Consider the following 61,165-nt stretch of genomic DNA (forward strand, 5'->3'; position numbering starts at 1 on the left):
TCTAAATAAGTGACTTGTCTTGAATGAATCAAAATAAAGCACTTGTCGTCATCCTCTGGTGTAAGGATGTATCCTGTAGAAAGTGTCACTGTGACGGCCCGAGTGGTGGCCGCACAAGAGCGGTAAAGTGGATGTATCCAGCGCACACACACATGCATACATATATTTATACAAAGGACATTCATTTCAGAATGAGCTTTATTTAAACTTATTCATTTTCATTTGTTTCAGTATGATTGCATAAGTAACCACAGGAAACACAATTCATTCATTCATTCTCTATTTATTGTTATGTTTGCATAAGTTTACATTTACATTTACAATACATTGTGACTGATTTGAAGTGCACACAAATTAGTTATGTTGTATCTGTTATTTATATTTGTTTCTATTTTGAGTTTAAGTTTACCGGTGATCAACTTCAGCCATGGTCCGTTGCAGCCGCATCCTGGTGTGACGAAAAACAAGAGTCTTCTTCTTCTTCTTCTTTCGGGTTTAATGGCGGTTGGCAACTAATCTCAAAGGTGCATTACCGCCACCTACTAGACTGGAGTGTGGGTATTAGAATGACATAAAAAGAGGTGAAGAAAAATTTAATTAGTAAATAAAAGAAGTAAAAACTTATATAGGATCTTTACAAAAGAAAATTCCTTCCTATTAAATTCTTTCACTTAACCCAGTGTTTTTCAAAAACAAAATTAGTAAATTGTGTATACTCCCAGATGCTTTCCCTAATAAATGCTCAAGTGTCATGCTTTGTTCATCCATCTGTGCCTTTAATTCTGCCCGATCTTCTTCATATTTTTTGCAGTCTAACAATATATGCTTCACTGTCTCTTGCACATTACACTCAGTGCATAATCCAGTGTGATGTTTTCCTATTCTATGCAATGTTGTATTTAAACCAGTGTGACCAATTCTAAGACGTGCGACTAACATCTCCTCCCTAGGGCTTCTGCCCTTCCTCATTCTTGTGACTACTTGATTTTGTATGCTGTATAGATGACGTCCTGTATCCGCTGTATCCCAATATTCTTGCCATATATTAAGAGAATGTTGCTTTATGATGGTTTTGACCTCTGCTCTGCTTATTGGTACTTGTACATCTACTATTTCATGCTTTATAGAATTTTTTGCTAGCATATCCACAACTTCATTTCCTTCCACCCCCACATGAGCAGGAACCCAAAGGAAGGAGACAACCGCTCCCTTATTATGAAGTGTGAGAAGCAAGTGAAGTATTCGATAAATGAGGTCTTGTCTACATGACGCTCTCCCAGATTGAATGCTTAATAATGCTGATAAACTGTCTGAGGCTATAATAACACCTTGACTCTGATGATTTTTCCCCACCCACTCTAATGCCAGTAAAATTGCTATCAACTCCACAGTGTAAACTGACAGGTAGTCTGTAGTCCTCTTTTTGACTACTACTTCATACCGAGGAATATAAAATGCTGCACCAGTACGGCCTGTTTCCGGCTGCTTTGATCCATCCGTGAAAATGAATACTTCCTCCTGATACTGCTCTACATAGTTTTGAACTATTATCCACTGTGGCATTATTTTTGAGTTTTCTTTTAGTATTTGTTGTAAGCTTACATTTACAGATGGTTTTATAAATTTCCAGGGTGGTATATTTGATATTGCCACAGTGGGTCCTATTTGCAACTGACTGAGACCTGCATTTTGAGCCTTAGCATCCCCCACCCATCCGAAACTGTAAAAATTACTTTTATTATGCTCTGCGCATTCTTGCAAGACAGTTTTTGTGGGGTGCACCATGCTATGTCCTTGTAAATTAGTCCAATATGCCAACATCATCTTGACCCTCCTAATACGCAGCGGCATCTCTCCTGCTTCCACCTGTAAAGCGGTAACTGGTGATGTTTTAAATGCCCTAGTACAAATCCGAAGTGCCTGTGCCTGCTCCACATCGAGCTTTTTAAGGTTAGATTCCGATGCCGACATATACGCTAAGGAACCATAGTCAGAGGCAGTTCTCATGAGAGCCTGATATATGTTTATTAGCGAAGCTCTACTTGCTCCCCAGTCTCGCCCTGATAGACATCTCAACACGTTGTTGATCTTCTTGCACTTATTTCTGACCTTATCAATATGCTGACACCAAGTCAACCTCTCATCAAAGAGAACTCCTAGAAACCTCAACACCTTAACCTGTTCCAAATCCTGTCCATACAATTTCAGTGGCACTACTTTGTGGCGCTTAGAGAAGCATATAACTTTAGTTTTTGGGATTGAGAGTTTAAATCCCCATTTATAAGTCCATTGTTCAACTTTCTCTATTGCATTTTGCATTTTCTTTCTAAGATATTCTACATTTCGACCTCTAACCCAGAGTGCTCCATCGTCTGCATAAAGTGACTTACCTATATTTCCATTTACCTGATCAAAAATGTCATTTATCATAATATTAAACAGTATGGGGCTGCACACACTACCTTGTGGGGTACCATTTTCCACTATATGCCTACTTGAATACTCTGTACCAACCTTAACTTCTATTGTTCTTCTGTCCAGGAAATCTAATACCCAACCAAATAACTTACCTTTTATTCCTAATTTGACAAGTTTTATAAGAAGTCCATCCTTCCACAGCATATCATATGCTTTTTCGACGTCAAAAAACACAGCAATTACACTTTCCTTATTAGTTTGTGCTTTCCTTACTTCTGCTTCTAAGCACAAAACAGAATCCATTGTTCCCCTACCCTTACGAAATCCAGACTGATATGTTGAAACGAGACCCTTACTTTCCATATAGTAACTTAACCTATCTGTTACCATCCTTTCCATGACTTTCCCTAATTGTGATGTTAACGCTATAGGTCTGTAACTTGACGGGTCTAAGGCATTCTTACCAGGTTTGAGTATTGGGACTATCACTGCCTGTTTCCATTCAAGTGGGATTCTACCTTCATTCCATATCATATTGATCAGTCTTAATACTACCTCCAGTGATCCTTCTCTCATATGCTCTAGCATGCTATAACATATAGCATCTTTCCCTGGTGTTGTTTGTCGTGCACTTAGGATAGCCCTTTTTAATTCAAACATATTAAAAGGCAGGTCCATATCTCCTCCTGGTGCAAATCTACTGTCTTTCATTCCAGGATTTTCCAACAATGTCTGCTTCCTATACTGGTTATCTATTGCGGACAAATTTCCAGAACTGTGGATTTTCACAAAAGTTTCTACCAAAAGCTCTGCTTTTTCTGCATTACTAACTGCATTCTTATTATTGCTACATAACACTGGCATTTCGACCTTTCTACCTAATCCACTCATTCTTCTGATTGTTCTCCATATGTCTGACAACTGAGTTTCACTTCCAATTTTATTGCAATACTGTCTCCAATACACACGTTTGACTGACCTTATTGTTTTCCTAACTACTGCTTGTGCCTTTTTGTAGCTAATTAAAGTTTCCAGTGTGTGATGAGCTTTAAGCTGCCTAAATGCTTTATTTCTTTTTTTAACTGCTATTCTACAGCTCTCATCCCACCACGGCACACTTTTTCCCTGTTTATTTCCTGTACTTTTTGGAATTGTTTCTTCTGCTGCTTGTATAATGGTTGCTACTACTACATTATTCATTTCCTCCACATCTGTTATATCTCTACTCAGTATTTCCACACACTTACTCTCACTAACTTCTTTAAATGTCTGCCAGTCAGCTTTATCCAATTTCCACCTAGGTATTTTCACTTCCTCTTCCTGGTGTACCTCTATGCCAATCCTAGTTATTATTGGGTAGTGATCACTACCCACTGTTGACCTACCTTTTACTTCCCATGCACTAATTCCTGCAATTTCAATTGATACTAGTGTTAGATCAATAGCACTTTCTGTATTACTTGCACTATTATACCGTGTGCCCTTTCCATCATTAATACACACCAACTCCTTATCATCTATAAATTTCTCTACTTCTAATCCATTTATATCTGTATTTTTACTTCCCCACAATGTACTGTGTGCATTAAAATCCCCACATACCATTATTTTCCCCTGCATTGATCCACAAACTAATTCCAACATATCAGTACTTAATTTATTGCAAGGGTTGTAAAAATTGACAATTTTTATACTGTCTTGCCCTGACCATACTTCAATTACAACAGATTCATGCTCTTTTCCTTCACTAATAACATTATATCTTACCCCACTTTTAACAAAAGTTGCTACACCTCCACCTTTTCCTGTTTCTCTATCTCTCCTAATTGACGTATATCCATACAAAACAAAGTCCAATTGTGGTTTTAACCATGTTTCTTGCACACATATTACATGAGGTCGATCTGTTAAATCTGATACATAACTCTTGAATTCCTGTCCATTTGCTATTAGGCTTCTGGAATTCCATTGCAAAATAGTTAATATCATAAAGAGCCACCAACCCATGTCTGCGAGCTTGTACTTCCTGCCACTATCATTTCTTCCACTACCTCACAGCTAAGCCCTTTTATTCCTAGATATTTTTCTGCTGACTTAACTATTATTTTGATCTTTTCTGTCTTCCTGTCTGTCTGTGCCGAGCAGTTTATCACCTCAACCATAAACAACACAAATTCATTTTTGCCCATAACTAACAAATCCTCCTTTGCCTCAATTGTCTCACATTTCCCACAAGATACACTTTTATTTTCTTTGAGATCTGGTTTGTAGGCTTCTTTTTCCTTAGATACTTTCTTTACAGCTTCTGCGTAAGTTATTCCTTGCAGCGATCTCACTCGCTGCACCTCCATTGCCCTCTTGCTGGCTTCACATCCACGGTACGCTGAACTGTGCTCCCCTCCACAGTTACAGCATTTCAGCTTTACTCCTTCTCCACATTCCCCATACTCATGCTCGCCTGAACACCTACCGCATCTTTGTTTACCTTTACACACTGCTGCTACATGGCCGTATCTTTGGCACTTATAACATCTCAGTGGGGGAGGGATGTATGGCCTGACCTCATAGCTCATGTAGCCTATATATATCTTACTTGGAAGTTTTTCTTCATCAAACTTAATCATTACAGACAGGCTATTGCACTTTTCCCCATTTCTGGTTGTTCTAAGGCGTTTTATCTCCAGCACTTTTGCCCCTGTTACATTGTCTCTGATTTGATCTTCTGCGACATTTATCGGTATTCCTGTGATAACCCCTCGAATCAACGCCTTGTTTCCAGTCAAGATACACTTTATTCTCTTGCCATCCATTCTGTTCAGTTCTATGGCTTTCTCTTGTTGTGTTTTATTCCTACAAAAAATCAGCAGCGCTCCACTTCTCAATACTTTTGCATTTTTAACCTCGCCTAACAATTTGTTTATCGACTTTGTTAACTGAATCGGATTCCACTCACCAAACGATGACCCCTCCTGAGATAGTTTCATGATCACTTTATATTCTTCCTCTTGTTGTTTATTTGCTATTGTCACACTTTGCTCACTATCTGTTTCATCTATATTAGGTACTGCTTTCTCCTTTTTTTTCCGTTTTCTTGACCTCATAACATTCCAAACATTCCTATCTCTCCCGCCTTCTTCTTCAAATCCCATCTCACTTCCTGTCCCCTCACTTCCTTCCGCCATCTCCTGCCCAGTCACAGTCTAGCTGTTGCCAACCGCCAATCCACTGTCAGATCGGATGTCGCAAGCCCGCCTTCTGCCTCCAACGTCTCAAAAACAAGAGTCTGGCAGGAACACCATATTTAAGCTTATTGGTTCCGTCTGGACGTACCATTCACTGGGAGTTTCCGGGGGGAGGAAGGAACGTTGATGTGTTTATTAATTGATTTATTTAGTTGTACATTTATGATATTTGATTACATTTTGCTTTCCTTATCTTTATTTACAATGTATCTCTGTTTGATTTGATTTTGATTTATGTAAGGTTATATGTTGTATGTAAAGTTAAATTGTTTCCCCTCTTAATTTGTAATGGGCCCATCCCTTCCTTTATAAACTGTTGCTTTGTTCATTTGAGCAGGTCAGTTTTAGTTTGTTTGTTTGGTTTTTGTCCAATTGTTTTGATCTCGGTTTCTGTTTGTTTATTTTTGTTGTAAGTGTGTAAAGTTATTTTGTTTTGGGGTTCAAATAAAGACCCATTTGTTGCGCAACGCTTGTGTTCCTTGTTCTTGGCTTCTCGGTCCCTCACAGTCACTTTAAAAACTTTTCCCCACTACTAACACAGACTGAAATCTGTCTGGAACAAACACAGACAGGGAGAGAGCAAACTAATGTTTAAATTAATACAAATATTTCAAACTCACTTTTCTGGCTTCTGCTGAGTGTCTGATGTCTTGAATCTTCTGAATTCTGTCCTGGATCATCTGCTGCACATCTTTCTGTGCGTTCATCAGTTGAGTCTATAGATAGAAAACAAAACACAGACATGCTTTTGAAAATAGATTTACTGAAAACGTACAATATCTTTGACAATTACACTTTTTATTTTATACGATCAATCAAATTAGTCTTTTAAAAGCCGTTTTGTAAATAATTTCTACCTTCTTCTCTTTACTCTCTTCTTCTAGAGGAACAGTGTTGTGGTTCTTGTGGTCTTTCGCAGTGCACATCAGACACACACTCGTCTGATCATCTCTACAGAACAGCTCCAGAGGTCTCTCATGTTTCTGACATATATAGTCCTCCAGATTTCTCACAGGATCCATCAGTTTGTGTTTCTTTAAACCTGCCACTCTTAAATGAGGCTGCAGGTGAGTTTCACAGTAAGAGCTCTGACACACCAGACATGACTTCAGGGCTTTCAGCTTTCTTTCCTCACAGAAATCACACAGAACTTCAGGTTTTTCCTCAGGACGTTTCTGTTTATAGTGATCTACGATCTCTCTGAGTGTGGTATTAATCTTGAGATCAGGTCTTTGCTTGAATGTTTCTTTACAGTATGGACAGCTGCAGGTCTGACTGTTGTCCCAGCACTTATTCAGACAGGTCTTGCAGAAGTTGTGTCCACATGGAGTGCTGACTGGATCAGTGAACACATCCAGACATATAGAGCACTGAAGCTCCTCAGTCAGTGGACCACTGGAGGATGACATGACTAGAAAAATAAATGATGAAGATAAATCACATATGCTTCTAGTCTAAAGTTCAGTACACTTAAAAGACAAATTCTGAAAATTATTATTAAGAGGATAATGACTGTTGTAAATGGATGATTTACAGCAGATAGAGAAGGAAAAGAATCAGCTATGGTTTATAAAGGATGCACATTATGAAGCTGCTTGAATATAAAGTGTTTTCTGTGTTACTGACTTACATGGAGGATCATTTATACTCCTGGGTGTTCTTGCTTTTGTTGATTTTAAGATCAGAAACAGCATGCACAAAGTACAGATAATAGCCTATAATTAACTAAAATTAAATGTAACTCTAAAAACTAAACATATACATTTTAAGACCAAGTGTAGATATAATCTTGTTTCATGTAAATGTGATTTTCAGCTGCAGTGTTGCAGATTTCTGATCAGTCTGTCTTAAGGTCATTTACTTACTGTTTCTTTAATATTATGCCTTGCCAAAAAACAGACACTTGCAGTCTTTGCACTTGACCACTTGACTACGTATTTGATCCCTCTCATCCGAATCCCCTGAATCTTTAAAAATGTACAGGTATCCTAAATAAGGTATCTGCCAGGACATTATCTTTACCTGCCACATGCTGTATAACTAAGCTGTATGGCAGCAAAAAGAGACTCCAACGAAACACAGGCTAATTTGATGTCTGAAACTTGGCAAGAAAAATCAAGGGGTTGTGATCGGTATACACCCTCAAATCTCCCAGGGCACTAGATACATAAACTTCAAAATGGGGAACAGCCAGAACCAGAGCCAAAGCTTCTTTTTCAGTGGTGGAATACGCTCTCTTATATGTATATACCTTCCTGGAAAAATAGGATACAGGTCTATCAATGCCAGACTGACCGGACTGAAGCAAAAAAAAGCTCCCACTCCCACTTCAAAAGCACCAACAGCCATCTTAAATGGTTTTTCAAAATACGGAATAATGAGTACAGGTGGACATGCCAGCTCTGCCTCAATCTGGTCGTATGCCATTGGACCATTCATAGCGTACCCCCTTCTTCAACAAATTTTTTTAATGCTTCTGCTATGCTGGTGAAATTTGGCACAAACCGCCTATAGGTCCCACACATCACAAGCACCAGCATTAACTCTCGACAGGTCGATGGCCTGGGGATCTCCAGAATGGCTCTTAATTTGGCCTGCCTAGGCATCACCTTTCCTCACCCTACTTAATTTTGTTTCTTTTGTGTGCATGCTCTTCTTTTTCTACCTTTTCCTTCTTTTTTGTATCTTTATCCCGGACGAGCCCCCACAAATGTTACGACACAAGCTACCTACAGTATGATATAACAAACCAAAATAATGTCTCTCTACTACAGCGGTCCAGGAGTACATTCACAGGTGAGTTATATCATCTGGGCTATTAATTTGTGTTAGTCAGTACTATCCCTGCTTAAATACCTAACAGGATGAAGACCACAAGTGTGTCGAACTTTTCATTTCCTGATGGGTCACACTTACAGTATAATGTTGTAAAAGTGTTTACATTACATTACATTTACATTTATTCATTTAGCAGACGCTTTTATCCAAAGCGACTTACAGATGAAGACAGTGGAAGCAATCAAAAACAACAAAAAGAGCAATGATATATAAGTGCTATAACAAGTCTCAGTTAGGTTAACACAGTACACGTAGCATGGGATTTTAACTAATATAATAAATAAAAAGAAAACAGATAGAATAAAAAAAATAAAAGAATAGAGCAAGCTAGTTAGAGGTCTTTACACATACACGCACACATACATATACAATTGCATAATAAATTAAAAGAAAATAGAATACAAAAAGATTAGAAAGGTAGTTAGATTTTTTTAAAGAATAGAATTAGAATAGTGAGTGTTAAAGTTAGAGGGTCAAATAAATATACATAATATGTTTACATAGCTTTGTTTTTTTTAAATACTTTGCATTTTAAAATCAACTTCTAAATGTCTGTTCAGTAGTCCCTATAACATGATAATTTAATGTGTGGTGCTATTAATTAAGTAATAAAAAGTTGTGAATGTACAAATAAAGTAGTAAATATCACCACTACTCATCTTTGCACCAATGAAACATGCAACGCTTTGTTTTTCTACCAAATTACATGTAATATCTAATTATAATATTCATGTTTAAATTACATTGGAAAGTTTTCCGTGACTCTCATGAGAGCTCAGCAATAGGTCTCATGATTTTATTTCCTGAACAAGATGCATGATGGGATACACTTATGCCTTTCCCAAATACCAACACTTTAGCTCATTGCATTTGATCACTTGACAACTTATATGACATATTTCCTGTATTTGGCCCAAGTGTTCAAGTGAGGATGAATACCACAAGGGTGTGTACAACTTTTCAATACTAGATGGGACACACTTATATTGTTGTAAAAAAGCAACTGTGCATTTTAAAATAAACTTTTAAATGTTTGTTCAGTAGTCCCTACAACAGATGACAATTTCATATCTGGTGCTTCCAATTAAGTGATAAAAAGCAGTTGCAAATGATGTACAAAATAAATATACTCACCTTTGCACCAAAAGAACGTGTAGAACTTTATTTTACTGCCAAATTGTTATATGTTATACGTAATTGCGATCTTGGCAAAAAGTTGTGCAAATTATTTCCAGAACATGATGCAATATGGGATACACTAAACCTTGAACAGCACTTCAGAGCGGTATTAGACATGACATAGTGTGGATTAAGTGTTTAAGTTTTCTTAAGTTTTTAAGTTTTCAAAGGGGTCGTATGATGTTGCTAAAAAGACATTTTTTTTTTGGTGTATTTGGTGTAATGAAATGTGTTTATGTGGGTTAAGGTTCAAAAACACATTATTTTCCACATATTGTACATTATTGTTTTTCCTCTATGCCCTGCATTTCTGAAACACGTCGGTCTGAAAAGCAAGGTGTGCTCTGATTGCCAGGCTATCCAGTGGATTGTGATTGACCGAATGTCTCAAGTGTGTGATGGAAAAATGTTACGCCCCTTAACATACTGTGATGCTTGTCCCAGTCAGAACACCAGCGTAACAAGACAAAAACAATAAAACCCATTACAAAATAGCCATTTGCTGCATCCAGTGGGGACATAATTATGGATTGTAATGACTTATACTGTGCTGCGTTCCATTGCCCCTCGTAAACATTACACCATGTCTGCATCTGTGACTGAAGAAATGAAAAACAACAAGTTCTACTCTACACTGCTCAAAACTCGTGTTTGAATCATCGGTGGCAAATTCTTTACATATGCAAACGTACTTACAGACTGTGAATCAGAACAGCTGTCATTGTAGTCTTCTCTCCCAAGATCAGGAAACAGTCCTCCATAAAATGCGTTGAACACATCTGAATATTTGGGTTAAACTGTTCTGCAACAGTGTTGTAAATACAACTTAACCACTTATTTTCTAGTTGTGCCCTCTTTTGGAGGCCAAACAAAGTATTTTCAATTTCGAAATTTTTAGTCTTTGCAACTTTAGAGAACTTATTTATTCATGAACAGTGACACTTGTAACAACCAAAAGAGAAAGGAAAACTTGAAATCACATCATATGACCCCTTTAAGACCTGGGACAGTATTGCACAATTACTTCCTGTCACGCTCTCAAGTAACCAAGACCGCAAGTGTGGATATTTGGACAAAGCATAAGCCTTAAATATTGCTCTGAAATGGTATTCAAGATAGTGTGGATTAAGGGTTAGAATTTAGTAATGGATTAAGTGTGCCTTAAGGGCACTGCGCTTTGGAGTTTTAAAGACCTGGAATCAGGGCTGGATTGGTAATCGGGCATTTCATTAGTAATAAAATAAACAAAATGGGGGTTTACGGTGTGTGTTCACGGTGTGTTCTTACTGCTGTGTGTGCGCTTTGGATGGGTTAAATGCTGTGTCACGTCACTTTTAATATACAAGTTTCACTTTTTAAATGGAATTAGTGAAATAATAAATCAACTTTTTGATGATATTTAAAATATATATATGGTGGACCGCCTTGAACAAAAAATACCAGGGCCTGCCTGGAACATTCTTGGCACACTTACTTCCTGTTGCACACACACGCTCTCAAGTGGCCAAGACCACAATGTGGATATTTGGACATGCCATCTGACAATGTTGTGTGACAAAATGACTGAAGCACTAAAAATTACTACTAATCAAATGTTACAATTTTGATACAGTTTCAATGCAGCAAACAACTAAAGTAGTGGAGTATTTGTCATGATTAAACATGACTGTTTAACTTATTTAAATTTGACATAAACCCAACTAAACCAGACCACTTCTATTAGAAACCTGTTAAGGACAATCTCACTTGTATTTGTATCACTTACCTGTATCAAATGTATTTACAAGGGTCTTTTTACGGCTTGATAAATATTCAGCTGTTTAAAGAGGTTGATTGTTTCTGTCGTCTGTAGGCTCTTGTTGTTGATCAAGTTAGTTTCAGTTTCTCTGAAACTTTCCCAGAACTCCAGTGATGTCAGAGCTCCCCCTATATGTGGCTCATTCCAGGGATTTGGTGCCTTTTGTGACCACAATTAAGATCATGATACTATTACATTTTCAGAAACATAATTTTTAGTCTCTTTTTTTTATATAAATAACACCTTTAATATATATATATATATATATATATATACTTGGCAAAGGAAGCGACACAATTTCCTCATTATCTTGAGATGGGATGTTTCTGTGACAATGCAGCACGTGTCTGTATGCTGATTCGCTGATGAACACCAGCTTAAAAAATATACACTTTATATTTTAAAAGTTTAATATATATTAGTTTTCATATATTATAAAGCATTTTTTTTCAGGAGTGGACTGAAGTGGGACTCAGTGCATCAAGAGTCACCACACTCAGATGTATTCAGGAAAAGGGCTACCAAGCCACTTCTGAAACTGAAATGTCAGAAGCATCTTACCTGGGGTAAGGAGAAAAAGAACTGGAATTGTTGCTCAGGGATCCAAAGTCATCTTTTCAGATAAAAGTACATTTTGTTTTTCATTTTTCACAGAATCTAAGCTGCTTGAAGTCCAGTGTGAAGTTTCTGAAGTCAGGATGATTTGAGATGCCATGATGTCTGCTGGTATTGGCCCATTGTGTTCTATCAAGTTAATACAGCCGTCTACCAGATTTTGGAGCACTTTTTTTCACTTTGGAGCTTCCATCTGCTGACAAGCTTTATGCTGATTTCCTTTTGCAGCTGGAATTTAGAACCTGCCCACAGTGCCAAAACCACTTCCAAGTGGTTTGCTGACCATGATATTACTGTGCTTGATTGGCCAGTCAACATGCCTGACCTGAACTCCATATGGAATTTATGGCATATTTTCAAGAGTAAGATGAGAAACAGTCAGTCCAACAATACAGACGAGCTGAAGCCTCAATAGTGCTTCAGCAGTGCCACAGGCTGATCGCTTCATGCCATACCTCACTGATGCTGGAGTTTGTGTTTAAGGAGCCCCAATCAAGTATTGAGTGTATAAATGAACATACTTTAAAGAACTTGACCGGTTGCATGAAACTCATTAAGCTAAGAAATCCCTTAGATATAAGGTTATGGGTACCCTTAGTGAAACTTGGGTTGCAAGAAAAATCCCAAAGGGTTTCCTTAAGGAACTTAAGGCTGTTATTAAGTTTGTCCCCTTAATTATTTAAGTGTTCCCACGAAGTCCTTAATGACCATTTCACCTTAATACATTTAAGGGACCAAAACAGCTCCCTTACCAAGGCGAGTTTTTAATGATCGTAATAATCCCTTGGAGACGATGAATGGTTGATGAAAGGCTGAAAAGTATTATTATAATCACTTATGAAAACAATAATTGCCTTTTCGTCCTCGGTCCAGTTTGGTTTACGTTTTTTTTGTTATGTTTGTACTCTCCATAGCAAAAATATATTAATACAAGTGTGAATTTAGCAAGGGTTTGGCTTTGTGGTTCGTTATGTTCGGTTTACTGTTAGAGTGTTACGTACTTGAAAGGGTCTAGGGCATGTACCGCAACATTTATATATTAACGTAGCCTACTGCTGAAGGTGGGGGTATGGTGGAAGAACACATGACAGACTCCTTTTAAAGGGAAAAATAAACTGGGCTTTATTCACAACCAGCCAAAAGGCCACTGGACCCAGTCAAAACAATAATGTGCGCTTTGTACAATGTGATAAACAGAGACAGACAACAAATGGGAAGAGAACAAAAAGTGGCGCCAAAGGAAAGAACAAAATATAACAAAACAATCCTTAATCTAAACCTAATCGAACCAAAACAAAAATGTAGAACACAAAACGAAATATTCAGTGCATCCGGCGCCCTAAATTACCTATAAAACAGAAATACAAAGGATGGCGCTCACTTCTTACCTGGTGTGTCTAACAAATCATCTGCTACAGGTGCAGTGTATATCGCGATATACTAACCTGCGTTCTCTTCCCAGAATGGCAGTTTTTAACAGATCTCCGAGCAAATAAAAAGCTAGACACAAACTAATCTCGCCCATGTTAAGGCGTAACAAATACTTAGAAACACAAGGCACACAACTTAATTCGCGGACAGAAACAGTCAAAACCTCAGTTTACAGCAGATAAACTCATTCCACTGCAAAGCGCTCGATTTACTACAGAGAAGTTCTCAATGTACTCCGGAGAGAAAGCATGAATGAACACGTAACCCCTTTTAACCAGCTGGGCAGCCTCCGATTGGCTCTGAAGCGGCGCCTTAATGATGATTGACGTCCAACTCGGCCAATCACAGCAACCTGTGAGCAGAGAGAGTAAACTAGAGACAGAGAAGATAATGAGCACAACAACCGACACGTGCTCAATACACCAGCGTGCACAGATAAATGAAAACAGAATACGCGTGGAGCGTAACATAGAGGTAGTAACTATAGCAACCGTTGTGATCTTTGCCGTATGTTGTCAGAAACTACTGTGAAACACTTAGTATAAACACTTAGGTAAGGGTGACCGTTAAGAGGTTTCTTGCAACGCTCTTAATGTAATCCCTTACCTCAGGAATTTTTTCTCCCTCAGGGAAACCCTCACTAAAGGAGTTTCATGCAACCGGGCAATGATCTTTCCTTTATTGCAAATACTTTTTTTTATTTAATCTTATAACTTTTTTACAATATTCAAAAAAAAATTTAGATGCACGTGTGTGTGTGTGTGTGTGTGTGTGCATATATATATATATATATATATATATATATATATATATATATATAATGTGACGAGCACTCCCAGAGGAATCAGCGTCGCCCTGGAAACCAACAGAGAACACCTGCAAGTCCTCGTCACAGGCTGATCGGTCACAGATGCTCCCCATCAGCCTACACGCTCTTAAGCAGCACACGCTGCCCTCAAATGACGGTCTCGAACAGAATGCAACGCTGGTCTAATTTCTCTCTCATTTCTTCGCAGAAAGCAGCGAGTGACCGTCAGCCAGGGGTGGTTCTAGGGTGATTGGAGATCCGGGGCTTAGCCCAGAAAAATTCATGTATGTGACTTTTTATTTTAATAAATCAGAACGATTTACCTTGTTTAAAATATACAAAAACCAACTTAAAACGTTTTATTTAAAGTATTGAGGAAAATACACTTGCCTTATGCAAACAAAAATTAAGAACTGCAAAACAAATGAAACAGCGCGAAAGCAATGATTTTGCAATACATATTTTCCATGGTCATATCTATTAATTTATTTGCAACGCGAATCATTTGAGTCAGTTTGGGAATCGCAAATCATTTGAATCAGCTCGGGAGTTCGTAGCGGGTTCGTGAATCATTTGAGTCAGTTCGGGAGTTCGGAGCGGTGTGTGTTTCCTAAAGACTGTTGCGCAACCGTTAGATGTTCAAAATGTAACGTTAAATCAGACACTATTTAAAACCGAAAAAGAAATAATACTAAGATTAAAAGTTACAGATACCTGAAGCTGTTGTATCTTGGCGTTCAAGTGTTTTGGCTGGGGGGTTTTCCTTTTTTTTTTGTTTTTTTTTTGTTTTTTTTTTAAGATGAATTTTGCAATATCCATTTTCAAATAACTTGATCTAGTAAAATACTACATGCCAACAAACCGCCTGCTCATTTCATTGGCTGGATCGTACAGATGCTCATCGATGGTTGGCCAGTTTACATGTCAGTCAGAAGCACTAGACTCAGTGGGCGGTTTTCATTGGGTGTGAATGACAACGCGTAACTTACTTGGGTAAATTTACAGACACTGTGGACGTGAGAGTCCAGAGATATTTATTTAAATTCTAATATAAATCACTTTATTGGGCATGAAAACTCATTGATGGCATGGTAGTAATAAAAACATTCGGGGCTTTACTGAAAACATTCGGGGCTCCAGCCCCCTTAGCCCACCCCTAACGCCGCCCCTGCCGACAGCCCACCCACTTTGGAACACGTCAGGACACCCACTTTCACCTTGATTGGCACTGAAGGGCACGGAGAGCACACTTCACCAGGCACCCTACACTTATCAATAAATCCACCCTCCGGGGCATTTAATTCACGCACCTCTTGTCGAGTGATTCTTCACCCCGTGACAGTGGTGGAGAATGCGGGCAGAACAGTGAAGAATCACCGCCCCAACGCTATATATATATTTATTTTATTTTTTTCCCCCTGTTTCTTTCACCAGCACCACGAAGGCGGCACGCGTGTCCCCGCAATGGAGGACGTCTTACAACGCCTTGCCGAAGTAGGCATCCGCCAGCAGTAAATAGCAAAACACCTCGCCACTCGCCTGGGCAGGACAGAGGATGAGCTCGCCGCCGTCCGGGGGGCTGCAGCCCAGCGCGTTCCGCTATCTGAGCCTCGAGCACAAGCCACCCGTCTGTTACCTAAGATGACGGCCGATGACGATGTGGAAGCCTTCCTTCAGGTCTTTGAAAACACTGCCCACCGAGAGCTGCATCCTTCACCAACGAGTGCCGGCGGGAGCCCCCGAAGCAGAGGTGAAGGTGGATGGAAGACTGTTCTCAGGCAGTGCGGTCACCCTCATCCAGTCGGGCCATGCGCCCCTCGAAGCGGCCAGAAAAACTTCCTACCAATTACTTGTGTGCATGGAGACACTCGCCAAGTACCGGCCCGTGAGATGGTCAGCACACTTCACCAGGCACCCTATACTTATCAATAAATCCACCTTCTGGGGCATTTAATTCACACACCTCTTGTCGAGTGACTCTTCACCCCGTGACTATAGCTATATTTGTGTGTGCGCATTATATGCGTTATATGTAAGTTTTCTGGTATATCCGCAATATTTACGTGTATTTATAAAAAATAATTCTAATAAAGGTTTTTGTCCCTCAAAATATTGTCTAACCCAATATATCCAAACAGTAGCCCTTTAAATGAAATTGGAAAAAGTAAATTACATATTTACCATTCAAAATTTCTACAAAAAATAACTGGAGAAGGTGAGTGAGAGCCACCGCTTTGTTAATTGTCTGTTTCTACTTATTTTATCTTTCTTATCCTAGATAAACGGTTCATTTAAATCCGTTAGTTGTCAACTCCAAAATACCTGCAATCAGATCATTCGAGTAACCCTAGAGTGCAGTCTGGACGATGGGGTGTCGCCCCGCCCATATTTGTTTTCCCCGCCTTTGACATTTTGCTCCGAGCCAGCAGGTGGCAGTTTGCCTTGAAACAAACAAAACTGTGGCAACTGCAGCAGAGTAATAACGCTATTCCACGTTGACTGCATGAGGTGAGTAAAAGTGGTTGTGTAAATATCTTTATAATATTAAATGCCATTTTCGATCATTTATTTATCCATGGTACGTTCAATTTGAATAATTATTGTTAATAATTGTTAGAAATTGCTCATTTTATTGTTCTTTGTGGATTGTAACGGTACACTCTGTACATGGCTTTAGTTCTTCGGTTTGATTTTACAGAGGTATGCCATTACATTGTCAAGTTATTTGAATAGACATGCATGATTATTGTGTTTATTATTTTTCAAGATGACATGATCAGGAGGTGGTGGTGTTCTGTTCTCCTGGACAGCTTTACTCCGCAAATGTATGTAGCTGTTTGAATGTTGCTACATGAAACATTACTCTCTACTATATCTAGCAATATACCTACCTCTTGATATTTGTTCTTTTAGAGCTCAACCACTGAGGGGAGGAACTTCACCATTCAAAAGACAATGTCTTCAGGCAGAGTCCAGCAAAGCAGGTTATTTGTGCACATACAGGACATTCATTAAGAACTAATAATTACATGTGTGTACATGCAGAGGTATTTTAGTTATTACAGCTACATAGTTGTTCAGATATGAAATTGGGATTATGTACAATTACTATATTGGTCAGCACCGTGGATTATTTCATATATAGCTATCAGTTAACATCAGCATCAAAGACATTTAAAAACATTTCAGCTTAATTCATTTTCAGACAGCAGCGAGTGTTTGAAATAACTTCTGTTTGCGATCTAATGTGGATTTTGTTCACCATATAAGACAGAAATATTTATATTAAATGTAAAATCTTAATGTGGATCATGCATACAAATATATACAAATATCTCACTGGATTATTACAATTAATGGCAAAATGAATGTGTGGAAATGTAAACTAATATATCCTACTGACACACTACAGCAAAAGATATAAATAATTGCCTTAAAACTATTTTTTTCAATGTGAAAATACTAACATGCCTAATACTTCTGCACAGTACTGTATATATTAACATTTTATTAGTGGTATCATAAAATGAGTATGCAGTTGTGACAACAATCTATAGAGTTTGTTTAAAGCAGGGTTGTCTGTAGTCAGTGTTTATATAATGTTTAATAACTTTTATATACATGTATAAATAAACCTATGTATGTTTTTTGATTCAATATCTTCCCCTGGAAATCCTCAGGGAAGTTATTTTGTCGGCGGGTGACTGCATATTTGACACTTTCTCAGGTTTGCAGATGGTTTAGGGATGTGCTCACTCAAGAAGTTTTTCGGAAAGCGGCACACTTTGCCTGGCTAGACAGTAAGATTTCCCCCTGTTTAATGCTCATTCTTCAATTGAATTTCGTAGCACGAGGCTGTTAAACTTTTTTTTTAAATTATCTTTCCTGTATTTTGTCTTTACACTAAGTTGTGGCCAACTGGAAGAATTGTCCTCCTGTCTAACGAGTTCAGAGGGATGTACAGCATCAGGGAATGCTTGCAGTGCAGAGCCCTTTTCAAGTTGAACCCACCAGGGTACAGGGAAGAGGCCGGCATGGTGATCTTCTGGGCTTTTGTGTACACAGGATTTTGTTTCAAGGACAGGTTTTTTTTTTTTTTTTTTGTGGCATGAAACACATTTGTGTGTTAAGTTAATTGAAGGGAAATAGAGAATGAACTGAAATCAACTGGTTTTGATGTATTAATTGATTTCATTTAAAGTTAAACTTTGCAGTGTATAATGTTTTAATAAAAAAGCTATGGCAAGCACGTGCATGACAACAGGTTTCAGTCATTTACATCAGTCTACCATTCTTTAAGGTTTCTCATACTTGATGGTGACATCATTTGCTACGCATTGCTCATAATGAATTTTTAATTTAGTTGTGACAATTCGGTGCAATATTTATTTCAATTACCAATGATTTTATAAAGTGTTTAAAGGGGTGATTAAATGTATTATGTTTTTATATAGAAAAGGGTAACTAAATTCAGGATTAATGAGGTTTTCAGTAGTGCAGTTCAGAAAACAATTAACAGTGACGAGTGTTTTTGGGCAAGTGCTTTAGAATCTCTATAGTTCCTTCCTTGCCAAAAGTAACCATGGATTAATTGTAGTAAAAATATTTGTTGGAATATTAATTACCATGTGCTGTAATTATAAAAACACCATATTTTAGAGACGGGTGAAAATTTGTTACACATGTGTATATATAATTTGAATATATAAATCAAGGTACTCCATGACTATCTACATAACCATGCTTCGCAATATAATCAGGGTTCTAAATTAACACCCGCCAACCCGCAAAATGCGGGTTAAAATTCATTTTGGCAGGTGTTAAAACTTACTAGCCAGTTTGGCTGGTGATGCATGACATGAGGTTCTGTTCTTGGTCATTTATCCCCCTGGCAGCACTTCCTACATTTCCCACGAACACTGTGCTGTAATGCTACGTGATGACGTTTCATATGCTCATTGGCTGCACGCAGTTTGCTGTGAAACCAGCGCGAAAAAACATGGAAACGAATAGCGTCCATCAGAAAACACAAGGAAGAAGAATGAATGGAGCCAGAGCAGGGAGCATAGACTGAAAGAGGAGGGAGTTAGCTATTAAAGAAAAAAAATAAGATTAAACTAAATGTGGCGGTGGTTGGGACAGATTTCTGGGGCTGAAAAGAGGAACGAGGCAGGGGATGAGGATATTGGAGAGCCCCGCACGTCACCTGTAGGAGAAAAAAAATCAATCCGTGACGACGGTTTTGCAATCCGTCCACTCAGTTTATAAACCGTACTCACAAATTCATAAACTGTTCCCTCGGTTTAACAAATTGTACCCACGGATTAACAAACCGTGCCCACGAATTCCCAATCCGTGCGCTCAGATTTTGTAAACCGTACCCTCGGTTTTTTAAATCTGTACCCAAGAATTCATAATCCACATGCGCGTAATTTGCAGGGGGGTTAGGGGGGTCATGACCCCCCCAAAAATCAGATCCAACTAATATAACCCCCCCAATATCATCAAACCATTCAGATTAAAATAATATGAAATATTCAGAATAAATACTTTTGTTCGTTTTCTTTATTAATTTCATTTGCCAGCAATAAAGATAGTATCATATTTTAAAGAATCTGTAATGTATCCCCCGCCCCCGGAACCGACTACTTGGTATTATCCAACCGGCTTTCTCTACCAAGTTTGTTCACTATTTTGCGCAGTCCCTGGGATGAATGGGTGGAAAAAGCTGACGGTAAAATGAAAAGGACACTGAAAGGCAGCCAGACAACAATTTTTCATTGTTTGTCGACACCAGCCAAAAAAAAAAAAAAAAGGAAAAGAAAATCCTGACCAAACGGAGGTACCCCGCTAAATTGGCTGTTAAGTTAGCAGAGCGTTTCTCAAAGGGTGGGGAGTAGATACATGACAAACATGTTTTGAGCCCACTTTTTTCTAATTACTTTATTTATTGACCATACACTCAAAACAAAACAAAGACACATTTAAATGTAGGCCTTACTTAACCTTTTCACACGTAAGTTTAAAAGTTTTTCAAGGCAACCGTTATTGATCGTAGTATCGCTTTATGGTTCCCATGGAGACGAATCATTCATTGCTTGTTAGCGCTGATGACTGATGATCTGCTTTTATTTCCTTTTTTATTCTAATTTCACAAATTTGTTAGCTATAGCAGGATATATCTGATATTCCGATTGTCAAATATGTGCAAGTGGATGTGTTTTGTTGTTCAAACACCTTTATAATGATCGCGTTAATTGAGTTGTATGCGCAACGTATTTTAGGTATCTATCTTATTAAAATTAAATTGTTATTAGGAATTTACCACCTCCGGTTCAATTTGAGATGATTATAATATATTATAATTATAATATATATATATAATTTTGTCGTTTTTTTTTTTTTGTTTTTTTTTTTTGCATGGAGTTTGCAAAGTGACAAAATGAATCAAAGCACAACTAAGGTTACCGTCAGTCCACACTTGTATTTTCTCAGTTTCTGAATTTGATGTTATCAGAGGCTAAATGCAAACACAATTATTATTATTTTTTTTAATCTACTTTTGAGTCTTATTTCATGCAAAGTGATAATATAATTGCACTTTCATTTTCTCTATTTGAAAGTTTTTAATGCTGTTGTTTTTGTTTTTGTTATTATGCTGTTTTGTTGACTGGAGTTGGCTGGCTAGATGTTGGTTTGCCAGTGTCCTGTGAGGTAAAGCCAGAGGGTGCCAGGGACTGTGTAGAACCAATGTCACTGTATTGTAACTTAAGTTGATGTTTTCTCCAATAGAGTCACCCGTTTTTTTTTTTTTTTTTTGGGGGGGGGGGGGGTGCATAATTAAATTATGCAAATTAGAATGTTACATTTACACAAGAAAATTATTCAATAAATTAATTAATAAATACGCCGCAAGTTTAACCCCCCCAATGGTAGACCCAAAGTTACGCCCTTGCGTGCGCACACTTTCACAATCCGTTCCCTCGGATTTGTATTTGTAAACTGACACGCATTTGTAGCTCCGCCCCCACCGGCAGATTCATTTCTGTTTATTAAACATTATTTTTCATAGTATCCAATGAGTCCACGATCAGCATTCACAAATAGTCTTCTTTTTAGCGTTTATTTTAATAGTGATTATTATATTAATCACCAATAGGATAAGACACAGCCGCCTGTGTTTTATGACCAAAAAAAAAAAAAAAACGCTAAAAAGAAAATAAGGGTAAAAAGCAATACAAAACAAATAATATGCCGGTTATGTTTTCATTCCTTTTCTCTCTAACTGAATGCAATGTTATTTTCGGCCTCATTATTTATTAATAACATTAACAGTGAAACATGCATCTAACTCAGGCAGGTGGGGTGGATGGAGCTTAGTATAATAAAATCAGAAAAATAAGTCTTCATGCATGTTAAGAAAGAATTGTAGACAAGCATTTACAAAACTGTCAATGTTTATTTAAAAATAAAGCAATTCATGAATTCAAATGATACAAATTAAAATGATAAAAATAACTTTATTTTTATTTTTATCATTATTATATATTATTATACAGGTTATGCATAAGAATCTTTTATCCAAAACAATTTACAACAGGAACAGGAAAAAACAGGAAAAAATTTACTCCAGAGTTAGTCACAATGCCAGGTTTATTTTACAATAATAATCAGTTGCTATTATAAGATTATTCCTTTATTATTATTAAACCTATTCCACATAATAATAGTCAATAAAACTGTATGTTAACAGGAGCTTGCTGCATGAATCCGTGAGTACGGTTTACAGATCCGTGGGAACGTATTGCGAAAGTGTGCGCACGGATTATGAATTTGTGGGTACGGATTCAAAAACCGAGGGTACGGTTTACAAAAACTGAGCGCACGGATTGGAAATTCGTGGGCACAATTTGTTAAACCAAGGTAACAGTTTATGAATTCGTGAGTACGGTTTATAAACTGATGTTTTTCATGCCAACAATGTTAATAAAATGATCAAATGCATTTAGTGGCACTCATAATTTGTTATTTTTACCGGGAAAAAAAATGGCTAGTGGAAATTCTGATTGGCTGGTAACTTTAGAAAGTTACTAGCCACATTGGCTGGTGATAAAAAAAAGTTAATTTAGAACCCTGATTATAATGCCGTGTCATTTTCAAACCAGCGAGTAATGCCGAGGTAGCGTCTACAGCCGTTGAGGGAGTGGACCATTTATTTCTATTCTGTTCGTCGTAATCCAAAACTCTTTGTATTTATACGGGGTGTTGTGTAAACGCAACAATAAATGCAAAAACACAACATTTATATTCGCTTTTTAATTTATATAAAAAGTTTATTAATCTGAGTGTCTACTTCCGCTTTCCAATCCTGCTCACAGCGTCATAATTCTCTATACCAATAAGCTGTAAAATCGTCACTCATCTGTACACCAATAAGCTCATCTTAATCATAAACCAATAACCGCTGAGGTGGGCGGGGCGACACGTGTCGCTCCGCCCCAACGTGTCGCCCTGCCCCATCGTCCAGACTGCACTCTGGGCTGATCATTCTAATTCGTAAACGAGTCGTTTGGTGCGATTTGCAAACTGATTTAAAAGGTTAATTGAAAAGGCCCAGTTCGTTCATGAATCAGAAACCGCTTCTGCTTGTCAGAGCACATGATATATTACAGTACTATAAGGAGAAACGATATGAAATGTAGTGAAGTAAAAAGTATAATCTTATAGTTTGGAATGTAGTGAAGTAAATTACTCAAATTAAAACTACTCCAGTAAAATACAGATACTTGCGTTCATGTGTATCAGTTTGTATTGAGCCTGATGTTTCTATCAGATTAATCTCAGTGTTTATATATAACCTATAGTGAACCAAAAAAGAAACGCATAACACACGTCAGGATTATTTCCCATGACTCTCAAAGTCAGTGGGCACATCAGTGGATTTGACACTTCAAACAAAAACTGTGATTTGGTATTTTTTTGGTACCTTGAAGTACTGTGGTATATACCACAAATATGGAAATCAAAGTTTTATATTAAGGTATTTTTATCTAATCTCAGACGAAAGGCCCTACCACTATCACAGAACATTTTGTGCAATAAAATAATTTATTGAATATTCGAAAGTAAGCAATATTTGTACGTAAAAATATAAAAGATTATAGCGCTACTATTCGAAGGATTAACTGTTCATATATGTTGTTTTTAAAGCACACAGTACATACCAGACCCAATAACATGCATAATTAATACATTTTGATTTTTAATTATAAAAAAAATATTTATCCAGTATTTTATACAAGTGGTGGAAATTTATTTATTGTAACTGACTGATGTGATGATCAGTGGGGCTGAGTTCTGACCTCCATTATTGAAGCCTGGGTTAAAATATGGATAGAGTTTGTCAGTGAATGCCTGACGAGTGAAAGAGTGGATGAGAGAGCTGGACTCCACATCATGAAAGGAGACCAGACCTTCCTCATAATTCACAAACACACCGATCCGCTGCGTTGTGTCACTCAGACACCGGGAGATGGAGGGGTCCACAGTCCAGTATCCATCCCCAGGATTCAGTGTGATCTTTCCCTTCCTGTAAACAGATTCTCTGGCCACTCCTAAAGTCCAGTCAGTCTTTCCTTTCACCTGCACCTCAAAATAAAACTTCCCTGAGGAGAATCCCTCCTTTCCCAGGACACAAGGACATGTATCAAATCTCTCTGGGTTGTCTGCTAGTTTCTGCTCAGTGTTTCCATGTCTCACTTGTTTTCCATCATCAGACAGGATGAGGTTTGGATGAGCTGTGTCAGGATCCAGAGTCACATCCACTGAGAAAACAGAGAATATGAATCACCACCTTAAAATAGATATTTTGTAATGACTGATCTATTGATTGATTGATTAATTGTTTATAATTTAATGTCAACTACCACAGCTATATTCATGGTGAGGAAAAGAGCAAAGAGAAATATAAAACAACAAAATAAAATAGGTAATTTAATAATGATTAAAGCCAAATCTGGTTTCACTTCATTAAAAAAAAAAAAAATTCATAAGAATAAACAAATGTAGACAATACAGTCACAGTGATTATCAAAACTGAAAAAACATTTGATGTTTTGTGATGTTGTTTTAATAGTTGATTCAGTTTTTTAATGAAATTGTTGTGCAGTGATAAAGCTCTGAGTATATGAATGTAAATGAGTGCAGAGAGCACACTGTACCTGCATAGTGCTGCTTTAGCTTCACTTCTAGAAACAAGACAATAACACATTATTAGATCTTTGAGATGTTTTGTGTGTGGAATTAGACAAGCTTTGTATTTCTCTTGCATTGTTAAATCCTATTGGATATGGTTCATCCATCAAGTTTGTATGCTGACATTACCCTAGCATGGCTGTCGATCACAAAGAATTGCTGTCCTTTAGTTGGGCAGGACGTGCACCAACAATTGGTCATCTTTTGAAATGTCTCACTTTGTTGAATGGATTTCAGTATTTTTTGTATAGTTGTGTTACTGTTCTGCTAATTCAGTCTTCACACTCTGCTCTTACTGATGATGTCAGATGAGTGTTGATTGGCCGGCAGGCTGTGCATATAAAATCATGAATCCTCCTACACTATAATGGCCAGTCCTTCAGTTTCACTGTCAAACCGCTATAGTTTAGAAGTGTTACTGAAATGTCTGACGTGATCTGAAAACCTCTCTGCACTTGACTTAATTAACTCCTCTCTCGTTAAAAAAAAAATATATATATATTTCTTGTGTCATAACCCATTTAAGTTTAAATAATTGTGTACAACATTGTGTATTTATCTTATCATGTATTGACGCACCAGTTTGCGTGAGTTCCTCACGAAGAGTATCGTGCAGTTGAGTCAGAGTTCTGCTCAGAGGCTCCAGACTCTCATCTGCCTTCATTCTGATCTCTGGCAAGTTCCTGTCACTCCTAGTTTTTGTAAAGCTGTCCAGGGATGAGGAAATCTACAGCAGGAGAGAGGAAAAATCCTTCAGCATGGGGAGTGTTATGTTATTAATGATAACGCTTAATAATAACTTTCATTAATAAAACATTAACAAATAATTTTTTGTGGATCATTATTTAATATATAAATATATAAACGTGAGATAATGTGTTTGTTAATAAACGTATTAAACATCATGTAAGTGAAATGCTTATGAATGTCATTAAACTTTCAATTCCATATGAGTGTACAGGAGTCAATTTAAGTATTATAAGGGAACAGTTCAGTCTGTTTTGATTACATTGTTCTGATAAATGAACAAGTATTTTGTTTAAAAAAAAATGTTTCTCCCTGTTTATGTATGATTCAAAAAATATCATGTTTAATGATTTAAAGCACAGTAGTATACTAATGTGATTTTTTTTGAGGCAACAAAAACATTTTTTTGCACCAAAATTACAATCTGTTATGTATTTAGCAAGCATCTTAACCAGCCACCCTTTACATAAATTTTATTACATTAGTTAAAAATCACCAATGATTAGGAATAATTTATAAACATTTATAAATTATGAATAGTTTCTACTTTATATTGGCTACTGCAAAAACATGAAACAAATGATAAATAAATGAATAGTAAAGATGTGTAAATAGGGTCAGTTCAGGTCTTTTGAAACTCTTTTTGAAATTGAGATGACTGCTCATGAAGGTATTAATGATTAGAAAACACTTATAAACAGGTTGATTATTAAGAACCAACAAGCAAATTGTATTTTATATATATATATAATTATATACAGCACATGTAATGTACCAAGTTTACAATAATTTACTTCCAAATTGTATTCAGAGGCAGTTCAAAATAAGAGAAAGTCAGAATAAACTAAGAGGAATTTATATGTTTAAAAAAGTAAGTGCAAGAACTAATGCTAAAATATGTGTATATCTGTCAAAGGGTTAAGTATATGGAATAACTGTGATAAGGAATTATGCAATTCACTTTGTAAATTTAAGAAAATGTATAAAAACATGGTGTTAATTATTTATATGACTCTTTATCAATAAATTGTGTAAGTAATTGTAACTTGTAAGTTATTTAGCATATTGAAGTAATGGTTGGAATTTGTATTTCTGTAATTATGTATGTTTGTAATTAAGTATGTATATTTTTGGAATTGTATTATGTAACTTTTTTTATCTTGTATTATCAAATTTAGTGACAAAGTGACGTGCATCAATTAAATATGTACAAAGGGTAGGCTTAATTTAAAAAAAGCTTCTGCCTATACCTTTTTTTGGAAATTATGTTATTTATTTTTTTATTTATTTTTTGTGAAGAGTTGTCTATAAGGACCAAAATAAACAGAACTGAATTGAATTGAAATGTACTGAATTGAATCAGAGAGATGTGGACAGACCTGTAGAAGGTGGAGGTGATCTTCAGTGTGTGAGAGCTTCTCCAGCTCAGTGTTTCTCATCTTTAGCTCAGTGATCTCCTGCTCCAGATCTTTAATGAGCTCTTGCTCCTGTTTCTCTGCTGCTTTCTGCTGCTCCTCCATCATCTCCAGTAGTTCAGTCTGACATCTCTCAATGGAGCGGATGAGATCAGTAAAGAGCTCAACACTGGTAGCTTTCTTCTTCTCTGTTTTTCTCTATTCAATCAAATCAATCAAAAAATTATTAGCCGTGTTTGCTAAGGCAAGAATTTGTGTTATTATTGTCCATACCAAAGTTTATTTAGGGTGTTTTCAAAAACCAAACTTAAACTTGATCCTGCATTGTTAACACTCAACGATTCCTCAAATCATGTGTCTTAGTGAAAACAGATGTGCTATTTCTTTAGTGAGCAGTTAATCACAGCCATGTCAATATTCAGACCAACAGCAGGACTCCTATTGTGAAGTTACTATAAATTAACTTGAATTTTAGACTTTTTGTGTCTTTTCAGTGGCCTTGTCTGTATGTGCTCCAACTGCAAAAAGTGTGTCTTCAGTGTGTCCCTGACCCCTTCCTCTAGTGTGTCCCTGACCCCTTCCTCTAGCCTACTACAGTAGGTGGCCAGCCTATCTGGGCCTTACCGCCGCATAATTCAGTCTCATGTTGAAATCATTCGCGAAACTACCGCCAGGTGGCGCAAAGGGATGGATTGCAAAATGAATGTAATTATAAAATGAGATAGCAGTAAGTAAAACAACATTAACATTATGATATAACATTGTAACATTTTTTAAAAAAGAACATAACATTTTTTACAATTTGTTAATTTTTAAAATGTAGGATAGTCTTAGGCTTATTTTTATTAAACAGTAAATAAATATAAGGCCTATGTATATATATATATATATATATATATATATATATATATATATATATATATATATATATATATATATATACATAGGCCTTATATTTAAAGCTAAATGTATAGCTAAATTTAAAGCTAAATGTTTTAATTTCATTTTCATTTCGGTTCATTCTTGGTTTAAAAAAATCTTCAGGCTCCATATGCAGAGCGAATTGGGACCGGTCCAGCATTTAGCAATAATTAGTATTAACTCTGTTATTATTCTTGATTTTTCAAACTACCAACACTTTGCATTTTTGAATTATGCCTTATGTGTGACCAAAAATTAAGCATTATTTGTTTCAGCTGTTTGACCGCTGGTGCCTCGCGCACATATTCACTGGAAAAAGCAGTCGTTCACCAGACATTTGGCGTGAGCACTTTGACATATTTTTTTTTTCCTTTGATACTGAAATGCACACAGCCTATTTACCTCATGAATAATAATTAAGCTTCAAATGGGCAACATCACGAATATGGAAACGTTTGGATTTCTCCTGATTGAGAGCCCAAGCTTACCTTATGCTTAGCTTTAAATTATTATTATTTATTTTTTTATTACTAAGCCTATATTATTATATACTGCAATTGTATTTATCCATTAGAATTATATATTTTTAATTATTGTTTTGTTCTGATAAATTTGTTAAATTTAAAGGATTTGTTGTAAAATATTTTCTTATAGCCATAAATATATATTTATTTTTAAGCGTGTTTAAAAAAAAAAACATGTAGCAAACGAAAATAGGTGATTAATCCGTTAAAATGAATACATGACTCAAATATTTTTTTCCTCTGACAAACTTAATTTATTTTTAGCGTGTTTAAAAAATAAAAAATAAAGCAAACATTCAGCAAATGAAAATAGGCGATTAATCAGTTAAAATTTGTTACTCTTGGTTAACAGTAATTATAATTATTTTACTTCAGAACAGAGAGCTTGGGACTAATCTAGGCTAACCAAGGTTTTTTTTTTTTTTTTTTTTCATTGCATCTGAAAATGACTTTGTTCATTACATTCACTTCACGTGCTCTGGCGCAGATCAGCCTCCCACGATGCTCAGCTGTGGACTATTTAAAAATGTTTGATATACAGCAGTGGTTCTCAACCCGCGGCCCGTCACAAATTCAAATGCGGCCCACACCACATGCTGAATTAAAAAAGTAAAATAAAATAAAAACTTTATCAGTTTGTAAAATGTTATTTTTTACATCAATTAAAAAAAAATACGCTACTAATGAAATATACGCTATCTCCTAATGTTTTTATGTGATTTTTTTTTCTTCCTATATTATTTTCAGACATGAGCAGACGTACTCGCATTAGCATTTAACATACACATACAAGCACGCACTTTGGCAGAATTCAATTCAAATAGTCATCAACAGCCTTTAGGTAAATTGCCTTTAAGGTAAAATTGCGCATCAGAATGGACACATTTGTTTTTTAAGGGAGAAAAAAAAGAAATTCAAAAAATGCCAGCGAATGAACATGTACAAACTGTGAATAGTCGCAGTATCAGTATGGAGAAGTGCTGGATTTTCGTTTTTTTTGTCGCGCAACTCACTTGAAGAAGTTCAGGCAAATAGAAACACAAAATAGATTTGTGCTTCAATATAATGAGCTCCTAGTTTAAGAATAGCCCTAGACTCGTTTCTTTCTCTCTCTCTCTCTCTCTCTCTAACAGCATTAGCTCAGTGAAATACGTCTTCCTTCCATTAGAATGAATGTTTTCCTGCCTTGCTAAATGTTGGGCTCATGAACAATAAGTTGTATTCGCCTCAATCTGATTCAGTAAAGTCAAACCACAGACAGTGAAGCCTCGGAGACTCGTGCACTGTGAGGCGGTAACAGAGGATTCCGCTTGGTCTTAAAGCATTCCGCAAACAACCACGATCACAAATAACAATGACTTTCATAAAATAATGATGATGATTTGTTATTATCATTATGGTCTTGTGAAAATAATAATATGGGCTGCGAGAAAATTATGAATACAAAGAGTAGTGCTGCTGAGTGCAGGCATGTTTCAGCCCAGTAACACACCGTTCCTCAGAGCCAAAACACAGACCGAATTCTGTTCAGCTGGAGGTTGTTGGGTTTTGGATAGTTATGTATGGCTTGTGGGGGTTGAGATAAAGGTGTGAATTGCTCTTTCATATGGACAGTGGCTTTCACTTGCTGAACCGGTTTATATAGGACTGTTGTTTTGGTTATATTCACAGTGCTGGCTCTCTCCGACATTCAAACATTACACTATTCCTTTTCATTTAAAACATTTCAAGCTTTCTGTAGATATATTTTTAATGTATGTGAGACACCACGATATTATGTTAATTAAAAAATTAAACATTCATTATCATGTAAAAATTAAAGTGATGAGATGGCGCCTCCCTGTCATTAATGCACATTAATAATTTTTGCACAAACACTTGAATATGAGTGTCGTGGTTTTCACCCGCTCCAAGAGTGCTCCATCATGAGTACAATTCATGCCAACAGCCATATAACTGCATATTCAGCAAGAATTCATGTTAAACATATTTAGCTTGATCAGAAGGTTACAATGACTGCAAGAGTCGAGCGGGATGTTAAGAGTTTGTCTGTTTCTTTTACTGATTATTTTCGGGTTAAAGCATTATTTAAACAGATTCACACTCAATCACTTTCGCAATAATGCGTTCAAACAAATGTAATCTTACAGTGCTACTACATTATCAGCATGCTATCTGATTTTGAAATCTTGAAGAAGTTAATCGATCTGCTAACATAACATTTCAAACATACTGAAATACTTTGTTCACGGAGTGAAGGCGGAGCGTGTTTCTGGTATCAGTGCACGTGGAGGGGAAGTTGTTGCTTCTCACAGACTCTGCTGCTAGTGAGAGAGACGTTTCACCTGACGAAATGAAGACGACCGCGGGAACACAAGCACAGCACATCCGCCAAAAATCAACCTGCAGCAATGCTCGTTCATCGACTCGCCAAGCTTTACTTTTGTAGGTCGTATGGCAGTAAATAATTCGATAATATGACCATGCAGTCAATACAGATATTTAATAAAAGCATTAAAACAAGCAGGACTGTAAAATAAAACAATAAAAAAAAACGCACGCCAGATCTACACCGGACACAAGTTGAACGATCCAACAAAAGACAGCAGAAACCAGTGATGGATACACTGGACACGATCCCCATCAGTGAAATGATGCTCGTTCTATTTATGATGAAATGTTCTGACACTGTGTTCAGTCATTTTTACACTATAGTGTGATGTCATCGAGTTTAGACACACTTTTCGCTGTGGGGCACAGATGACAACTTTGGCGTCCAGTGTAGACACACAGAAAGTTTCTGCTCCATTTACAAACAAGTCCAAAAAAAAAAAGAAAAAAAAAAATCTAAACCAGTGGCATAACGAGATGGAAATATAAACTAAAACATATATTAACAGGTCCTCCGTCCATGACACTGACTCACTGCTGAGCTGCCAGTTTTAATCTGAACAGCTCTTAAAGCTGAGTGGATGGTTAAATGCATGATGGGCTAGTATAAAAAATAAAAATAAAAATAAAAAATAAAGGTCTTTCCAGCATTTAGGTATAACAGTACTGTTTTTTAAAATCATCTTGTTGCAGTTATAAATTTGACTGCTAAATGAATGATAAAGAACTATATTAAAACTTGTTTTGTAAAATTTCTTTGTCATTTGAATGTTGATTTAAAAATCGGTTTAAATCATAAATCAGATTTTTCTTTCTAAAAAAAAAAAAAAAAAAAAGATTTTTTTTTAGGCCCTATGATATTACCCTACTTTAAAAGCAAGTAAAGAAGGTTCCCTTTAAAATCACTTAAGTTGTCAATTACTAAAGGAGGACGTTTTATTAATTCTTTAGAGTTTCAAAGATTTGATCGTGCCGGTTTAATTTTATTCGTTTATTGTTTTAGGCAAATTAGGCCTAAATAATGGGAATGAAATTATACAGTGCTTCACATTTAAACATGCAACAATTTCTTAATCAGTTTACAGACAAATGTCTTTTTCCCAATAAGTTATGTCAAAATAAAGGACAGGTAACGAATAACAAAAATGCATTTTGTTTTATTAAAGGAAAAAAAAATATTTTTTTTAAATATGAATTCAAATATAGGCATGACATATTAAAATATTGACATTTTGCATATTAATCCATGTAGCCTACCCCCCTAAAATAGGCTACTACTTTTAATGCTCCGATGCAAAGTAAACCACAATTTCTTTTGAATAATATAACACATAATTAATATAATATAAATAATACTGCACACCTTTTAAATGTGTCAAATCTAAAATATGGTTTAATACCATGTCGCTTAGAAAATATAAGCACAGACTCAGGCACAGGCTTGACATTTATCCTGTTTGAATTCGTTCAAAGAAATGCACATAACTTCATAAATACCAAACTTTCATCTGTGAATTTTAAATATTAAATATATTAAATATTTAAACTATAGTGTTTTTCTTTCATTTTCCGTGACTGAAGCAGTTAAATGTAACACATCAGTGAGGCAAAACTGACGTCTATTTGCGAAAATGTGCTTTGATGCGCTTGTTTGATAACTTGTGGTTAAAGCGCCACTCAGCGGTCAAAGGCTGCAAATTCACTTTATACCGCCGCCGCCGCGGTACATGCGGCGGTAAAAGAGCCGTTTTCGATGTCTACTTAGTGTGAATCTGACCACTTTCTCCAGGTCCACATCATCTCAGCTGGCTGCAGTGGGTTTTCCTTAACTGCTCCCACTTACTGTTATTCACAAGAATATGAAAAAAAAAAAAATTATGTACAAAAACGTAGTCAGTATTCACCTCTAGTCAGTATTAACGTCTAATTCAAAGACGTAGTGAAAGTGAAATTTAAAGTGACGTGCCATACAGCCAAGTATGGTGACCCATACTCAGAATTTGTGCTCTGCATTTAACCCATCCGAAGTGCACACACAGAGCAGTGAACACACACACACACACACACACACACAGTGAACTCCATAAAAGCCCAGAGCACTCCATAAAAGCATAAAATACGGCGCCCGGGGAGCAGTTGGGGGTTTGGTGCCTTGCTCAAGGGCACCTCAGTCGTGTTATTGAAGGTGGAGAGAGAACTGTACATGGACTCCCCCCACCCACAATTCCTGCCGGCCCGGGACTCGAACTCACAACCTTTCGATTGGGAGTCCGACTCTCTAACCATTAGGCCACGACTTCCCTTAGTCAGTAAACCTCAAGTACTGTACACCGCTGTATCAGATGAATAGATTATATTTTATGGTATTAGCAAGACCATGTTAACCCATCTCTGCTCCCCTGCTTCCTGGTTGTGTTCTGTTTAATAGCATGGATATTCTAAAACTACACATGGGTATAATGTTAGCTACTTTAGAAAATAGAAAACAAGCACATCTGTAAATCCTTTACTTACCTTTATGAAAATGTTAATTAGACCTTAATGGTAGGTGTGTGATCTTCTTAGGCACCCTATATAATAATCAAGTCACCTTGGCAAGTGTTTATGCACCTAACTGGGATAATCCGGAATTTTTCTATTAAACTTTTCTCTAAACTCTCTGATTTGAATCTTTACCAGCTGATTATGGGAGGTGACTTTAACTATGTTTAAAACCCAGGCCTTTTTGTTGATTGGACACTGATAGTCCATTCATTTTTTTTTTTTACAGTTGGGAAGCCTGAAAAATCTTGCTTTGTGTTCAAGTTGTCAGCCTTTCCCATCATGTGACTTATTATTGCAGCTTTTTACATAACTCGAGCATACCATTTTACAGATAAAAGGCAGCAACTACAACACCACAACCACAGAACATCACAAAAAACGCTACTATCCACAATGTAATCTGGTAATCAGTAGTTTGATGTCATCTGACAAAGACACAGGCTGGTAGTCTGACTGAACAAACACTGACAAGCAGAGTGATACAAAACAGTGAAAACCCCAGTGCTGACTGTATATCAGAAGTCCTGGAGGACCAGAACTAAATGATCTATAATAAATATTTAACTTTGTATTGAATTTGCTCACTTTTCTGACTTCTGCTGAGTGTTTGATGTCTTCAATCTTCTTGACTCTGTCCTGGATCATCTGTTTGTTTTTTTTCTGTGTCTCCATCAGTTGAGTCTAGAAAAAGTACAACACACAATAATAATTGATTCCTTTATTTCACAAAATAAAAAAAGTGATTTCACATGATAGGCTTTTAAAAATGGTTTTGTTAGTAACATCTACCTTCTTCTTTTTACTCTCTTCTTTTATGTAAACAGTGTTGTGGTACATGTGGTCTTTCACAGCACACTCTATACACACAATCAGCTGATCATCTCTACAGAACATCTCCAGAGGTCTCTCATGTTTCTGACATAGATTTCTCACAGGCTGATCTGAGAATGCTGGATGGAGAAATGATGACAATAATAACCTGCTCTAGTGTAAAGTCAACATGTGTAGAGCTTGAATGTAAAGTTGCTGATTTCAAGAAGATAAAGTATAAATAGTGAGGAGGTTATTGACTTACATGGACGTTCTTCTATACTTCCTCTCCTTCCTCGTCTGTACGGTGGTGTTGAGGAAGATTCTGCCATTGTTCTTCACTTATGCCTCATGCCTTTGCAAGGATTGGGAAATTAAATAAATAAATAAATAATCAGCAAACAAACTAACAAACAGATTTTTTAATTAATTAATGCTGTTTATTTAAAATGAGCAAATGGATATTTAATTTTGTTGAAATGTGATTTTTTATTTATTTATTTATTTTTGCTACAAATGTAATCCTTTTAATTGTATTTAATTGTAGTAAATACTTTGTTTTGTGGGATAAAAAAATCATTTCCAAACCAAACACCGGAAACATTTGCTTTTTATATTAAATAATTTTGTAATATATTTTTTGTAATTTCTGACAAAATGTCTTCCCACAAAATAAACTGAAGCAAGGTCAAGTTTTATTTAATCTTGTTAAGCATGTCTAATTCATGTCTCTTCATCTGTCACACCCTGAGTCACCTCTTGGGGATGAACATCTGAGAGTTGACAGACCTGTTTTAATACGCTATAGCAGGGTCAGGTTTGTTTGTGTTGAAGTAAAGGTCATATGTCCTTGATGTTTCCCTAGTGTTTAAGTCACGCTATAGTCTATAGTTGCTGTAGTTGCCATTTCAGTGCTGTAAACAACTGAAGTTGTTAAATATGTGACATGATCAAACCCTGGGGCATGTTACATAAACCCATGTTAAGAGTGTCTTAAGAACTGATATGACCAACTAGCAGTTAGCTAGGGGTAAACAATCTTACTTTTCAGTGTCATGTTAGACCAATGTACGTTTCTCTGTAACTGACATGAAAAAAAAGGTTATGAGCAGTCTTAAAGATAAATAAAATGTACCAACTTGTAAGACTACTTTGAGCAGTTTATGCAAACAGCGCCTGGTTCTGTTCAACGTATTTCATTTCCATTATACTAGAAACCTGTTAAGGTAAATCTCTCTTATTATTTCCATCACTTACCAGTGATCATAAAATGTGTCCTCAAGGGTCTCTGAATGGCTCAATAAATATTATTTTGCTTAAGGAGGTTGATCGTGTCGATTCACACGTTCGTATTGTTGTTGACTGAGTTTCACTTTGAGTCTCTCACTAAACTACAGTGAGGTCAGAGCTCCTCCTGTATATGGACAAGTTTGACTTTGTCCCTGTCTTCGGTGAGTTGGCTTTATGTGTTTATGTTTTTATTGGGACTAATGTTTCTATCAGCCCCTGAAGAAGAGATATCAGCAGACTTATAAAAGACTGGCATCATTTATTAAGATTTAATAAATATTATTACAAATCTCATAACATACAGATGTTAGTCAGTCTCCAGACAGCAAGCAGTGTCGGTGTCACGGTTGGTAAACTGTGATCTCGGGTTTTGCGCTATGTGTGTGGAGTTGTGTATGTTTTGCGTCAGCACTGATTGTTTCATGTGGGCGTCTCTGCTAATTGTTCATTATCACCAGCTGCCACTCATTACCCTTCCCCTCATATTACCCTGTCTGGCGTTTTGTGTTTGTCAGAGTGTTGTTAGTCATTCTCAGTGTTTCTCATGTCATGTTCTGCCATTTTTGTGTTTGTGATTCTCATCGTTGGATTGTCCTGTCTCTGGAACCCCGTCCACTCCATCTCATCCCTGGACCTAAAAAAAAAAACACCACCATTAAATGTCTATAAACTAGTGAGGAAAATGTACACTAGAGAGAAGAATTTTGCAAAAAATATGTTTAATTAAACATTTAAAAAAGCATTTATGTAAATAAAACTGTTTATTGTAATTAATAATGTAACGATATAACTTATATTTTTTAAAATAATATAATCAGTTGTTACTTTTAACTTCAACAATAGGGTTATAGTTTAGTTTAGAAAAATTGAGAAAAAAATACAATAGGCTACTTATGTTCCGTATCAGTTACAAATTATCATTACTTACCTATAAGGCCCTAAATGGTTTAGCTCCTGTGTACCTAACTAGCCTTCTACCACGTTACAACCCATCCCGCACCCTAAGGTCACAAAACGCTGGACTTTTGGTCGTTCCTAGGATAGCAAAGTCCACTAGAGGAGGTAAAGCTTTTTCACATTTGGCTCCCAAACTTTGGAATAGCCTTCCTGATAATGTTCGGGGTTCAGACACACTCTCTCTGTTTAAATCTAGATTAAAAACACATTTTTTCGCCAAGCATTCGAATAATGTATCTTTTTAATTGTGAGGGTAGTTGCATCTGATCAAATGTGCATTTTTATTCATTAGCTTGGGTTAAACTAATTTTAGTTTGTTGGATCAGCAGCTATGCTAATGATGTCTCTATTTTGTTTCTATGTTTTGCACTAGGATTTACACAAGCTTCCAGTTCAATTCAATTCAATTCAAGTTTATTTGTATAGCGCTTTTTACAAAACAAATCGTTACAAAGCAACTTTACAGAAAATTATGTTTCTACAATATTTAGTAGTAGCTAGTAGTTTGTGCACATTTGACAGGATTTTAGAAAAACTAAAAAATAATAATAATACAAGACGTAGTCAGCTAGACGATGAACTATCAATATTATTAATTAAGTTATTATATGATTAAGTCACACATTTAGGAATAATTGTTAGTTCTGTTTGTTCATTCAGGGTTAGCATCATCTGAGGTCCTCTGAGGGTCAGCATCATCTCTTCTCAGGTGTTCTGGATCCAGACTGGAGCTTGTGTAAATCCTAGTTACCACGGGATGTGAATCCCGTGGCAAAACATAGAAACAAAATACAGACATCATTAGCATAGCTGCTGATCCAACAAAGTAAAATTAGTTTAACCCAAGCTAATGAATAAAAATGCACCTTTGATCAGATGCAACTACACTCACAATTAAAAAGATACATTATTCGAATGCTTGGCGAAAGAGATGTGTTTTTAATCTAGATTTAAACAGAGAGAGTGTGTCTGAACCCCGAACATTATCAGGAAGGCTATTCCAGAGTTTGGGAGCCAAATGTGAGAAGGCTCTACCTCCTTTAGTGGACTTTGCTATCCTAGGAACTACCAAAAGTCCAGCGTTTTGTGACCTTAGGGTGCGTGATGGGTTGTAACGTGGTAGAAGGCTAGTTAGGTATGCAGGAGCTAAACCATTTAAGGCCTTATAGGTAAGTAATGATAATTTGTAACTGATACGGAACTTAATAGGTAGCCAGTGCAGAGACTGTAAAATTGGGGTAATATGATCATATTTTCTTGACCTCGTAAGGACTCTCGCTGCTGCATTTTGGACGACCTGTAGCTTGTTTATTGAAGAAGCAGGACAACCACCTAGAAGTGCATTACAATAGTCCAGTCTAGAGGTCATGAATGCATGAACTAGCTTTTCTGCATCAGAAACAGATAACATGTTTCGTAGCTTGGCAATGTTTCTAAGATGGAAGAATGCAATTTTTGTAACATTGGAAATATGATTTTCAAAAGACAAATTGCTGTCTAATATAACACCCAGATTTCTGACTGTAGAGGAAGTTACAGTACATCCGTCTAGTTGCAGATTGTAATCTACAAGATTCTGTGTAGTGTTTTTTGGTCCAATAATTAATATCTCCGTCTTATCCGAATTTAATTGGAGAAAATTCTTTGTCATCCAATCTTTTACATTTTTAACACAATCTGTTAGCTTAGATAATTGGGAAGTTTCATCTGGTCTCGTTGATATATATAGCTGAGTATCATCAGCATAACAGTGGAAGCTAATTCCGTATTTTCTAATAATATTACCAAGGGGCAACATGTATATTGAAAATAGAAGGGGACCTAGGACGGATCCTTGTGGCACTCCATATTTTACTGATGATAAATGAGATGACTCCCCATTTAAGTAAACAAAATGGTAGCGATCGGACAGGTAGGATCTAAACCATCTTAGAGCCTGCCCTTGAATACCTGTATAGTTTTGTAATCGATCTATGAGTATGTCATGATCTATGGTGTCGAACGCAGCACTAAGATCAAGTAAGACTAGAAATGAGAATCTTCCAGTCTGGATCCAGAACACCTGAGAAGAGATGATGCTGACCCTCAGAGGACCTCAGATGATGCTAACCTTGAATCAACAAACAGAACTAACAAATATTGCTACAAGTGTGACTGCATCATATAATAATTATTAAATAATCATATTAATAATGTTCATTGTCTAGCTGACTACATCTTGTATTAATTTTTTGTGCACAAACTGACAGTCACCACCATAAGCTACTACTAAATATTGTAGAAACATAATTTTCTGTAAAGTTGCTTTGTAACGATTGTATTGTAAAAAGCGCTATACAAATAAACTTGAATTGAATTGAATTGAATTTCTGAGAACACTGCCCCACCCTCTTCAGCTTATCCAAAATGATAATGGTGTGTACGCTATTTACACTGAACTTTCCCGGCAATTTTCCATTCGATACCTACCCCTTCATCTCTGACAGAATGAACATATTTGTTGTAAATTATGCATCTGATGAGCTGAAGTCAGTTGAGGTTTCAGCGCTGCGACAAAAATGTGTAGCCTTGCCATACCAGGATGGTTTTGTGGCCACACCCCTCCTCCACTAAATGAAAAAAAAAAAAGAAAAGAAATAAAATCAATCAGTTTAAACAATCAGCTCAAGTTAAAAACTCTAAAAATATAGCTGACTACTGACTTCTGATTATGACTTATATTACTCAGGATGACCATTTGCTTTAATTATCTCGAAAAGCTGGTATTTTTCCATACACTACCCCCATAATTTCACGTTTTCAAAATATGAGATGACATATTATCCCTCAATATGCCAGGGGAAATTATATTTTAAGATGAATTAAATTTTGGGATTGCAATAACCATAATGATTACTCATTTTGGGACTCTGATGAGAGTGAAGAAGAGCCAGAAAATGGTGACTTTGCATCTCTGAGGATGCCACGACCTTCCAACTTGCCTGGTGCATTTGAAGCTTCATCCTCAAGCCAACTGCACTGGAAGAGTAAAGAATAATATCTTAACATCGAAAAAACAAATTTAATATTAGAGATATGGTTAACATTCTTTGTGCTAAAGATATTCCCCTCTCCTTGTAACCTATTCCTTCAGCTCCATCATCTTGCAGAGTGCCAGGCAGCAGAGTAACTACTCCTCAACCTGGAGAAAACTGTCTAGGTAAAAACTTGTCTCCGAAATAATATTGACTACAGTGGCCCCATCTATATTAACACAGCAATGGCCCCTTTTTTTCAAATCAATAGACTGCATCTGCAGTACCATCTCAGATTTTCAATTTCAATCCATTCATGGGGTTGAAGTAGGTTGTTTATCAATCAATCAATCATCTTTATTTATATAGTGCTTTAAACAAAATACATTGCGTCAAAGCACTGAACAACATTCATTTGGAAAACAGTGTCTCAATAATGCAAAATAATAGTTAAAGGCAGTTCATCACTGAATTCAGTTATGTCATCTCTGTTCAGTTTAAATAGTGTATGTGCATTTATTTGCAATCAAGTCAACGGTATCGCTGTAGATGAAGTGACCCCAACTAAGCAAGCCAGAGGCGACAGCGGCAAGGAACCGAACCTCATCAGTGACAGAATGGAGAAAAAAACCTTGGGAGAAACCAGGCTCAGTTGGGGGGTCAGATCTCCTCTGACCAGACGAAACCAGTAGTTCAATTCCAGGCTGCAGCAAAGTGATTGTGTAGAAGAATCATCTGTTTCCTGTGGTCTTGTCCTGATGGTCCTCTGAGACAAGGTCTTTACAGGGGATCTGTATCTGGGGCTCTAGTTGTCCTGGTCTCCGCTGTCTTTCAGGGCAGTAGAGGTCCTTTCTAGGTGCTGATCCACCATCTGGTCTGGATACGTACTGGATCCGGGTGACTGCAGTGACCCTCTGATCTGGACACAGACTGGATCTGGTGGATACGGTGACCTCGGAACAAGAGAGAAACAGACAAATATTAGCGTAGATGCCATTCTTCTAATGATGTAGCAAGTACATAGGGTGTTATGTGAAGTGTTTCCGGTTCCGGTTTACCTAATTAATGCAGCCTAAAAATCCTTTAACGGATTTGGATATTAAAAGCATATTAGTATGTTATGTGTAAGCCAGGTTAAAGAGATGGGTCTTTAATCTAGATTTAAACTGCAAGAGTGTGTCTGCCTCCCGAACAATGTTAGGTAGGTTATTCCAGAGTTTAGGCGCCAAATAGGAAAAGGATCTGCCGCCCGCAGTTGATTTTGATATTCTAGGTATTATTAAATAGAGGATTATAATGTAAAATGAGCTCATTCAAATACTGAAGTGCAAAAACATTCAGGGCTTTATAAGTAATAAGCAATATTTTAAAATCTATACGATGTTTGATAGGGAGCCAGTGCAGTGTTGACAGGACCGGGCTAATATGGTCATACTTCCTGGTTCTAGTAAGAACTCTTGCTGCTGCATTTTGGACTAGCTGTAGTTTGTTAACTAAGCGTGCAGAACAACCACCATATATAGCATTACAATAGTCTAACCTTGAAGTCATAAATGCATGGATTAACATTTCTGCATTTGACATTGAGAGCATAGGCCGTAATTTAGATATATTACCAAATTCATGTTCAGCATGACAAGAGATTTTTTTATTTGCCTTTGTTTGGCCCTGTAACTTGCAAGCCTCGCAGCCTACCATGGTTAACAGGTCACAACCATTTAATACCAATTTCTCTCCCTTAGCACCAGACTATGGGGCAGGACAGCAACACCCTTCACCACCTCAACTCCCAACACCTGCATTTAACATACGGAGAGTTACTCAAGGTAGGGACTAATTTCGCATATATTAGTGAATAGCTATATTTCATGTTTGTCAACAGCAGCTGAGGTCCACATCCTTAGCCTGCTCGAAACCATTAAACAGCAACAAGACCAGCTTGTGGCAAAGGTGAACTACCTCAGCAGCAGGCTGAACAGCACCTCAGGGCCAGATGTTGAGATGCCTGAAAATATCCAGTTTCCCCTGGAACAATTGGAGGCCGTGGAGGCATTTGAAATGTTTCTAAAGGAACCATCAAATGGCCCAGCTTGACAGAGATTGGTGAGTTTTCTTACTGGATGGTGCCATTAGGTTAAGTGATTGTCCATCATTATTATTGTAAAGGTGGCACAGGTCCATGAGGGTGCGATCCAAGTACTGTATTTTCCGCACTGTAAAGCGCACCGGATTATAAGGCGCACCTTCAATGAATGGCCTATTTTAGAACTGTTTTCATATATAGGGCGCACCGGATTATAAGGCACATAGAACAGAAGATACTGCAGTCAAACGTTTGACTGGGTTTGTGTTATGCATCCACTAGATGGAGCTGTGCTAAAGGGAATGTCAACATTTTGACAGAGCGCACTGTCGTTTTTGGAGAAAATTAAAGGCTTTTAAGTGCGCCTTATAGTGCAGAAAATATGGTACATGTTTCACGAGTTCACACTTGCATACAATCAGAGGGGGTACAGGTTAATGTGTATATGGCATGCTGTCCGGGGGGAGGGCTCGGAGTTCGGCCCAAACCCAGAGTTTCCTCCCCCCTCGTATGTAAGTGGTTAGGACTAGAAGTGTGGAGAAGGGGTGGAGGAGGGATGCTGTCAAACTCGGTGGATTGAGGTGAGACTGCTAAATCTTTATACTTTATAACCACCTCTCAACTCATTTTAATTATCTGAACGTGGTCCTCCCAAACTTAATAATTTAGAAAAAAACATATTTTTTTCTTTACAGATAAAAGTAGAAACATAGAACAGAAATGTCTTTCTACATTTCTGGATGCTTTCAAAAGGAACAAAACATTTTAAATGCACCTTTAAATTCAACTTGAGCTTAGAAATGTTTACCTTCCTGACTATTTAAAAAAGATGTCTTTGCCTTTTAGATTTCTTCTTTAGCCACCATTGGAGGCCAGGATGTGAAGAGGGTGACCTGGAAGATTCTGGGCCGGCTCTTCACAGATGAGGTGTTTCATCAGATCAACTGGAAGGGTGTTAATAACAAAAAGCCCTTCAGTAGGATGGCAACGAAGACCTTGCTTTTCAGTAAGTATATAATTCAAAGTGATATTAAATGCATTCAAAGTCAATAGTTTGTAAATGTTAGGGCAGCCTTAAACTTGACTTTGCGTTCATAAATGATGTTAGTTATTTTTTTTGTATGTCGTAGATGATGTGCATCCCCTAATCTAAAGTGTAAAAAAGTTACATAATTAAAATAAATTCACATTAATTGTTGTAGTATCAAAATTGGATTAAATAATTGATATTTCACTCTTGTCTAAACAATAGTATCACTGACCCTATCCTCAGCCCTAACCCTTCTGGAGCAGCTCTACATAGTGATGTACTATGAATTGAAAGATAAAATATAATCTCGCAATACAATGAATAGTGAAAGTAACAATTAATTAAGCATGCAAATAACTGAAAGAAATATATATTTGATGAACAAATTAAGCCAACTAATATGATTTATATTCTTTTGGTTTATCTACTAATACATTTAAAAATTACAAATGCAGTGAAAATTCAGGGACTGGTTACATTTACGGTATCGGTATTGTTTAGAACCAAAAATGACAGTATCAGACTTGTTCTGCAAAATGTGGTATCGGTGCATCCCTAATTAAAGGTATTAATAATATATATGATTTCAATATCAAAATAATTTTACACACAACTTTCATTCTTCAGGTCAATCATCTATAAATCTGTTTCAATATCTTCTCAATGGTTAAGGGGATTGTGACAAGTGGGGCTGGGCCGAGAGCCGTGGGAACAGGAGTGAGGCCGGTGGAGTGATTGGAAATGAGTGATACCTGCTCAACCCACTGGTCTCGAGTCCCACGGAGGAGATGGAGGGATATAAAACTGGAGCGACGACAGTGACGGACGAGAGAGGACCAGGCCTGGGTTTTAGTTGTTTTGTCTTTATTTTGTCATTATTAAATCTTATTTGATTGTCCGCCGGTTCCCGCCTCCTTCTTCCCGATGATTATGAAGGTTTAATTTGTTACAGGGATTCCCCATGCCTGACAGTGAATCATCAGATACTATGACATACTGTATATGTAATTTGAGTAAAAAAAAAAAAAATTAAGATATTTGTTAGATGTTTGATAGGTGCTGATCGAAATCCAAACAAATAGTGCTTGAAAGGTCCTTGAAAGTCCTGGAATTTTGTATTACAGAATCTGTACTAACCCTGATAGTTAATAAAGTACAAGCCATTTGCAAATGACTTGTAACAGAATCTACAAAAAATTCTTAAAATGATAGTATATCACTTGCTAATAATTTATGAATGTTTTGTAAATGATTAGTTCATCATTATTTAACCACTGACTTATAAATGACTTAAAACTGAACGTTATTATAAAGTGTTAACCTCTTTGGCAACTCAAAATCAAACATGGTATGACCATAACTCCCTGAGCAGCTGATGGCTACTTTACATACACAAATTGTTCAATCGGGTAGGCCTATGCCTGGTGTTATGTTTAACACAGTGCAATAGTTCGTGCATCAGTGAAAACGGATGGACACTGTCACTTATTTAGTAGGAAAAAGTAGGCTACTAAAAATATTCCTGTTAACTATCAAGCAGTGCAATAATAATAATAATAAAAAGTCTACCTTTTTGACATGCAGTAAATCTTCAAAATTGCTGTGAGACTCCCTCGGTCTGATTCCTTCAGTTTCTCGCCGTCACTGTAAACGGTGTTGACCATAGGTGCACTTCTAGAAAGTGGAGATGCCAACTTCTGGCACAGTCTTGGGGTGAAACAGTGGCGCACCTGCACTTGTGCATAAAAATGCAACTACGGTCGAAGTTTAGGGATTGGAATCGAAGTGGGTAGTCATGTCAAGAGAAACGCACCCCAGGTGTGGGCAACAGGCCCATCATGTTATCAAAGTAAATGCATGCAAAAGTATTGGCTGCCTGGTGGTTCTGATAACTTTGCTCGTGTACATTTATCTTGGATCTCCATAATAATAATAATAATAATACACACTGATGGAATGCCGTTTTGTTTGAGTTGTGTGGGTTGTAAATTACCATGTGAGTTGTATTTTAATTTAGTGTTGATTTTGGAATGGTTTACCTAAACACTTAAGGTCTCTGCTGCAACATATAGCTTGAATGTTAAGTCACTTTAAATAAAAGCATCAGTTAAATGACTAAATGTAATGTAATGTAAACCAAGACTAAATGCAAGTAAATGGAGTTTACCCACAGCTCAAATGTCAAAAATAGAATTTATCCACCGGTTTATGAAATGTAATGTTAAGAATTTACCTCAAAATAGATTGTTATAGGACCTTAACAAACTTAAAAATATTACAAAACCACATTGATTTATCCACATACAATATGTGCTCTAATCAAGGGACCGTTTAATACCACTGATATTGTTTGAACAAGCGAAAGGCTCGGCACACCTTACCTGGATCATGAATTCATAGTTTAACCACCTCTTATTTTAACCTCAGCAACCGTTTATAACTTTTATAAGCCACATTTCTTTTTCATTTAATCTCCTTCATACCTATCTCAAATATTGTATTGTGTAAGCATACTTGGCTTTGGACGCTACATATCATAAACATAAACATATCTGTCTGTTTGATTACAGGTGCTGTGAGGAAAAACACCGTGACCCGGTCAGCCACAGATGCAGAGGTCACCAAGCATGCAATCAGGTGGTTCAACCTGGCATCAGATCGGGCAACGAGGAGACGTGTCCCGCCTCCATCCACACAGAGTAAAAGAAATGTTTAAACAATAAACCATCTTTTTATTGAACCTCTTGTCGTTCACCAGTTATTCATTTTCTGATGCTGCGCAGTGCAACATTTCATTGAAGTTGTGGTCTAATAGATAAAATATTTTTTATGTTTGCACCGACTGAGGCGTACAGTATAAACCATTAAATTAGGTTTTGACCATAATGTAGATAAGCCTAGCCAACATAGGCTACTTAACAAAAACTGAATAGGCTATAACCTATAACTCCATAAATGCAAATGTCAATTTTATATTTCCATTGAGTAGTGATTATTTTTGTACAGTAAATTTATGTCTTGTATTGGAACTTTTCTGTTAGGCTTATTAACAATATTGTTCGGTTAAAAATTCAAGGCAACGCAGATTTAAGCGTATGTTTATATTGCTGTAGTTTCCTAGACTAGACATAGTGATAGTTTATCTTACAATTTAGTTTATCCTATATTATCCTACAGAAAGAACAGAAGGGATTTTGAAAATAAGATAAACGGGTCCAAAACAGACCCGGTACAGATGAGACAGTATTTTTATGAGTCCGTTGCGGGTACGTGGCGGATATATGTTTCAATTTACGGGTCCCAAACGGACCCACCGTGGAGGTAAGGTTTTAATCGTGGATGCTGTGCGGAGCAACGGCGGGCCCGCGATCAGCCTTTGTCTCGGATCCGTCATTGCGCGCAAGGACGCCGATAGGGGTCCGTTTCGCGGGTCCTTTCCGGAAGATCCGATCCGCCGCGGAGTCCTTTTTCTGTGTGGGTCAGAAATATCATTTTAGGCTCAAATGATTTGCGAACCCGCTCTGAACTCCCGAACTGACTCAAATGATTCGCGAACCTTCTACGAACTCCCGAACTGATTCAAATCATTCGTGATCCCGTATCGAACTCCCGAACTGATTCAAATGATTTGCGATCCCCAAACTGACTCATATGATTTGCGAACCCACTGCCAACTCCCAAGCTGATTCAAATCATTCGTGATCCCGTATCGAACTTCCGAACTGACTCAAATGATTCACGATCCCGCTCCGACTTCTCAAACTGACTGAAATGATTCGCGATCCGGCTCCGAACTCACGAACTGACTCAAATGATTCGTGATCCCCAGATTGACTCAAATGATTCGCGATCCCGCTCCGAACTCCCAAACTGATTCAAATGATTCGCGATCCCCAAACTGACTCAAATGATTCGCAAACCTGCTACGAACTCACGAACTGACTCAAATTCGCGAACCCGCTACGAACCCCAATGATTTGAACTTTGAGCTCCGAACTCCCGAACTGACTAAAATGATTCGTGATCCCATATAATAGAATCTACTTTGTTTTTTTGTCCATTTGGTAGTATGGTACTTAGCCTGTCCAGAAGTGCTGTAGCGATGGACTATTGAATGGTCAAGAACTGTCTAGTGAGGCAACAAAATCCACTAAACCCCTAAAAATACCAGGGTTAAACGCGCACCTCATTTACGAACTTTACATTAGCGATTTGTTTAGTTTTTGAATATACTTGACAATGTTAAAAGGCACATCATTAAAACAAAAAATACAAGTTATATCACCTAAATACGCTTGGAAAACGTAATTAGAACTAGCTACTAAATTAGTTAAAAATGCCTATCCATATACAGCTATCAGCTGTTCCTTCATATTGGCTGAGCTTTCAATGTTGTCACGGGAAAGGATGAAGCTGATTCCTCGACTGGTTGGTTCTTGTCTCATGCCCTGCGGTGCGCTTACGGCATTTTGAAAAGTTGATGTTTTTAGCTCGATGTGGTGAGGACGCACCTGGAAAAACGAGCACGCGTCGCTTACATTATGAGCGCGTGTAATGATGAGACAGAGGTTCGGATCCATGTGCAGAACTTTTAATGAAAATGATCAGACAGGCAGTGATCAGCAACAGCGTCAGGTATAAAGGGATAACCAGAATCAAAAACAGAAAAAGCAGATGTCGGGGGCAGGCAGCAGAGAATCAGAGTCGGTATAAACAATCCAATGGTCAAATACAGAGAGATCAAACACAAGGAAAATGCTCGGAAATGACAGACACAGCAAATCAAGACTTCGCAGTGAGTGAGAGTGAGTGTGCTGCTTATATGTGTGTGTAAATGAGGTGCAGGTGTGGCAAGGAAATTGGCTGATGAGGTGCAGGTGTGACAGGGTGATTGTGATGCAGTGACTTATGGGTAATGTAGTTTGGGTGTGGTGCAACAGTATGATAGGTGCTAATGTCCAAGTGACATCTGGTGGTTGATGGGTGAAATGGTCCTGATTGGAGTGCCCTCTACAAAAGTTCATGGGCAATCCATGTAATGATCGTGACAGCGCGCATACTGCGTGCCTACATTTGAAATAATGAACTTGAGCACGCAAAAGACGCGATATGTGAACGGCCCCTTACTTATAGCCTTGTTTGCTGCTCTTTCATTTCATTCTTTGAATTTATGTGAAATTATGTACCGCAACTAAACAATTTTTCTTTATGGATTAAAAATTTTTATCCGTTGAACACCAAACATAAACAAAAAGAAGTAATAAACTCATTATTTTCATAAATTTTACAAAGTAAACAATCTGTTTGCATTCACGCGAGCATATTCATGCAGCGCTGTCTCGCGAGTGCAGTGCACATTTTTGAATTCCAACGGTCGAGAAGAGATTGATCCATGTCTGCTGATTTAAATTGATGTTCTGACGGAAATGTTGTGGTAAGTCAGATAAATAAATTTTTTTTAAAGTATTTTACTTTTTATAAGTTTTAAACCCATAAGTAATTAAGTTGTCAATGTTTCTACAGCAGATTTACACTAAAACACAAAAGAGCCTGAACCGCGACAGTGTCACAAGTTGCCTTACATCGGTAAGTTTTGCAAACTGTTAAATTTTGTGTTTTCTGATCCTAAGCTTAGTTTTTCAACTGCAGATAGTGCTCTAAGCTAGTTTTTGACCGCACACTCAAATGGTAATGAAGAACTATGCCATCAAATCAATGACAATATTATCCGAGCGGACAACTGATGCTAACGCACGCGCTAAATCGCTTCCACGAGAGGAAAGCTAAATCGGACTCAAGGAAACGGGAGCCGGCGAGCTCATTTCTGCTCACGTGAACAATTTTTTTTTTGTCAGTCATGGGGCGGGGCTTACTGTTTTAGTTGTTATCTCAGATGTCATTGGTTATTCCCCTTTTCCTGAAGTCAGTATTGGATACCTGTTAGAAAATGATTAATAATTCACTTGACTTGACACATGACTTCATCAGTGGACCAGATACATGTGAGTTATCATTTAATTTGCTTGTTTAATTTATTTTTGTCTTTAATGTAATTTAATGCATTATTTATAGAGTAGATCTTTTCTAGATACTTGATTAACTGGAATTCTTCTGATTGCTAGTGATTGCAGTCTTGTAATAAGATATACACATATTTTACAGACTGTAATGATGCACACACTCAAATATATATATATATATATATATATATATATATATATATATATATATATATATATTTATAGTAGGACTGTGATCATTGGGACATACAGTTGATAGGTGCATAATTAATATAGATTATTGAAAGTGCTTATTTCATATTGCAGAGAAACTCAATGTGCAGAATGAGAGAGAGGGGGATTAAGGGAAAAATGATAGAGACAGTGAAAGCCTTGATACTTCTTGATACTTCATTTGATTATTTTGTCATTCACAATCTAAGTATTTTGATTTATTTTTTTAAGTATAACCCAATTCAAACCACTGAAAGAGTCAAAGAGTTTAGCAGTCTGGTGGACACATGAATTGGGTGGTGGTGATTGCAGCAACAGAGGTGGCCTGGGGTGGAGTGAAATTCCCATACAAAGATACAAAGATAATCGTATTTGGACTAACAGTGTGCATGTAGCCATAGTTAACTACGTCAACATTTAAGCCATAGTCAACGCTTCATTTACACATGTGCTGTAACTGTACCTCTCTCAACCACGAACGCCTTCTTTAATCACTTTTTTGCTCTCTTCTCTTTAACTTTTGACAGAACTCAAAATGTGTTTAACCTATGCGACCGATTAGTACAGACCAAAACTCGACCATTTTTTTTTAACAGCAATAATCAGCCAAATTTGCAAGTCCATTCAGTGGCATTGTTTTTGTTCAGTGCCTCCAGCATGGCCGACTTCCGGATTGATGACGCATCCATGAAAACCCTCTATAGTTCAGTTTATGTAAAAAAAAAAACATGACGTTAAAACCAAGGTACCAAACTGTGATTATTTATGTACAGTTACACCCCCAGTCATTAACTAACTGCATGATATTTTACTGTACATTTCTGCCATATGGATAACTACTTTACACAGTCACCTCTGATAAGCTACTCCTAAATAAATGTAGAAACTTAAATTTTCTGTGAAGCTGCGTTGTAACGATTTGTATCGTGAAAAACACTTTACAAATAAACAAGAACTGAATTGAATATACACTAAACTAGACCACGTTTTTAAATGTTTTTTTTCTTCTCCAGAATCACGCAGGTGAATGAATGATGATAGAATACTGCTCTTCCTTTAAAACATTTTCAATCAAAACTGCCTTGCTTCGTTTGAAGCACAAAAATATACTGTAGTAGCTATACTACAGTAGCTTTTGATTTGTCCTGTTCTATTGGTAAAACTTACCTGGTTTTACACAATAGACTTACACAGTAATATCATAGAACCTTTAGTAAGGAAGAATATAGAAACAGATACAACAGTTTATTTTAATAAAAACATTTAACAGGCAGTCTCACTTTGTCACATGGTGATGGATGAAAATGGCATGAATAATTAAGATACATTTAAAAAATCATACAAGCATAATTTTTCACGTTGGAATATGCAATTATAGTTTATACATTTTAACAATGAAATACAGATGATGAAAGTATGACAGCAGATGTTTTCAGAAATTTTATTTATAAAAAACTATATATTTCACATAATATTTCAAAATTTTCACGAGTTCACACTTACATATTAAATTAATTTAACCCAAACCCAAAGAATGTCTCAAGGTTACATATGTAATCCTAGTTCCCTGAGGGAATGAGACGCTGCATCAAAACTTTTGGGAATGCCTTTGAAAGGAGTGAAATTATTTCCTTATGAAATTAATTCCTTGTGAAGCCAATAAACTCAGAAACTCACACAAAACAGATGCCATGCCGAATGCAAAACCATAAAATAATAGAACTGATCTGGAGAAGAAATCTTCAAAGAGAGCAAACATCACCTATCTCCTTGCTCATTTACATCTCCCCTCTGACTCATTCTCCCCTAAAACCAAGAATATCCATATGCCATGTTATATCTTGAGAATATGTTGTTTTTTCCACTTCATGTTTGGTATCATATTAAAGGTCTCTGTGCGATTGGTAAAGCCAGGTATGACCCTGGGGCCACGAGAATCTAACATGCCAAAAGGTCTTTATGTTTTTACAACTGATTTAATGATTTTTCAGTTTTTCTTATTTGGGTATATAAGGGGAGTTACAAAACATTACTGGGGGATTCTGTAACCAGAAAGCCTGTAGTATGGAGTGTATCCACACACTCTGAAGTCAGGTATGCATCCTTTACTCCTAGATTTATCTTTGAGAATTTGATGTCTTTTATTGATTTGATATCTTTGAATTGACTATGTAAATTGTCACCCTGTATAAACTCTGGCCACCCCTGTGGCCACCCCTAGGATTATTTGCAGTGGGTACTATTAATTTAAATGCAGAATGTAAATTCACAATAGTTTAAGAAGTGCAAAAAAAGTTAAGTACCTGCTGCAGCCACAGTTTTGCGTCTCTGAGCAACATTAAAGTGTTTCGTTCCTCAATGAATCAACCGTTTAAATGATTCGGTTCAATCGCAATGACTCACTTATTAACAGTGACTCGCTGCCACCTATTGGCGGTTTTAATTTCGCATTTTATGGAACCTTTTCATTTTTTAAATAATTTCAAACATCAGTTTTCAATGTTTTATCTTTAAAATATCAAAACATTATTTATTCATTTGTAACTGCAGGTTAAAGTATTCCATGTTCCACAGATAATGATTGCATTTGCTTGGTAAAAGCCCAAATGCAAGTATTTGACCTAAAAGATGGTACACACTTTTAGAAACAATGGTGTAAAGGTAAAAATAAAATAAAAAATCAGGTGTCAGCACAATTAAAAATAAGATATCAGCACAATAACACTCAGCAAAATAGTCTAATTATCGTTATCGATAAAATCCTAGAACTCACAGAGATATAACGTTTTGTCTATATTGCAAACCCTTAATTTTTTTCTCTTTATTTTAATGTGCCACCCCAAAATTTACTGTGGCCTCAATTGGCCACCCCTGTTAAAATTTTCTGGGAGCGCCACTGTTACCTGACTGATAATAAATTGTTATATTTGATTTATTCTGATCTCTTCTGAAATAATTTTCCAAGTCAATTATGAACCATGGTGGACACCATAAGGTGCTTCAGATTTCTGACTGTCGCTGACTTAAAACGGTGTACCTCTCGTGGTCATAGAAAAAAAAATATTTTTGTTATGAGCATGTAGGGTGTAGCTCACTTAAAGGTATTATAACCAGTCATCCTCTGAGTAAATTCAGCAATGACGAGTTTGTGTCCGTGAGTTTACTATCAGCTCAGTGTAATTCATGTGCGATACCTGGTCCCTAATGAACGAAGAATTGAAAGTATGGGATTTTGGGAATTCTCCAATATTTAAATTATTACACAACCGAAATCTGTGATCAACTTTTGATAGGAATATTAGCCAAATTTCATGATCACATGAAATTTGGGTCAGATTGAACACGGAGCTAGACAAAAATGTACACTGAATCAGGAAGCTATAAAAGCACATGAGGTGGAGACAGTAGCAACTTCTGGAGAATGAGGGAAGTGCTCGCAGAGATGCAGGAAGTATGGCAGGAGATGCAGCATCTCATTCCCTCAGGTAAAATAGGGTTATATATGTAACCTTAAGATGTTCCCCATCAGGAACTTGAGCTGCGTCGAATGCTTTGGGAATGAGATGCCCAAACTGCCAGACTTTCAAGTCCCTGAGTAGTGTGCTCAACTATGGCAAGAGGACGGAGTAACCAGGAGCAGTACGAATATCGAGGTCATTGAATCTGATGAACGTGAGTGATGTAGATCAACCTGCATCACTACATATATCCTGCATAGCCACACCCAACAGGAAGGCCTTGGAGGTCACCACAGTGAGTCTTCACCCCTAAGGGTGAGGGAAGGCCAGTGGACTCATATGACATAGTAATGGCATCAACGATCTGATTCAAGCAGTCAGTTAATCATTTAATATGGATTTGGGCTAATTGTAGTGTTCCAATAAACCATGTTAAAACTATTCTTCTAGTATTATGCATGTGTTTTTTGTTTAAATATTTTCTGAACAAAACAGATTTTTCAAGCATAGTGAAATGATTTAGCTGCAGAGCTGTGTTTCTGATCAGTGGAGTGAGGAGTGGCATGGAGAGTGGGAAATGGTGAACCAAGAGCGGAGTGATTTTTTGAATGCTTGGAGCGCGATTTTTTGAATGCTTGGACTCCAGTCACATACTCCGGTGCGAGATGTGAATTTAAATGTCTGTATGTGAAGATGCTGGGCATTGCAAATTCGTGAATGAATATTCCGAAGTGAGGAAAACTGCAACAGAGTTGGGAGCAAGGAACGCTGTATAGGGACCATGCCAATGAGAACAATTCATGTTACTAGCAGCAGACAAACCCCATCCCGGTGCACTCTCTCCTGGGAGCAGAACAATCAGGGGCAAGAGGAATACAGACAAAGACTCTCTGACTCATCTTGTGCAAGAGGCACAAACGCAGACCTCCCTGGTGGTTGATGTATGAGACCACTGAGGTGTTGTCAGTGCGCAACAACACATGCCAATCTCTTAGGGTTTTGGAGAAAGTGTTTCAATGCTCGAAATATGGCCAGCATCTCCAGGCAGTTGATGTGCCATGTGAAATGGCGGCCACTCCACAGACCGCGGATAGGGTGGCCACTCATGACCGCACCACAACCAGTGAGGGACACATCTGCCGTTAACATTACGTGATAGCAAAAACTTCCAACATCTGCCCCTGTGAAAAGAACCAGGGTTTCATCCACATGTCTGAGCCACCACTGTAGGGGTCTCATGTACAGCAGGTCCAAAGGTATCACATTGGACACAGCCGCAGTCAGACCCAGCAATTTTTTAAACTGCTTGACAGTGAGTGACTGGTCCTCTTTGACTCTCACGACTGCAGTGAGGATCAACCCGATCCGAGAAGGAGACAGCTGTGGCTGCATTGTGGTCGAATCCCACACTACACCTAGATTAGTGGTCCTCTGTAATGGAGAAAGCACACTCTTCTTTGTGTTTAGTCTTAACACCAACTCTTTCATGTTGGCGAGAAGGACATCTCAGTGTCAAACCACCATCTGCTCCGATTGAGCTAGAATCAACCAATCGTATGCAGATGCCCTGGAGCTGCAGTGGAGCCAGAGCAGCATCCACACACTTTGTGAAAGTACGGGGTGAGAGTCCTTCTTCGAAACTATAAAGTACTGGCTGTAGAACATGGATTCTCTTTCAAGAAAGGGGACCACCTTGATGGCCTCCTTGCTCAGCAGAGTATTTACTTTTTGTTCTAGACTGCTCAGGACCCACCACAGTGGAAATGATCACATTGAAACAAGGTGGAGTAGAACCAAACTGAATTCTGTAACCTCTTTCTACAGTCTGCAGAACCGATCTTGAGCTATTTGCAAAAAGCTTCCACGCTGCCAGAAAATCTACTAAGGGAATCAGTCTCTCGAGACTGACCTCCGGTGTAATAGGATACCTCCTAATAGTTTGTCAGCTTTCCAGATCCGAAATGTTTTCTGGCAGACACTGAGACGTGTGCTCACTGGAGGCCACTGGGCTCTGAAGCACCGGCGGTTGCAGGGTTAACAGCCATGTAATTTGGTTTACACCACTTTTCCCCAGCACGGGCTGCCCTCAGAAGCCCTGGGACAGAAATGTCAGGGCTTCTTGGCCAAAGATTTCTTAGTCAGAAGGACAGTCCTCAGATCAGCCTTCGGCTTCAAAGCCTTCAAATGTGAGCGATGCCCATTGTTGTGGGGGAGTACAAGTGGCAATTCTCACTTTCTGCAGCTCCCTGTTCGAGGAGCAAGCATACGGCTGGGGCTGTTCCCATCCAGCAGCCTCATGAGCCAGAGAGTGGTGAGGCAAGAACCGCTGAAATGCCACCACTTGTTTACAAGCCACCTGAAACATGTCGACGAAGGAATTTATGCCTTTGCCAAACAGGCCAGAAGGTGCAAGCATTTAAGACAGGGTCAATCAAAGATGACACTTTACGGCCACTAGGGCTGCCAAAGACCACCCGATTGCTTTAGCAGTTTCCCTCTGTGGCGTGGAGAGACAAATCAGTGGTTCTCCAAAGTTCTTGAATATCTTCTTTTTTCAATTCCTCGCCCTCATCCTGCTCTTTCAGCGGGTCAGCCTGTTAAGCTTGACCTGCTGCCGTGTACCCTTTGCCCACCAGTGCTGATGTAGTGTGAAGCGGCTTGATGGGCAGTGCCAGGGCTTTAAGAGATGATGCCACACCGGGAGACAGATAATCCATGAGTCTCTATTCAACCCGCTGCATCGCTCTATATTCACCCTTATTTAGTTCCGTGATATTGCTGTACTCAGTAAGGGAGGGACAAATGAGACGGGCCGAATATGGTCTTGACCATGATCTTATCATCTCAGTCTGGAGATCGGGAAATATTGGGAAGTCCCGGCATCAAGGCGGTGACTTAGATCTAAAAAAAAAAAAAAAAAAAAAAAAAAAAAAAAAAGCGCTCATCAAACTTTCTCTTTGAGGGTTCAGTTGCTTTCTTGGCATGCCATTCAAGATTTAACGTGGCCACCACACGTACTGTGCTCCTCGTACTGTGCAAACTGGGGTGGTTCATCGTGGATGACAATTTAAGCACAGAGCTCTCTCTCCAGGGGGGAAGAAACTGCTCCCTCAAAGCGTGCTTCCGAACCCTGGGAGGTGGCACTGGATCCAGTGGACGAGGGAGGAGAAAGGGACTTGACCCTCTCCATCCCCTCCACCAGATCCACTTGTGAACCCCATGACCGCAATTACCACTCTGCAGCCACGGGGAATGCTGGCGAGTACTCCCTCCTCGAAGAGAGCCCCTCCAGGAGCGAAGTATCTGCAGCAAGAAGCACTCACAGTGCGGACAGTCAGCCCCCTCGAGAGCTGACTTGGCGTGCTACGCTCCCAGACAAATGCTGTGTGTATCCCTGCCCATGATATAGCAAGGGCAGGGAGGAACACAGCCTAAAATGCTGCTTCTCTTTATCACCCCCTTTGCCTTGTTTATCTGTCTTGTGCTTGGACTTTGGCATGTTTGCTTTCTCGTTTGTGACACTGACCGTGTAAGACATACACACACAAAGCACTTTGCTTAATGACAGCCCTTATGAAACAAAAATATATTGCAGTATATTGGAAAATATCATGTAATATATTAGGCATTGTGGTGAGTGGGGCGGGGCCGAGAGGCGTGGGAACGAGGAGTGAGGCAAGGTGTAGTGATCGGAGATGAGCTACACCTGCGCCCCACCTCCAGTATCGAGTCCCACGTAGGAGATGGAAGGATATAAAACTGGAGTGACGACCGTGAAGGACGAGAGAGGACCAGGCCTGGGACATTATTTTATGTTTTGGCTTTTTATTTGTGCGCGTCAGTCGCCGGGTGGGGCTGACGCGCTGTTTTGTTTATTTTTGAATTATTAAAGTATTTTGATTGTGCGCCGGTTCCCGCCTCCTTCTTCCCAATGAATAGGGAGTTCATATCGTTACAGTGGTGCCGAAACCCGGGAGAAGGAGGGACGCGCTGCTGAAGATCCCTCGCCGCTGTGGTGAATCCACTGTGCCCTCGAGCTGGCGAGGTATGTGCCGCCATGGACGCTCGAGGCGGTGGGCTGGAGCGAGTTGCCGGGGACGGGCGAGCTCGCTGCCGACCGCCCACGATATGGAGGGGCGGCTGCCGTCCGTGAGGGAGCGGAGGAGTCGGCGCCGTTCGCCAGGGGGCCTGAGCCTGCCGCCTCCGTGACAGAATCCGCAGGGGCAGGGAACGGGGGACTCCTGCCGCTGCCCAAAATCAGAGGAGCCGTCGCCGTCCACCGGGCGGCGGAGGAGTGTCGTGCCATCCGCCGAGGGCCGTCCAGTGCCACCGCCGGGCACCGCGGAGGAGATCACCCAGCCGGTGGAGGGCCGAGCAGCAGTGCGTCTGGGAGCCGGATTATTTTTTTTTTCCTCTCTTCCCTCTCTCGTCCTTGTCGCTCCTCCTTCCATCTCCTTTTCTCTCGCCTCGTCTGTCCTACCCCCAGGTTCCTGCAGGTCCCCATGAGCGGTCCCCCCCGGAGGGAAGGGGGGGGGGAGTAGAGCGCAGTCTCGAGGGGCGATGGGGGTATGTGGTGAGTGGGGCGGGGCCGAGAGGCGTGGGAACGAGGAGTGAGGCCAGGTGTAGTGATCGGAGATGAGCTACACCTGCGCCCCACCGCCAGTATCGAGTCCCACGTAGGAGATGGAAGGATACAAAACTGGAGTGACGACCGTGAAGGACGAGAGAGGACCAGGCCTGGGACATTATTTTATGTTTTGCCTTTTATTTGTGCGCGTCAGTCGCCGTGAGGGGGCGAATATTATTTGAATATTAAAGTCTTTATTTGATTGTGCGCCGGTTCCCGCCTCCTTCTTCCCGATGAATATGGAGATTTGTAAATCGTTACAGGCATATATTCTTATATATATTTATTTTTTCCAATATATAGCAATATATTGAAAGCGGCAATCATTTGTATATTTTGCAATATATTATATAATATATGTATCATCAATATATTATTAAATGTATTCAAATATATAAAATATTAGAAAATAAAAAGGGAAAATAATATATTACAATATATCACAATATATTTTAAGAAATATATTGGTAAATATATTTTCCTTTCGTAAGGGAGAAGCTGCTGCTGTCTCCACCTCATGTGCTTTTATAGCTTACTGGTCACATATCACCCCGTCCGTGAGGAAACTGTCATGGGACAGAGGTAGGTTGGCTGTATTTAATATCATGTTAAATTGATTTCCTGAACATGTACCACCAGTGCTAAATTGTTTGATGTTGAATGTGCTTCTCCCAAACTTCAATAAAACATCATTTATTAAAATTGACAGGTGTGATGACCAGTGGGACTGAATTGTTACCGCTTCTATTTAGGGCCGGATTTAAATATGCATAGAGTTTCCCAGTGAAAGACTGACCAGTGAAAGAGTAGATATGAGAGCTGGACTCCACATCATAAAAGGACACCAGACCCTCCTCATAATCCACAAACACACCAATTCGCTGTGGCTTCACTCTCACAGACAGAGAAACGGGATGATCAGAGTGAGCTGCATATTCATTCCTATTCCTCAGCCTCACAGCACAGTATCCATTACTCGGACCAAGCGTGATTGCTCCCTTCCTTTTAATATATTCTGTGGCCACTCCTAAATCCCAATTAGTCTTTCCTTTCACCTGCACCTCAAAATAAAACTTTCCTGAGGAGAATCCTTCTTTTCCCAAGACAGCAGGACATTTATTAAATCTCTTTGGGTTGGCTGGTAGTTTCTGCTCAGTGTCTACATGTCTCACTTGTTTTCCATCATCAGATAGGATGAGGTTTGGATGAGCTGTATGAGGATCCAGAGTCACATCCACTAAGGTAAAAAAAAGAAAGAAAGAAAGAAAATATTCATCACAACTTCCCGTTTTTAAACAGATTATACTTCAGTTAAGAGGCTGTGTATGAATGTAAACTGCGTAGTTCAGACAGCACACACTGTACCTGCATACTGCTGCATCCACTTCAGCTCTGTAGAGACACATGACAATAAAATATCATGAGATCTTTGAGGTGTTTTATGTGTAAAATTATAGACCAGGTCTATAATAGTCTTATCTTTAGTTTGTCACATTATTTTTTTGTTCTAGTTTCCTGATTTTTAGTTGCTGTTAGATACCTTGGTTTTTAATTGGCCAACCTTCTGCTGTTGTTGGGAATCCAGTTGTACATCGGTACATCTAATCATTATGGCTCACTGATACTTCTCTAACTCTTAAACTTGTAACGTATATCTATTTGATTTTCTTGTAAAACATTTAAAAATCCACAAACACGTGATCACATACTTTTCTAATTTTAGCTTGAGTAAGACTTATTCTTTATTGCTGATATTAAAAGAAGATAAATACATGTGTATCTGTACAGTGCATTTGATAAAGACATACCAGTTTGCATGCGTTTCTCATGAAGAGTTTCCTGCAGTTGAGTCAGAGCTCTCCTCAGAGTCTTCAGACTCTCATGAGTCTTCACACTGATCTCAGGCCAGTTCCTGGTGTTTGTGGGGCTGCACAATGATGAGTAAATCTACAGCAGGAGAAAGGAGAGATCCTTCAGCATTGGGAGTGTTACGGTGTCATATACTGCATTATCATTGATCTGAGATGTTCACTGACCTGTAGGAGGTGGAGGTGGTCTTTAGTGTGTGAGAGCTTCTCTAGCTCAGTGTTTCTCATCTTTAGCTCACTGATCTCCTTCTCCAGATCTTTAATGAGCTCTTGCTCCTGTTTCTCTGCTGCTTTCTGCTGCTCCTCCATCATCTCCAGTAGTTCAGTCTGACATCTCTCAATGGAGCGGATGAAATCAGTAAAGAGCTCAGCATGAGCTGCTTTCTCCTTCTCTGTGTTTCTCTGCTCGACCAGTTCAGTCAACAAAATTTTAGTGGTTTTATCTGCATGCTACACAGTTCATGTTAATGACAGTAGTTATATCTAAATTCATGTGTCTTATAAGTGACCATCCGCAACCACATACTTTTCTGACTTCTGCTGAGTGTTTTATGTCTTGAATCTCCTTGATTCTGTTTTGGATCATTTGCTGCACATCTTGGATCACCAACTTGGTCTAACAGAGAAAATTGAATTGACAATGACATGGGGGTGAATAAATAATGATATAATTTTAATTTATGAGTGAAGTATTATTTTAACATTGATAGCACTAAGTACTCACCTCTTCTAGAGGAACAGTGTTGTGGTTCTTGTGATCTCCTTCAGTGCAGGACAGACACACACTCGTTTGATCATCTCTGCAGAACAGCTCCAGAGGTCTCTCATGTTTCTGACATATATAGTCCTCCAGATTTCTCACAGGATCCATCAGTTTGTGTTTCTTTAAACCTGCCACTCTTAAATGAGGCTGCAGGTGAGTTTCACAGTAAGAGCTCTGACACACCAGACATGACTTCAGGGCTTTCAGCTTTCTTTCCTCACAGAAATCACACAGAACTTCAGGTTTTTCCTCAGGACTTTTCTTTTTATAGTGATCTACGATCTCTCTGAGTGTAATATTAATCTTGAGGTCAGGTCTTTGCTTGAATGTTTCTTTACAGTATGGACAGCTGCAGGTCTGACTGTTGTCCCAGTGCTTATTCAGACAGGTCTTGCAGAAGTTGTGTCCACATGGAGTGCTGACTGGATCAGTGAACACATCCAGACATATAGAGCACTGAAGCTCCTCAGTCAGTGGACCACTGGAGGATGACATGACTAGAAAAATAAATGATGAAGATAAATTACATTTGCTACTATTTTAGAACACTGAATTTCTGTTCCTTGGAATCCATAAAAATCAATTCGATGTAAAGGCATCTTCTGGAATGCTTGATATTTGAAAAAAAAAATGTTCAGATGGTAAAGCAAAACCACTAGTGTGTCTGACAATCCTTTGTTACTATTTAAATAGTTGTTTAATAGTCTTAACTGTGCAAAATATAAATAAGAAAAGCTAAGCAGGTATTATATAATATTTATAGTAGGCAGGGTTGGGGAGTAACGGAATATATGTAACGGCGTTACTTAATCAGGATACAAAAATCCAGTAATTGTAATCCGTTACAGTTATGTCAAAAAACGTAGTAATAAGATTATAGTTACATTTTGAAAAAAAAGGTTAATACTTTCAGGATTACAATGGTTTTATTTAAAACTAAATAAATCACTATTTTGGCATAATAACACTATATTAAGCGCAGCTTGATTAATGACTTACGCAAGTCACGTGTGCCACCCGCTGGTGCATGCGCAAATAACAGCTGTCTACAATCTCCTCAGAAGCAGATTGAATCACTGCTGCAAAAACGCGTTCATTTCATGGAAATTCCGCTGCTATTTTGTTTAAAAAGAAGAAATTGCAAACAACACTGAACAGTGCAAACTAATCAGGGTATCTTCCGTCCATTCCATATCCGTTTCAAATTAAAAAACAGAAAACGAAAAACTCAAGAGGATTCAAGTGAGAGAACATGAATTAAATAACGAGAAATTGAAAAATGGCTCGTTTATTCGTTATTCCATCTAGGTTAACAAACGGAAAATGAGTTTTCGACTTGATTTCTCATTTTGTCGTTTTGGGTTTAAAAAACGGCTTATGGCTTCAATATTTCATTCGCACTTGTGGGCGGAGCTGAAACGCTCCTTTCATCTGATTGGTCGGATCGCTCCGCCTTCAACTCGATCTTACATTCTTTCAGAATAAGAGTCTTATAAGAGTAGTGTCTGAAACCACCGCTCACTGTTAATTAACATAATATTTGAGTCAGATGTTGCTGCGCACATAATTCGTGCTGCTGTGACTTGCAAGTCACGCCTTTAAATTATTTCTAGGTTATAGTATTGTATGAATATTGTCCCACTGTAAATACAGTGCAAATAGCTTTGTCTCCTTGGATAAAAGTGAAGAGGAAATAAAAATCAATAATAGACTGAACAGTTCCATGATAATATGTCTGTAACATTTACCACTCTCATCTTTTAAGTCAAAAGGCACTAGGTAGGTGTGTGTGACATTAATAATTAATTGGGAAAATTACTATAGTTAAATTTATGAAATATATTAGTAATATTCGTTTTATTACATACTAAATTGAATGGTTTTTCTTTTAGTCTTCTTTGTTGGCC

The 61,165-nt window shown here is 37.9% G+C and overlaps 4 protein-coding genes and 1 long non-coding RNA gene across 7 annotated transcripts in view; 1 reads left to right on the plus strand and 4 right to left on the minus strand.

The window, feature by feature from the left end:
- LOC113119922 (E3 ubiquitin-protein ligase TRIM39-like) overlaps positions 1–11,576 on the minus strand; it is a 14,405-nt gene extending 2,829 nt beyond the window's left edge. Inside the window, exons 1-3 of one of the 2 annotated variants that reach the window (XM_026289660.1) lie at positions 10,374–10,401; positions 6,518–7,071; positions 6,281–6,376 (exon numbers count right to left, since the gene is read on the minus strand). In XM_026289660.1, the coding sequence (XP_026145445.1) occupies positions 6,281–6,376; positions 6,518–7,069 (648 nt within the window). In that variant the 5' untranslated portion in view covers positions 7,070–7,071; positions 10,374–10,401. Of the gene's footprint in view, positions 1–6,280; positions 6,377–6,517; positions 7,072–10,373; positions 10,402–11,442 lie in introns of those variants that run through there. The other variant, XM_026289659.1, reaches the window with a different exon arrangement.
- On the minus strand, positions 264–6,260 carry LOC113119923 (uncharacterized). Its single transcript, XM_026289661.1, has 2 exons — positions 3,398–6,260; positions 264–547 (listed from the first exon to the last, which is right to left on the minus strand). Exon 1 carries the CDS (start codon positions 5,598–5,600, stop codon positions 4,404–4,406), a length of 1,197 nt encoding a protein of 398 aa, XP_026145446.1. The 5' UTR covers positions 5,601–6,260; the 3' UTR covers positions 264–547; positions 3,398–4,403.
- Positions 11,577–22,543: 10,967 nt separating the features above from the next.
- Positions 22,544–35,404, minus strand: LOC113119925 (E3 ubiquitin-protein ligase TRIM21-like). 2 transcript variants are annotated; one of them, XM_026289663.1, is made up of 8 exons: positions 35,193–35,404; positions 34,201–34,290; positions 33,915–34,075; positions 33,711–33,806; positions 26,710–26,943; positions 25,163–25,310; positions 24,550–24,576; positions 22,544–24,153 (listed from the first exon to the last, which is right to left on the minus strand). In XM_026289663.1, exons 2-8 carry the CDS (start codon positions 34,265–34,267, stop codon positions 23,642–23,644), a joined length of 1,245 nt encoding a protein of 414 aa, XP_026145448.1. In that variant the 5' UTR covers positions 34,268–34,290; positions 35,193–35,404; the 3' UTR covers positions 22,544–23,641. The 2 variants fall into 2 exon arrangements, with proteins under 2 accessions (XP_026145448.1, XP_026145449.1); XM_026289664.1 differs by lacking the exon at positions 33,915–34,075 and having other exon boundaries at positions 35,193–35,349.
- A 3,792-nt stretch (positions 35,405–39,196) lies between these two features.
- LOC113119927 (uncharacterized) lies at positions 39,197–40,993 on the plus strand. Its single transcript, XR_003294536.1, has 3 exons — positions 39,197–39,208; positions 39,316–39,381; positions 40,939–40,993. It is a non-coding gene; the product is annotated as an uncharacterized LOC113119927 (long non-coding RNA).
- A 16,141-nt stretch (positions 40,994–57,134) lies between these two features.
- LOC113119924 (E3 ubiquitin-protein ligase TRIM39-like) lies at positions 57,135–59,773 on the minus strand. The gene is made up of 6 exons (XM_026289662.1): positions 59,220–59,773; positions 59,022–59,111; positions 58,664–58,897; positions 58,436–58,574; positions 57,993–58,019; positions 57,135–57,864 (listed from the first exon to the last, which is right to left on the minus strand). The coding sequence occupies exons 1-6, from the start codon at positions 59,751–59,753 to the stop codon at positions 57,317–57,319; spliced, it is 1,572 nt and encodes a 523-aa protein (XP_026145447.1). The 5' UTR covers positions 59,754–59,773; the 3' UTR covers positions 57,135–57,316.
- Between the last annotated feature and the right edge of the window lie 1,392 nt (positions 59,774–61,165).

This window comes from Carassius auratus, chromosome 19 (assembly GCF_003368295.1).
Source record: "Carassius auratus strain Wakin chromosome 19, ASM336829v1, whole genome shotgun sequence".
NCBI lineage: Eukaryota > Metazoa > Chordata > Actinopteri > Cypriniformes > Cyprinidae > Carassius > Carassius auratus.

Excerpts from the sequence above, each read along its gene's own strand:
- LOC113119923 (XM_026289661.1), bottom strand. The coding sequence starts at position 5,600 with ATGGCGGAAGGAAGTGAGGGGACAGGAAGTGAGATGGGATTTGAAGAA.
- LOC113119925 (XM_026289663.1), bottom strand. The coding sequence starts at position 34,267 with ATGGCAGAATCTTCCTCAACACCACCGTACAGACGAGGAAGGAGAGGA. Across the intron at positions 25,311-26,709 it reads ATCACCTCCACCTTCTACAG|ATTTCCTCATCCCTGGACAG; the intron begins GTCTGTCCACAT and ends CTCCTGCTGTAG. Across the intron at positions 24,577-25,162 it reads TGAGGAACTCACGCAAACTG|AAGTGAAGCTAAAGCAGCAC; the intron begins GTGCGTCAATAC and ends TCTTGTTTCTAG.
- LOC113119924 (XM_026289662.1), bottom strand. The coding sequence starts at position 59,753 with ATGTCATCCTCCAGTGGTCCACTGACTGAGGAGCTTCAGTGCTCTATA. Across the intron at positions 58,575-58,663 it reads ACCACCTCCACCTCCTACAG|ATTTACTCATCATTGTGCAG; the intron begins GTCAGTGAACAT and ends CTCCTGCTGTAG. Across the intron at positions 58,020-58,435 it reads TGAGAAACGCATGCAAACTG|AGCTGAAGTGGATGCAGCAG; the intron begins GTATGTCTTTAT and ends GTGTCTCTACAG.